At 30.9% G+C, this 72,089-nt stretch overlaps 1 protein-coding gene across 1 annotated transcript; it reads left to right on the top strand.

Moving 5' to 3' along the window:
• The first annotated feature begins 12,795 nt into the window (after positions 1-12,795).
• LOC139488161 (allatostatin-A receptor-like) lies at positions 12,796-68,692 on the top strand. The gene is made up of 3 exons (XM_071273584.1): positions 12,796-12,935; positions 25,865-25,891; positions 67,125-68,692. Exon 3 carries the CDS (start codon positions 67,167-67,169, stop codon positions 68,310-68,312), a length of 1,146 nt encoding a protein of 381 aa, XP_071129685.1. The 5' UTR covers positions 12,796-12,935; positions 25,865-25,891; positions 67,125-67,166; the 3' UTR covers positions 68,313-68,692.
• The last annotated feature ends 3,397 nt before the right edge of the window (positions 68,693-72,089 follow it).

Below are 72,089 nucleotides of genomic sequence, written 5' to 3'. Positions count from 1 at the left end.
TATTTTTGATTAGAGAAATTAACAAGCATTAAAAAGAACTTGATAATATACAGTGACAATAAACAACAGTTGTGTCTTGTGGCAAAGGCCACTACTAATAGTTCAAATGATTTAACCCCGTCACATGTTAATGTTCCCGTCCCATTTTGTGAGCATCGTCAGTGGATGTATGACTGTATAGCTATATTTTTGCTGGAACGTTTTAGTAATAAATAGATGGACCATTGTCAGTCTCTGCTTAAATTTATAACTCTTATGGACTTCGAGCGATTCAGAGTATGGCGTGTAGTATATCAATTTGTATTCTATTTAAGATTAGAACTTGAATTATGGTGACTTCTTTTATGTTTTTTTATACATCATGTACTAACTATTTACTTCATAGCTCTAACAAGAGCTGTACATTTTAATATTCACTTTCCTGTGCATTAGTTAAGAAGTTTTGAAAGATTTTCATCGAATTTTTATATGGTCACGATTTATGGGTAAAGTAGGCGGTATTGTGCATAAAAGTAAGTTTGGTGACGTCTTTTGGGCTAATTATGATTTTTAAAAGCAAAATCCTTCAGAATTTACACGAGTGAACATGCTGAAGGTCATCAAGATAGATTTTTTAAAATATAAAAATCCAAGTCAAAAAGATTTAAGCGCCTATTCCATAAGCTGAAAAGGTATTTCGACACAAAGTATAACATTTTTTAATTGTATTTATATACGATCACCCGGCAAGTTAAAGTTATTTAAAATACATATAATTCGATACGACACAAATGCCGCCACCTGCAATATTAGAATAAAACTCCAAGCTAAAATCAAACAGAGTTAGTCCATAAAAACTGGCAAAATCAAACGATGTTAACCAATAGAACGAGTAGGAAATAATTGACATGCTCCTGATTTGGATGATACAGGCCTTTCTCGAAGAAGATCGTGGGTTAAACCTGGTCTCGTTGGTAGCTAAATTTACCACTTGTATGGCAGTTGTGTATAGTTCCGCTAGATTGACAAAATTGGGTGAGCAACTCAAACAGACTTAATATTATTTTATTGATTTTGTGTCATAGATCAAATTAATTCGTTCAGTGTATGTTCACTTGTGGTAATGTGTCTTTTGATTGAGTTAAGCATTTCCAAAAGATATTTAAAGTGTATCTTTTTCATGTTTTGATGTTACACTATCGCTTCAGATAAGGGCGAATGTTGGTACCTATTAAAACGTTTGAACCCGCTGCATTTATTTGCACCTGTTCTTATTCAGGAATCTGATGTTCAGTAGTTGTCGCTTGTTGATGTGGTTCATAAGGGTTTCTCGTTTGTCGTTTTTTTATATAGATCAGACCGTTTGTTTCTCGTTTGACTGGTTTTACACGTGTCATTTCTGAGGCCCTTTATATCTTGCTGTTCGGTGTGAGACAAGGCTCCGTGTTGAAGACAGTACTTTGATCTATAATGGTTTACTTTTACAAATTGTGACTATGATGAGAGAGTTGTCTCCGTGGCACTCATACCACTTCTTAGTCTTATATCTATATATTAGTTTCATGTGATAATAATTGGGGGTATACACGAATGTTCAAAAAACAATTCTACAACTGTAGGCATTTAAACAAATGTCCAGGTTTCACAACATTATAAAAAACGTCCAATTGTCATATATAATAAAATATGGGTATAAAATCATGTTCATTCAGAAATGTACCAACAATTCATCATAATATCTATAGACAATACAAAAAAGTAAATGTGTCTTAGGCCATCGCTTTAATTCTGTAAACAGTTTGTAAACGGAATTAAACGCAAACTAGAGCTTCAATAGTTTGAACCTAGTGTTTATACAGTAAATTTCCAAAATCCTGTCAATATCTGAAAGTTTACCACAATAAAGTCAATTTCAGAAAGACGGAATGACGGCTATGGTCAACCATTTATGCCATGACCGCTTTAATGTCGGAGACAAACAAAAGGTTGATGATTATCCATCAAATTACAAGAGCATGAACTTATAAAATTTATTCGGTTAGACACCAAACAAGTCTTGTTCTTTGATTAAAAAATTTGCGTTTCAATAAAAAATGCAATGATAAATTCGATAATTGTCTGCTATCAATCAGGTTCAGTGTTAACTACTGAGTTTTTAAGCATAACGATAGCTTTTACAACTGTAATAATCTAAAGAGCATATTTTACCATAAATACACAATATTAGATAACATCAAAGTTACGTGTGTAAATAACCAGCCGACATTGATGTTGAATAAACAATGAAGTTATGCATATAACTGCTAATATTATTCATTTTCAAACGACAAAGCTTTCATAAAAATATTAAGCTGAATATTATGTACAGTCTAAAATATTTAGAAATCGTGACTCGCATGGTTTCTTAGAAAAGTATTTTCAGAAAATAAATAAATTTGGTGTTTTTACTGTCTTCTGGTTGGTTAAAATTATTAGTTTTATTTTCAATGTTGTCAATTTTGATGGTGACACGCCCACTCTGACGTTGTGTATTCATACGCCAACATGTATGTGCGTTGTTATTGTTAATATGAATAATATAAAAAGTTCTTTGAGCCTTATTTTTGATAGAAATTTATTTATAATGAATGGCAATAATTTATTTTGATTTTATTGAACCATAAAACTAATTTTTGACTCTTCACATTTTAAATAATCCGCTTCGCGGATTATTCAATGTGAAGAGTCAAAAATTAGTTTTATGGTTCAATAAATTCAAAATAGATAATAGCCATTCATTAATTATTGAGAAAACAAGAAAAGCAACATCGCGGGGACATCAATAACATGTAATAAGTATATGTTTGAAGTAGCATGTGTCCAGAGTTATTATCGAAAATAAATAAAAATGGCCAACAGTAAAATTTTGCCATTGTTTAACTATAATTATGAATTATTGAATTCCTATATAACATTCTTAATAGATCGAAAGTCATACGAAAACCTGAATTGTATCATGTTGAATGTATACATAATGTTTATCTAACTTATATCTGTCCATTTGATAAATCAATCGCTGGACATTAAAAGGGACAAATAGGCCAACCAATTAAACCCAAAAGGTTGTTAAATGGACTCCGGATATGTATCCAAAGACATGACAGGATGGATGCAACATTACGATAAATACAGTGGTTATTTCATATTATGTACGGAAACAATTATTTCAATATTTTACCACTTCTATCAGGGTTAACTAGCAGTCAGTCGTTATGATATACAAAAGTGTTATTAGCTTGATTTACCCAATTTGTGGTGTAGTAATCTTTTTGCTTTTAAAACTTCAAAGTTCAAGAAAAATGTTAAGGTTTTTATTCTGATTCTTTTTATTTTCTTTCTCGACACGCAAGGTTGCTGTATTTATAACTTATTTGTCCACACCCAACGGTAACAGTCTCCGGGAATACAAGTCAACTAACGGTGTCACATTATTCTGAATCGAAACCAATCAATCTTTTCAACATACTCCCAAATGCCGAGTGGTAAGCGGATAAGCGGAAATATGAATTTTCATGTCTTTGTGTTTGAGCCGATTGCTGATCGATTCTACGAACTACTGCACTCGAGTTGAAAAATTCACCACGATATGATGGATGGAAATAAGCTTTAACAACTATTTCTTACATAACGAAACTTTTAACATAATTACATAACTAGTTAGTCTCCAGAGTAAGGTAATATATCATCAGATGAAACTTACAGCTCTGCTTTCGCGGGAATCCAGCTGTCGTCTGTTCTTTGGTAGTATAGTTGTCTCTTTGACATATTCCTTATTTCTATTCTCAATTTTATTATACATGTTAACATGTAAATCTTGCCGAGTAGCATGTATAAAACCTTCTTATCAGATGCTATAACCTACTATATCGTATTTGTTTTCTCTGGGCATTTTGTTTTCTTTTTTGGCAAAAAAAACTATACTGATGATCATTGATCATCATTAACACTAATCCAAAATAACATCACCATTATTTCATGTACAGCTTCATCTTGTCAAACTTTACCGGGAGGCTCTAAACAACACAAAACCTATTAGCAGACATTTATTACAATGGTTATAGCCTCAACAGCTATTTTCCTTGTCATATATCTGATCGATGTAATAGAAATATAATCATACATTATGCAAGTTCATTATTTTTTGTAATTCGTCTTATTAATGTATCTAGGAAGTCAATTTATCGTTGTACAGATTTCTAGTCGCCATTGCAGGTGATGCGGAAATAATCTTGCGAAACCTTACCACAGAAATTGACAATTTTATGAATTATTTCTTCATATTTCAAACAAGTATAGTGAAAACATCTTGAAGAAGCACTTCGCTAATGCAAATCTGTAATCCCTTTTCTACATGTTCATAATCTGTTTAATTATAATTATATTTAACATCCGTCATACAAGACTTTAATCATAAGAAAATAAATTTCGCGCTTTAAAAAAAACCCATTTAGTTTAATCAAATTAAACATCCCTGAAGAGGTAACGGACCAATTTCCGTTGTATTAATTTTAACAACAGATTCATTTCGAAAGTTATAAAAATCTATATTACAACTACTTTTCTCGAATCACGACTAAATGTTTTGTTCTTTGGGGTTATCAAAACAAATATTTCTGAATACAATCTGAAATGCTGGTAGATGATTCAATCAGGCCCAAACGTTTTTTAAACATTGGCGCATGTAAACTAGTGTACAGGTTCCCTACTTCTCGTTTAGTTCTAAGCAATTTTTAAAGACAATAGAAACGCCAGCAACCTGTGAAAAAGCAGGAATTTGTGGATTGGTAGTTATTTTTCAGCAAGACGCACACAAGAGGTTATAAATAATCAATTTTAAATCCAACATCAGCTACGTTCACATTCCAAATCTTAACGCGCCACCTCGGTGATTTGATAATGGGATGCTATGTGTTCAATCCCCGGTCGGAACTAGAAACTTGAAAATTGGTATTTGCTGCTTTTCACTACGAAGAGGCATTTGAAAGAGAGGGTAAGGACTGTTCGACCCAGATTTAGAAGAATTTGCCCGTTACTGTAATGTATTGCTTTAGGGTATTAAATTGTGAACAAGTAGGTCAAACGTCCAGGTTTGCACCAGTCTATAGTACGATGTCCAATGCAGGGTTCATATTCATTCAACATTAACATGTTCTCTTCCTGATATTCACGTAATACTTGTCACTACTGGTTGTTTAAATGCTTATCTTCTTTCACCATAAAGGACACTTATATTTTGGGAACTACCATTACACTTTGTGAGAAATAAGATTTTGCCTTCTCTGACAAACCTTTGATTCAGTAAGTTTGAAGTAGGAATTTTATGGCGTAAATAAAAGTCTGTACACCAACTGCATGCTGAAGAATATTGAATCAATGGCGACACAAATACTCCACATGTAAGTGGTGAATGCATATTGTTGTTGTTATTGAGAACATTAGTTATTCTTTTCGAAATATCTTGATACAAACTTCAGTACAGTGATACTCATATTAAGGTTTCAATCACTCTTTATAAGCAGTACTTGATATGGCAGTTGATATCGGTGTATGCCCTTTACGCCCCCCCCCCCCCCCCCCAAAAAAAAAAAACTCCCACTGAATCCGTCACTGGTAGATATTTAAATCTATTCGCACTAAGTAATTTATCTTGTTAAATTAACAGTTAATCTGAGGTAATATGTTATGCTAAATGCCTTGATAATACAATTCAATAGGACCTGTGAGGTAATTACTGCTGCAGATAATGATTATCAAAGTATTTGTACAAATTTTACAACAGGAACCTCTTTCAAGCGAAACTTCGATTATTTTTTTATTGGCAAAATTTGTGTTAGGTTCACAGTACTAGAAATTCCATGGAAGTTAATACAACAAACTTTAACTGGACAAACCAGTTAAAATATTAAGTTGAGTGTGCAGTGCAGTTTTTCTCCGACATGTTTTCATAATCTTCAAAATTGCTTTGTAAGTACCACCCTGTTACATTCGCAGTAATTTTAACACAATCACTTATCTTTACTTTCAAACGCATTATCAGTTGTTTTTTAGTAGAAATAATCAGATTGACGATATTATTAATTATGATGTGTCAGTATGACGGATAACGATAATTAATTCATAAAAACAAGTTTTCAGTAAAACTGTCTATAATCAATTCTGATGGACATAGGGCTCATTAATCTTTTGCAGCAACATTTTTGGCACTAGGAAGAAGACGGAATTTGAAATGAACAAAAAATAGAAAATTTTTGTGTTGAATTTTCCTTGTAATTATTTTACTTTCTACTCAGATAATTTATTTCATTCCCGAATCTATACAGAGAAAAATACCGGTAATTGTTTACACGTACTTGTAGATTTCTAATCTTAATTAGTTCTTAATTCGTGAAGTGCGTGGAGTATATTTGCGTGGAGTATAATCGCCCAACAAAGAAGCAACTATAATATTTAAACCTGATCAGGAACTAAATAAAGTAGTTCCTGACCAGGTTTAAACATTATAGTTGCTTCTTTGTTGGGCGATTATACTCAACAAAGAAGCAACTATAACGTTTAAACCTAATCAGGAACTAAATAAAGTAGTTCCTCATCAGGTTTAAACATTATAGTTGCTTCTTTGTTGGGCGATTATACTCCACCACTTCACGAATATTTGTATTTCATAGCTGATGGCGAAGGTTAAAATAAACATCTTAAACATGTACATGTGTATATTTATTTTATTCCTGGAAGAAACAAATCAGTGATTTATAGTAACCGAAAGAAAGATAAAACAAGAAAAGGCATGCAGGAAGGATATATAACAACAAACGTTAAATTATTTCAAACATTTTGTTCCTTTTTCATTAATCAGTCTTTCTGAATATTGTTGTTGACAGCGATATTTATAATGACATCAGATGTTTCGCTTACAGTAAAAGTAACAAATCTAACGTAGAAAATAACAGTTGCTTGAGAAAAAATCCCACACATTTTAAATCATTTGCAATGCACAATTAAGTAAATACACGTAGGAGCAATAGAATGTGATCGATTGGACTAGTTTTGCATGCCATTCTGTTTCAGCGTTATTGAGACAGCAACTCAACATTATAAAGGGAGAATTTAAGTCAAAACTTTCGTCAGATTTTATTGCCATTTATATTTAGGTTCGTTTTTGAGAATTGTTGTTTCAACCGTTTTTGTTGAAATTTTACATTTCATTTCGGCTATATTTTACTTGACTAAAGGTTGTAGGTTCAAAGAACATTGCAATCACTTAAAAATGCCAAAAGATATCAGTGAATCAAACTTATATAAATTAAGTATATAAATCACCTCCTCCCCCAAAGACATACTGTTTTGTTCATGTTTTATTACATTGTTGATCATGGATCATTTTCTATATCATATGTTTGTGCATTTTTACACTTAAAGATATAATATCATATTTATGTAAAAGTTTTGAGTATACTTTTGTATTCATTATTTGTCTTTGTTGCTAGTTTTTACTTTTTATTTGTTTTGCTGAAATACCTTTCACACTGACGACAATGAAATACCTTTTACACTGACGACAATGAAATACCTTTTACACTGACGACAATGAAATACCTTTCACACTGACGACAATGAAATACCTTTCACACTGACGACAATGAAATACCTTTCACACTGACGACAATGAAATACCTTTCACACTGACGACCATGCAATACAAGTCTGTTTCCGAGTAATGAATGAGACATGTAATAAAAATATGAATACGCAGTCATGTCAGTTTAAAAAAACAAAACAAAAGTGTCGACTGAATTCTACCGAACAAGCGCAGTTTAACATAGGTGACTTGGACAACAATCTTTCTAAAATAAATTATATTCAATTTACCCTATTAGTAATTCTTATAAAAACATAAAGTAATACGTGGGCATCTAAGGTCTAAGTTAAACCCGTTCTAGTTGGTAGAATTAGGGGGAAAGGGGGGGTATTGTGTAGAAGTGCCAGATGCATGAACAAGGAATTAAATCTTTTACTTGAGAAAAATAAAAAAAGGCACACATTTTTACTACGCAATAAGCATGTATGGAACCCGGCCAAAAGTAATAAAGAAAAGATAGTAAAAGTGATGGGTCATGCCAATGAATGTCTAGCACTGTCCAACTTGTTCTTGTTTTACAATGCAAAAAAAAAGGAAGACATAATTACTCGACGTTTCTTAATGTCAGCATCTCTAGTAGATATAAAAATATATGTTATGCCTGGGATACTTTTTCTTGTTGATAACCCCAAATGAAACATTCATAATGGATTACTTTTCTGTTTTTTCACCAAAAATTTCTTTCTTAACTATTTTATATTTCTTCTTTGATTTTAAACAAATGTTTATAAGTTCTATATCGATATTGTTTTGTTTTAATGTCGAACCTAATGGGAAACCAGGATTGTAAAAAAAAATACAAAATCAATTCTAGAACACATGTATACATATATGATATGCATGCGTATATTCCTGTCCTTAAATAAACATCTTAGTTTTATATTTTTATCTATTGTGTTTTAAAATATCTATTATATAAATTTTGTTTTTCATTGTATACATTTATCTGACAAGTAGATTAATCTCGACATGTTCTTAGCCATTTAACACTTCTGTGATGCTATTTTCTTTATATAAAGTGTTCAGCATCTTGTTTAGAGTTAATTGTGTTGTTACCCTTCTGACGTCATGTTTAGTGGGTAATGATAGGGATATTACCCTAATGGCCATGTTTATAGGATAATGACAGAGTTTCCCTCAAAAATCAATGCGTGTTAAAACCTTCAAAATGTATCCCTGTCGTGTTATTGGTTTCCATTTTCCAACCAAGGAAATTAGAAATAATAAATGAAAAGAATGATTAATCAATAAACCTATGCCAAATATGATGATCTGAATATTAAACGAGATACAAAAAAATGTTATTCAAGGTTAATACGCATTTATTGCCGATACATATTAAAAATATATTGTTTCAAAGAATGAATACTTTTACAATCAAGTCATCATATCTTCAAAACGCATATCATCAACCCTAAAAAAATTGTATCAAAACTGTTTTTTCCTAAGTATTTTGAAAGCAAAAATTTGAAAATCTGCCTTTTTACAGAAAACGTTGTTATCATGCATATCAAGGAATTTTGTAGAAAATTAAGACAGGAAGAAGGGATATTCATCGGAAGCATTAAAATTACATACTGTATTCATTAAAAACATACAGGTCGATAAAGTCAGTATCAAAAACAACTTTATCTGTATATCGATAATTAGAAAGAATGTAAAAAATACTCAAAATATACGAAACAATCTAATTTGGTCGACAAATGATTGACCAAGATCATAAAATTCCAAGGAAACCTTAATAGTAAACAGCAGAAAATAGTACGCTGCAAATAACAAATGAAAAGTAGTAAATAATAGATGCAATAGAGAATAACAAACCTGCAAATAACATATTATGTCCTTGGGAGTCTGAGTTTATGGGGCTGCGTCAAATGACGGTTTTGATTACGCACTCGATGTCACAAGCTGTATTACGTCATCTGAAATTTTGTCAACACTATTTTTTGACGATGATTAGAAAGTATAGGCTCCTAAGAGTCTAATTGCCATTGTCATTTAGTGTTCTTTTATATCTTACTATGCAGTATGGGTTTTACTCATTTATTAAGGCTGCATCGTGACCTATGGTAATTAATTTCTGTGGTGTCATTTGGATTCATGTGGAGAGGTGTCTCATTGGCAATCATCCTAAATCTTCTTAGTTTTATATTTAGTTTGATATTACTGCAGTTGGTTTGCATGCATGTTTCTTTTATGCCACTGCTGGTGGACGTTTCAATAAATACAAAAACAGTACGTTGATAGATAAGAACGATACAAATCATAAATATCACTTTGACCAGTTTCTTTTTAAAAGTTAAAACCATATAAACCTCTTAGTTCTTGTTTTATGGTTTGAACTAAATTAATTTGATTAATTCTAAGTATTATATAGATATAGGAAGATGTGGTGTGAGTGCCAATGAGACAACTCTCCATACAAATAACAATTTAAAAAGTAAACATGCATATTAAGGATTCAATTTGTTATAACCTGTTAAATAAATATAAATAAAGCTTTCTTTATGATAAACCGAGACGGATTTTTATCATAGCAGTCGCCAGGTAACAGATTGTAGTATTATATGTTACCCTATTGATACAAATTATTCTTACGTCCAGTCGACCAGTCTTTGCTATGATTTTTTAACAATGCGATTTATGTGGCAAGGAGGACCAGCGAAAAGAAATGTGTCGTCTGAAGTACGACCTCCTGCCACCGAAGCATGGTACCATGTTTGACAACTGAGTAGCTTTATATTTATTTTGATTATACATTTATATATATGAAAAATATAGATGCTTTTTAATAATGCTAACTTAAGTAGCAGATTAGCGTCATGAAAGGAAGTTGACTAAGAAACAATGATATGTAAAAAGTAAAATAACAAAAATACCGAACCCCAAGGAAAATTCAAAACGAAATGTTTGTAATCCAATGGCAAAATCAAAAGCTGAAGCACATCAAACGAATGGCAACCAACTGCCATACTCCTGTCTTGGACCAGGCGTTTTCTTATGCAGAAGGCAAAGGAATGCTGTAAACACAATAATTTCCTCTTTTCTTTCTGTGCAGTTGCTGTTTCGGTACACATAACATTTTAATATTCCTGTGATTAAAACTAATCTTACATGAAATGAGATCTTGTCATATGATGATTCATTTTTATAGGTCATTGATTGGATATGTGTGTATGTTTGTTTGTAAGAGTTTGTATATGAAACTAAAGAAGGTCGAAATCAAGAATATGAAGCAGAAAAACAAGAAAACTACAACTTTGTCATTGTGGTTCTATAGCCTTATGTAGAAAAGGTAATATAATTGACCATAATTTAAATGGTAAAATACATGTTATTGGATTTATTTATTAGAATGAACACTATAAGATGAAAGTACAAAAATACCGAACTCCATAGAAAATATAAATCAGAAAGTCCATTCACAAATGGCAAAATTAAAACCTCAAATACATCAAAAGAATGGAAAACAACTGTCATATTTATGACTTGGTGCAGACATTTCCTGATGAAGACATTGATGGATAAAGCCTGGTTTATCGCTACATGTACCTCAATAATATATAAACCTCTCACTTGTATACTAGCAGTATAAACTACTACTGTGTGATGAATATTGGAAAAAAATTTACGACAAGATAATGATACGTAATCAAAATATATTCAGGAATCGCTTTAAAAGAATACTTGAAAATAATTGAAAAACTTATAAATAAATAATAAATCATGACTTCAAAGCGTAAATACTTATCATTTTGATACCATCATTTTGATAGTTTGTATTGTGATTTTTTTCTTCAATGTGTTTTGGTGAGTGGATTTTGACTTTAGTACTTAGGACGTCTTTTTTAAATATTATTCTCGTCAATATAAAAGCCTTGATATGTAGGTCAAAGTGCATATGGTATCTTCCAGATATCTTTTTCCTAAAAAAAAACATGGCTTTAGTGTTCATTGACCTTTAACCTACATTTCTGTAACGTCTTTAAAAAATCAAATTAACATTTATTTATAATTTTAAAAGGGGTTTAAAGATCGATAAAAAAAAATGAACATTTCAGCATGTGTCTTATCATATTTCCTTGCTATATATCTTCCTAGTCATCTGGTGATTAGCGTCGCTCTAATTTCATTTTACACATATAGCTTTATCTCCTTAAAGAGAACAAAGGATTGAGTCAAACAATTTCATGTTAGATTTATCAGAAACAATATGAAAGGTGAATAATTGCACACAAACTCTGTTGACTTTGGAAGAAAATACCTTTGATGTACTACCATAATTATTTAAACATTCGATTTTTCTATAAAATACTACAATTTATGGCCGATTGCTTCGATAGATTTCATCTAGTTTCTTTGTTCATTTTTATGCTTTAAAAGATTTCTCATCAGTCGTTGATATATGCAGGCTCTATAAAAAGAACATTAAACTTATGTTTTGTAGACCAGCTGTTGAATATCTATGTGTGATTATGTCAAGAGTGTTTGCTTCGATATAAATAGGTTAGAAAATGTAGACCAATATATAAGCGTTATAATCCAAATCTTTTAAATCAGCTTTCTAACATGCAAATGCACATGTGCATTTGCATAATACTGTAATTTTACGGACTAACCTCCGGATTTGAATGTCCAGCTTTACTGAAAAATAAAACCACCTATTAATAGGATTTCACAAAATTCATAGTTTCCCACATTTGCAGGAATGTAAATGACATTATGTTGCACATCTAAACGGCATTTATATTTTTAGTCAAATGTAGCGTAATATTTGTATATACTAATGTATATTATTTTCTTAGCAGATTATCGATATTTATTCGGCAATCTGTCTACATAATAATTTTTCTTCAAATACCGATAGCTATTGGTTGTTCTCACTACATATTGATCACTAGTAAACTCCTACGATTCTTTTCTAGCCCAGTGTTGAAATTTGCCATTTAACAGAAGCTAAACTGCATGTATCATGTAAAGACACGGTTTCAAGCTAAAGAAATTGATTATTGTATCATACATTTTAACTGATTAATTCGTTTAGATATAAGTATAGTAGTGATATACAAATAGTTTTTCTAAGTATTTTTTATATATTTATCAGACTGTATATACTTTTGACACGTTTTATCAACAATATCTGAAGTAAAGGAAGCTATTAAATGGTCATCAACAAAACAGGCATTAGAAAACAAAGCAGCAATTAGTTCTATTGATGATAGCATTACAGATTACTGGACAAAACCATTAAACCAAATCCTCAACATCGTCAAATATACAGGTAGGTCACTTTTATTTATCAAAGATTAACTGTTATGGATTTATGTTATTCATTTTGTTTGCGAAAAAGTTGCTGAAAATTAATCTGAAAACTGTAAGTTTTAACATTTTTAGAAATGATAAACTGCACACATTTTAAGATTAAACACCTAGTGAGTAAATTGCCTGTTCGTGTATGTTATCAGAAAATTCAATCAACATCGATAAAGAAAAAAATATGAATTTGAAATTGCTTTAGTACTCTCAAATGCAAGGACAATTATATGTAGTAGATGTGTATACTAGTAATATACTTCGAGTAAGTAGAACTCTCCGGTGTTTGAACATGATTTGTTTTATAAGTGTCGCCATTGTACATGAATATTTTGTCAAGCTAGCTTATATACTTATTTACGAAGTATACATTATGTTTACAACTTATTTTTATAAAGTATACGTTATATTTACAACAACTTATTTTTGAGGTTGTTATATTGAACGATGAATTGCCAGAAATTACAACTTATAACTAATATCAGTTAAACGTTATCACATGCAATAAGAAGAAAGGGTATACGTATAAATTCAAATGATACAACTATTCATTAAGACCACAGGACAATAATGCGTTTAAGTCTGACAAAATATGTTTTATAAAAAAAAATTACAATTAACAATTCATGAAACAGCGTTGACATACCTAAACATGAAAATAATCATATTTACATCTTATCTAATCATTCTTTTCGGTGTTATTTTTTAGTCTTTCCCGTGTGACTTTTCATTCTTCAAGAATAACTCACATTTATTCCTTTTACAACCTCTGCTCCTGTCCGAACTTTTTCAGAGTTAACGAATGCGAAATTTTGATTTGACACAAATTAGTCATAAGAAATGTAAATAATTGTAGCTGTAAGACATCTATCTGCACTACATGTACATCTGATAAATTAGAAAATTAATGTTTTTGTTTTACTCTTTTGATTCAAAACAAAGGTTTTCATATTTTGGAATGTATTCACATATTTCATCGTCAGTTCGTTTGATGAAGGAGAAAAATTGTACGAATCATAAAATTAAATTTCTATTTCCCCGTAATTTCATGATTTATGTTTGATTATCTCAAATTCCAACACTAACTGTATTTAAGAATTTTTGTGGTTCTTTTGAAGTCGTTAAATAATATAGGGAAACGTATGAATAAAATAGTTGATATGAATAATAAATATCTATAATGGATCATGCGTTTCACATTTCATTACATCAGTTATGATAAGATTACAATCTAAATTGCACAAATCACCTAGTTTGCGATAATTTAATGTAGAGTGCTCTGATTTTTTTACTGATACTCGTGTTTGATATAGCTGAAAACTACATACATATTTACATGAAATCATACTTTTCAGTACTAGCGCAATGGAACAAAGGCATTCTAGTTTAGAAGTTTGACAAACGGTCCGTACTAATATTCACGCGAGACGATATAATGCAATCCCCCGTCAGTAAAACAATAAAATATAATGAATTTACTAGATTAGAAATTAATCTTACATTCAAATTGTTTTAGCACAATTTTAAGTATTTTGCAGGCGATACAACTGTTTTCCGAATCTTTTTTTCCGAGTTATTTGAAAATGGAGTTCAGAACTGTGCGGTATCTCTGACTGAAACAATTTCATGTTTTAATACTTACTTGTTTTCTTTTTATTATGCTTTTAAAAGTTGAAAAAGATTCGATGTTTCCACTTAATAATCACATTTTCCTGCAGTTGAAACTGTATTCGAAATAAAAATCGACGTAAATGATATTTTCTACAATAGTTTGTTATATACATATGCTAGTATGTAATAAAAAAGATTTGTTTGGCTATTTTCTGAAGAACTCATACTTACTCATTACATGCATTCACTACACTAAGCAATCATATCTTATGACCATCGACATTATAAAAGTACTAATATTGATTTTTATTGAAAAAGTTAGTGTTCCTGATTGGTACATTGTATGATCCCTTTCAAAGACAGCTACGATTTGGGGTTAAACAAACATAAACATGAACGTAAATGCAAAAATACGTTAACAAAAATACCAGACTCCAAATTAAATTGTTTGACACATTTTGCAGCTACTACCTTTTTGTTTTGTTTCCAGAATATTCAAATTATCTTCTATTGATCGTTAGGAAAGAGAGGGAATAAAGATACCAGAGGGACAGTCAAACTCATAAATCGAAAACAAACTGACAACGCCTGGCTAAAAATGAAAGAAGACAAACAGACAAACAATAGAACACATGACACAACATAGAAAACTAAAGAATATATAAGCAACACGAGCCTTATAACCAACAAACAATCCTTATACGTTTGCTTATATAGATGTTTGACGGGACACGTGTTGCTCACTTTAACCATCAACTCTCATATTCAGTTTCAAACCTAAATGCCTAAACAAACTAAGGAATATGACAGTTATTTTCCATTCGTTATTTTGGTTGATATAATTTTGCATGAGATTTCGGCAGGTTGTGTTAAACAAAAAAAACACTTTATAACTTGCATGTGTCCAAAGCGCTTTTTATGTACCTTTTTTGAACCACTCAAACCCACAATTGAAAGCCAAAGATGTAGAAACTTTGGAAGTTATATGACCAAAAGGTACCTAAAAAGATAAGCCAAATTTCTAAGGTTAACTTTGTCTTGGCAGTTGACCACTATGACGTACTGGAAATTGGACTACCACTGGAAAAAAAGATATCTTTTGGTATCGTGACTCACAGTTTGTCATTTTTCTCTCTTAATAATCATGAGGCAACATAATTAACGTTCCTATCCTGATCAGATGTGACTTTGTATCGGCCTTTATTCTGACTGTTTCACTCAGATCTTCGAAACATAGCATGTCACGGTTCGATTTTGTTTGTATAATTGAATACGTTGACTCTCCCTTATACTAGCTGTAATCTGGACATATCACCAACGTCATAATGTTCAAATATTTCACGGACCCGAAGTAATTAAGTCCTCTTCCGGTTTTCTATAATGAAAAACACACAAATACAATCTGATGAATTAACTAATAGTTTTCTCTCTCATATAGATACTGTATAAACTGGTATCATATTGTGTCTAGCATGTTTTTACACATCTCGAATAGGCAAACGTCACCCTGTTTTGAAACATGATAGTAGTAAATACAAGGAATCGTCATTATATGCTGAAATATTGTTATGTTTGAGATTATAGATAAAGGTAATTCAATAAAACATAAACAACTTTAAATGATGGTTTAACGTCGGGTGGTTTGTACACCAGATCGAAATTACACATACTCTTCAACTTCTTACTATATGTAGTTTTTTAATCTTTTTTTTATTCTAGCGTCACTGATGAGTCTTGTAGAGACGAAACACGCGTCCTTTTTTACATTGTTTTATTTGCAATTTTGTATGTCTGATTATGCCGCTTCATATAGATACAATATATATTTTTATAGTTACATCACTACGTGTATATACATTTATACACTTGTACCTATAACTTGTACATTTATACACTTGTACCTATAACTTGTAACTGTTTTATTTTTTTTAAACAAATTTTTTCTCTAGTGATTTTTTGAATAATCATTTGTTTCACATTAATTCCTTCTCAAAAGCGAAATTTGGCAAAGCATTGAATTTTAAAACCATAACAGCTTAATTGCAAATTCTGTAACACAATATTTCAGCAAACATCATCAAACATTTATTTCAAAGAAACACAATTTTCACAAGCAATCAGCTAAGATTAATAAATCTGAAATAATGATGTCCATTGATTTATATAAATTCTTTAAATGTACTCTGAAATGCATTATGTCTTTATTGACAGAGTATTCAAATAGTTCTATTCTATAATTTACCATTTGTTCATTCAGAATTAATTTCAATATTGAAATCAAAAAGATATTTATGTTGAGCGCAAAATGAAAACATTTAAATTAATTTAAAGTGTCAAGGAAATGCCTTGGTGTATGATTAAAGGCCTATGATCATTTTCCCCACATCTTGCCGTTATAGTTTAAATATAAAAAAACAAAAACAGAAAAAAACAAAGAGTATAATTAGTATTGAAGTGTAAAAAAATATCTGTTGAATTCATTATCGCCAAGAATACTTATTGTGTGGGAAGGAAGAAAAAACATCTATGATTAAGATTTATCTGTTATGGTATAAAACTGTTGTCCATTTGAAATGCATGTCTTATAGAAAAGGAAATGTAGAATTGTTAAAAAAAATTACAGCAATAGAAACATCATCTTTTTTACAATCTAGGTAAAAGTCTATCAAATTGTGTTGATTATTTTCGCTAAAAAAAAAAGCTAGACTTTTTCTCTACCTGTATGGATTACTTATGTTTGACAAATAGCATGAAGATTAATCAAAAATAAAAGTTATTGCTATCTATGTCTGGCTTTCCAATTAATGATTCAAAGTTTTAGAGAACCGTCAAGTAAATGTAGCTAAAAGCATATATGAACACTAGAACTGACGTCCCTTACACCACTATTCCGACAACAGTGTTTTATTTTTTTGTCTATTTTTTCTGGGGGGAGTTGCTTTTTTCACAACAGGTATTATTTCATTTTTTTAATTTTATTTGTGTTACTCGCGCAATAGGTCAACAATTCAATTATAAACATATGTATTTAAAATTAAGACAGACGTTAAACAGACGATAACCTTATTTGTTATTTACAAAAAATTAGTTATGTTTGGTCAGGCAAAGATTACCTTAGCTGTATTTGGCAAAACTTTTAGGAATTTTGGTCCTCACGGCTCTTCAACTTCGTACTTTATTTGGCCTTTTTAATTTTTTTGGATTCGAGCGTCACTGATGAGTCTTTTGTAGACGAAACGCGCGTCTGGCGTATATATAAAATTTAGTCCTGGTATCTATGATGAGTTTATTCCTTAATACATTTTATGTATGAAAAACAATGATATGTTGGTACGGTTACATCAATAATATTTGTTTGAATCGTTAAGCAACCCAGAAAAAACAGTAAATAGGATATAGTGGGAAAATGTGCTAAATATTTGTGCATTTTTCAACTGATGTTTTCTCGATAATATGTACAGTAATCACAACTGATTTATGTCAATTTGTTCTAATCTAGTCTTTAATAGATTTATATCATCAGTACGAAATTAGCCCTTGGGAATTAGAATTTTATATTAATATGGATGAATAAAAATAATATCGGCAAATTAACTAATTTGTTTACTATTTATACATAATATTATATAATCATATATAACTACTTTATATAACTGTTTATGCAATATATCTGCATGTCAAGGTTAAGTATACACCAAGTTTTGGTTGAAATTAAAGACATTTAACGAATACAACCAATTGATAATTTTAAAAGATGAACCAACATGTCAAGTGCAAAATGTTTATTCCTTCTTTAACCAAAAACTTGCATCTTGATATTCAAATTACGTACTTGTATGTCCATTTTGAGGGTTTCCAACATCGTCAAAAGTGAATATTTGTGGTTTCTTTCATGAGCAATGCAACTGGTACGGCTAGTGAAATAATTACGCGTTTTCCTCTAAAACACCGTAACTCATAAAAAGTTATGTTAAGAATTTTTTTATTTGACACTGTGCTGTCTTTTTCGTATCTTCGGCTTATGGTCTTAAGTCATCCTTCGGTATCTTCTGCCATTTTATATTAGCCAGGTCGGTTTCGTCTTTCTTTTCTTGTTTTATACACATTTGCTAGACTTGCACGAATAACACTGGCATTTTTGTTTTTTTTAGAACGCATAGTTTATCAGCGCCTAAAATAAAACATTCCCTTTGCACCAATATACGATACAAGTATATACATATCTACTATAATTAAGCATGTGACCAAAGTACTCTAAATAATAATACACGAATTCCTGTCACTTTTCTAATCGTGAGACTAAATATTTATGCTAAGCAACGTTATCACACAAGCTTAAACAGTTAAACATTTTACATTACCTCAGTCATTTTGGACCTTTTATATTTGAGCGTTACTGATAAGTCTTTTAAAGACGAAACGCGCGTTCGACGTATAAAGTGTAAATCCTGGTATATATGAGCTGTTAATTTACCAATAGTAGTTTCATATTGTCCAACATTCTACGCAGTATTCCAGCACATATATCATCAGTCGTAATGTTTCATGCTCTGACTTTCACTATGTATTGATAATTTATTATTTCTTCACGTTTGTAGACGGAGTAAGTGATATACTTCATTCGCCTAGTTCCTGTCGGAAGATATGGTGTTTCATATATCTCCGCCTTTGGATAAGGAATTGTTTTGATACATGCTCCGAAACGTCATAGTAAGATTGAACCGTATAAGTGATTTTCAGACAGTCACTTAATTTTGATTTTGTTACCTTTATTAATCATGTAAACTTTCGTTGGTCTCCGTCTTAAAGTTAAAGAAAGATGTAATTGCATTGGTCAGGAAATTCAATGATAATTATGAATATGTCGTGTAAGCTCAATACAACCACTTCTTGATTGACGAAATAGTTACATTAAGCAGAATTATCTGCGATATCCATAATTCAAGTTCTATGGATGGATATCTAGCGGAACATGAAGTTAAAGGATAATGCCACCTCTTTTTGTATGCCTCCTGATAAGACATTGTAAAAGTAAATGTGATATGACAATAGTTGGTTGTTTGTAACAGTCAACGAATATTGTTTGTCTGCGTTATAAAAAATAACTTGACGTGCATTCATTAGGTTTTTTTTTTTATTTTTCAATAAAACTATATATTTAGAATGCAATTTTGGAAAAGGTGATCTTAGATGAATTTGGCTTTTGTTTATGTACTTTTGGTCATATAGGTCTTCAAATCTTTCAGTTTTTATACATCCTTGGCTTTAAATATGCGGCTTTGAACCTTCCTGATGAGGGTAAATACAGAAACGCGCTTCGGACGCATTATATTAACAACATGTAATTTTCATTTTTTTTTTAAATAAAGTAAGTTTGAACTCACGTGAGATAACAGACACCGTTTTGAAAAATTATCTGCAATTTAAATATTTTAGATTTCCCATCAAAATATCTGACCAATCATTATTGCTGAAACATATTTTTTGTAATCAAAAGATAAAGTGTCTAGATAGACAAATTATACAAAGACACTTTAATCTTTTAACTATGGAATCTTTTTTTACAATTGTCTCACTAAAGTAAAAAATGAACAATGTATTCTTAATGTTAAGAAATCATATAATACTGTTTACTTTATCCAGGTTTGTAAAAAAGGAAATAACCGTAAACCAAAACGGCTAAATAGTTAAAAGAACTGATGATACCTTATTAGTGCATTAATAAATAATACCAGATTATCGATTATATTTCTAAACTTAAGAATCCTAAGAAACTTGCAACATTTATTTCAACATCAACGGTCGAGTGCTGACTTTAAGTATGGCGGTGTTGCTGCTGTCACTTCATTGTACATTCAATGTGCTTGGATAAGTATTGTATTAACTATGCAGGTTAAAGCATGCAAATATCGATCCCCTGAAGTAATTAAATTATTATCAACCGTGAGGGAACAAATCACGCCGGTCATTTTTTTTCACTCCATCAAACTTTTAACGTCTCTTAAATTATGTAAAACAACAGTGCAATCCAAAATAGGATAAAAAGATCAAGGAAACATACGACTGACGACATATTCTTTAACAATGAGCTAAACTATCGGAAAACAAACATTAATACAGATTTGTTTGCGTCACATTAAAAACGAAAGGTGTGTGTCATATGGCGGATGGAATAAAGCAAGAGGCGTGTGCATAACACTCGTTTGATAATAAATACTTTCGATATTGGACTTTTTACGTAGTCTATAATAGTATTTTTGATTGTGTTTATGCTTATTTGAAAAGGAACATAACTAAAGTTGTACGAATACTCTCGTAACATAGTAATCCGTTCACATATTCGGTTCCTTGAAGACGTCTATTTTAAGCCCTCTCATGATGAGTGTGATTCCAGTTTTTTTTACATAATGTGTTTGGTATTGGGACCTTTACCTTTTCACCGAAATTTTGGAAATATAAATGAATATTTCATTCCTCCAACCTTTTCTTTTCAGCAATTTTTATCCGATCCTGCAAGTCGTTTTTAACTTTCATACTGAACTAAATCTTAATCATAACTCTCTATATTTGACCAAAATTGACTCTGGCAATAATTACTATTATCATCGTACATATTGCTTGTGTCATTTCACAATTATAAAACTTTTCTTCTCATTTGCAACTAAGAACCTTAGACAATGCACAGTGTAATTCAGTTGAATTCTGTCTGACTTTAATTCCCAACTGGTACTGGTTGTTCCCTGTCGATAATCCAAAACCGATCACGCTTATATCAGTTTGATTAGATGCATTAACGACTGACACAAATTCGATCAGTTAAACTTATATATGATTCATTAGTAATGGGAAGTATATTCCTAAATGTCAAGACGGATAATTGGTTGGTGAATTTTGTTGTAAATTTAACTAAAGTATGTTAAAGATTTCAAAATAAAGTACCGCACTTTTATCTGTCTACCCTGTGTTGTGTTTATAATGCAAGTAGTATTGTTTGTAAAATATTTAGTTTCATTGAATAAGCTCTTCTGTTATCTACAGGAAAAAGAGATTTAATTCTTATTTTCTTTTATATAAAAACCATGTTATTTTCCATTAATAATAAAGTTATTAGTATGTAATTATCATGTCATTTTCTATTGATAAAGATGAGGTGTAAAACACTGGGATATCAAATGAAAATCAAGTTAAATTATTCTCTATGGTAATTAAATAAATATTTACACTATTGGAGATATAATTGAGATGATATAATAATGTTGTAAAACATGAATACACAGACTGCAATTAATAGACATGACTCCAATGTGGATATAAAATAATTGACTTGAAATCTGCTGAATACTTCAATGACGATATGTGTTTTATAATAAATAAGTTAGTATTCTTTGATATTGGACGACTGTTCGCATCAACAGAATGGCAGGAGAACGCAATTATTAAAGGCATATTTTGCTACTTAAAAACATACTGATATGGTAAAAATTTACTGGAAATCTGCTGACTGCTTCAATGACGATTTGTGTTTTATAACAAATAAGCTAATGTTCATTAATATTGGACGACTGTCCGCATCCCCACATTGGAAGGACAACACAACTATTTTAGGTATATTTTGGAACTTATCGGTAAGGTAAAACTGTTGTACAAAGAACTGATACGGGTTTACACATTCACATACACTATGAATTTAAGCAACCTGTGCGTTTGAGTATTATGAAGTCAAGAACATCTTTCTTCAGAAATCAAAATTAATTGATAGTTGATTGGTTCAAATATAAAAAAAGTAGGTATAAAAACATGTTCTCGCTTTCTAGCTGTGTTTTGAAAACAATTTCTGCTCTTTATATGTGTTACAAAGATACGTAACATCTTAACATCTCAATTATAACGCATTTCAGATTATTTGAAATTTTATCTCCCTAATTTAAACAATATCATTGATAGCATTTTTGTGTTTATAAAATTTACATTTAAACCTGCCATTTTGTTGGCACGCTTAAAATCCTCCCTTCATCAAGATAGGAAATTATATTCTATTTTTAAAATGTATTTTGGTGTCGATTTTGTAACTCCAAATAAAATCTATCGTATTTACAGCCATGTTCATGTGAAGATAAACTGATCATACTAAGTGAAAATTGTTGTTTCGGTAATAAAAAAAAGTGAACAATATTTTGTTATTACTTTGTTTCAATTTGTACTTGAAATATTGAAAAATACACTGATATACTGATTGAATACGAAGACAAGCTATATTTAAAAAGTTAACATACTAAACAATTGCATAACATTTCGGTCGTATTAGATTTGTTTCTTATGTATGTGTTTATAGACAACAATGGTGCTATATACTTTAAGATATGAATATAACACGGTACTTGTCAATTATTCCGTTAATCATATCTATATTCACTAGGTCTTTCTAGATTATGATGAACAGATGGTCTTCGCCGGTATTATAAACTGGTATCTATAAGCCTTTGGCAAACTTTTATATTATTAACCTAGTTATGTGCCACTTTCGTTAGATTGTTGTTTCTGTCGCTTGCAGCTGCCAGTAAGACTTTGTAAAACGTAACCAGTATCTGACAAGAAAGTTGATGAACTAGAGGTATGTAAATGAACGGTTCATCCGTTTTTTAAAATGGTCATTGGAAGAAACAATGTACCTAGACCTTGTTTATAAATATTCCGTATCAACTTCACAAAAAATACATGATGGTCTTGAAGTATAGATAGTTGTTACTGATTATGCTTGTCATCTTAATTACTTGTTATAGTGTTTATATTTCCCGCCATTGTGTAATTGTGCCATGTTTTCTTGTCTAAAACTTTTGCTAATGAGCTTTGTCTATAGAGTGTCTATATGCCATTTTGTTTTCTTTTTTGAAACAGTTTTTGTTTTAATAGTGATTAAGATTAAAACATAATGTTGACTGTTGTCCCCTTTTTTTTTTACAATTTTATCTTTCATGACTCTTTGATTTGTCCACACATTGCTGTTGATATAATGGAATTATATGCGACTGTCATACAAGTTAGAGGTTACGCTGGCTATTAACTCTGATTCAATAAACTTTTTTCTACATGAGGGAATTTCTGTTCAAAGTCAGGAATATGATAGTTGTTTTCCATTCGTTTGATGTGTTTGGGCTTCTGTTTTGACATTCTATAAAGGGCTTTCTCCTTGGAGTTCGGTATTTTTGCTTGTTTGCTCTCTTTCTGTTTATACACAGACATGTTCAAGTATTACATTTTGATAGTAATTGTTTATTTGCTTCTGTTGGTTCCGATGTTGACAAAGTTTTTGTGTTTGACTTTCAAAAAGTTAAATCAATTTGGTTTTCCCCGGAAAAGAATGCTGTATGCAGAGGAAGGGGTAAAAAGAATCAAATACATGTACTTACTTTTTTAAACAGAAAAGTTTTTAATAGAAGTATGTGTGTCAACAATTGTTTTTCCATGACCAAACTAAAAGCCAATAAAGTACCCGTGGGAGACCTAATATCGAAGAAAGAAATAAAAAAATTCCTACTTAATATTGAAAAGTCTAAATCAGAAAAGAACGACAAACTGATTTAAGACATACAAATCAGATTAAGATCAAAATCTTTAAACATTATTATGAATCCTTCTGAATACGTCTCAGAATGATACATTTTTCCTCTCTTCTGTGACTTGTTTTACCTTGGAGCAATGTGAACAGTCCAAATAACAAATACACAAAATGTCCAATATCGTTTTATACATTTCCACTGCCGGAGTATATGTTACTTTACATCAAAATTACTTATTTAGTCTCAAATATGGTAACAGTCAGTTGATAATAGGAAAATTGATATTGAAGTATAACAATGCTAACCGTTGCTTATTTTTGAAATGTATTACAATGGCCTGAATTGAATATCAGTGTTCATTCCCATGTTGAATCATATTCATTGTATGCTTATAGAAGAGAATATTGATAATGTATGTACTAAATGAAATATACAATAACATCATACATTTGCACTTGGTAGTTGTTGCGTTTTCTCTTAGACGACATTGATTAAAAAATCCTGTAGTGATACAAAACTTGAAACTTCTCATAAAATGTCATCCATGATGGTCTATTTCAAAATGAAATAAATAAAACTGTATTATAATCTAGACGCTTAAATGGTGCATGAGTTATTTATGGATTTATAAACCCCCTTTCAACCTCGACAGCTTCTAAATGACATTTGTGGAACTACGCTTGACGTTAACTATTAATGTGACTACGACAATGACAAATAAAGAGCTTCCCAATTCATCACGCAACGCTTGTTCATCTAGATTTTTGATGATGGAATTATGCTTCTTAATTAAAGGGTATTTATCTTTAAAAATAAGATTTGTTATGGTCATACATCTTGGATGAACACGGAAATGTATAGTAGAAAGGTGATTTATCAGATTACACGGATAAATGTTAACAGAATGTATATACTGAAGAATTTCTACAAAATAACATGATTGTCAAAACTTTAAAATAAACAAATATAATAATTGCAAAGACAAACTCTACGGGAGGTTTCTTGGAGATTAATCATAGTTCTTGGATAACGTGAACCATCATTAAATTTAAGCTTATATTCACCTTCTTCGATTAGAGACGGCAGACATTTCAAAATAACTATATAGATCTACCTCGCTATTTTAACATTGCATATTATGTTTTGACAAAAGCTTTTATAAATGTTATGTAACCAGTATCAATGAAGACTCAGATATCCTTAGATAAAGTAAGGAATGTGTCAGGTTTTTTTAATTTCATTCGTACCATTGGTTAATAAAGTGTACTGTTTGATTTTTTTTTAGTTTATATGAACGTCTTCCTGTTTGAATTTATCTTGGAGTTCGATATTTTTGTTGCACATTTTTTTACTACTTTATAGAATATGAATATTTCTTATGATCACAAATTAATTCCAAACATCACGATTTATAAAAACCTATGTAAGATTAACGCAAAAGATAAAAGCAAAAATGAGGTTCATACTGAAAAAGCGTAAATGGTTAGATGCATTCAAATGTCAAATGCAATGAGTATTATATTAACATTAGCAATATTCGAACAAACTGTATATTTTCATATATCACTATTGATTTGATATATATTTATTTTTATCGTGTTAATATTTTACAGGAGGATAGGGTGTTCCTAAATGACAAATTATTTCAGTATGAGACAAATGTCACCAAAATTAATGAATGATAAATTAGGTCCAGATATTACATGGGTGTTTTCTTTTTATTTTCCAGATACAAAACAGAAGAAATCAGATCACTGTAAGTTTGTTTTATTGTCAAATTTATTGTTACTATTATGTAGAATAATTGTGTTCGATAGCCATATTGATTAAATCATTATTATAAATACTAATAAGAAAAATTAGATATTTCGACAACACATGACGCAGTTTTAATACAAAACATGTAAAATTATCAGGATACATGAAGTAGATTTCCTGAAACAGGAAACATCATCATGAAATACTGTTGTTTTCGTTTTAATACATATTCTGAGATTCCAGTTTGATACAAATAGCTTCCTTAAGACGACTTGTCATTTTGTATACTTTGAAGTGTCAAGAAATGGATTACGACTGAACAGAACATAAATTGTTCATCTATAAATGCAGTAGTCTGAAAATTGTCATTATGAGTTTTATGTACTGATGTGATATTGTTAAGTGTAATATAAGCATGATGAACATTCAAATTATTGTTCACAACATACGTTTCAATTTCATATTGAAGTAATACAAAATGTTTAAAAAGCCTTCTTGAAAGATAGTCAGCAATAGTATTATCAGTTCCCGTTAGCCATTCAATCTTGCAATTGTAACTTGCAATACCTAAAGCCCAAAGTTGTAATTTTTTGTTACATTGTGGCGAAAGCAATAAGTACTTTAAAGGCTAGTGGTCAGTTCGGATAATAAATAAGATTCTTTGAGATTACCATAGCAGATGCAAATCCCCTCAAAAACAAGTAATAACTTCTGGAGATACAGGCTCAACCTTGCTTTTTTTCACCTACATGTAATAGATTCTGCCTCGAAAAAATACCAGAAAACAGTTGTAAAAAAAAGAGTTTGAAATACGCTTAATAACAGCAATATCAGTAAAATCAATCAATTAATTGGAGGCATCAAGTATGAATCAACTACAAATCTTTTCAACCGATGATTTACACAGGAAACTTTAATTCAATTTTTAACAGCAGTTAATCTATCTAAACTAATCGTTTTCCCGTAAGCAAATTCAACATTTTCTTTTGTATTTTTAATATAAAAAAATAAACATTACAGAGCTGTCATTATTTTATAAATAGATTGCAGAGTATAATAAACGTTGTATGTACTTTTGCATAACATGACACAATGCAATTAAAGATGAATATTTGATAGACGTTTTTAATTCATCTGTTGATGATGTTAATCTATGTTGTACTTTTAAATAGTTACAACTTCGTACTTTATATGAACTTTTAAAGTGTTTTATTCGAGCATCACTGATGAGTCTTTTGAAGACGAAACGCATGTATGACCTACACAATTCTAATCCTGAAATCTATGATGAGTTTATTTAAAACAGATATGCAATATAAGCTATCGCGTTTGTTGAGTCAACAGCTGATAACATTGAAAGACACGTAAAGTCGTATTGACTCAAATATCAGATAAACCAAGGATTAACACTAGTTTGACAAAACAGCCGCAAAGACATGTTGTAATAAAAGCTGGAAGCATGGCAGCAGTCTTTTACAGTAATTACATTAAACCAAAACAAAATTACATGCAAACTGTTAATTGAATATGATCGAGATAATTCGAAGCCTTATTCTGAAAGTATTAATTTATAATTGGAATGTATTGAAACTTCAGATTACGTTCATTGGTTTTAGGAAATTGCAAATAAAATATCAATACAATTTTAAGAAATATCAACACTGCTAAAGTCGAAAGGAAATTAGAAGGCAAGTAAAGGGGATATAGTATGATTAACGTTGTGTTTTCCATTAAATGGTCTGTCTTCAAATGTAGAATGAAACACTTAGTGTATGTAATCGTAAATTAACCTTGTCACCACGACTTGTATTATTACTCATATAAAAGATGTGGAATAAATGATAGAAGAATTCACTTAAGCACAATATCAACACATACATCGCTCTGTTACTTCCTTTATTATTATAACACTTACGAATAATATGATAGTACGGATACATGTATGAGCTGTGTGGCATTGGTCCATATTATAGTCACTCTATCCTGTGACATCACACTTTGTACAAACTTCTTTGGCGTATTTATTCGAAGCTTTCCAACTATACTTTGTTGCTCATGCCAAGTACGAAAGGAACATATATCTGCGGCGATGACGGTTTTTTTTTATTGTTAAGATATACAATTTTCAATGAATTAGACGTCAAATTCTAAAATTCATGCCATTGATTACACGTGGTGAAAATTTAAATTAACCACTGTATCCAATGGAAGATGATACATGTAATTTTTGGATGGTCGGTTTTTTACTTTTTTATGAAATGATTTAATAACTGTTTTATAGTTGTCGACCTTTTTTTGAACTTGCTAAAACTGAGTCAGGTACATGCAAGGTGTCACAAATGGTCAAAATGCGAGACATAGAATGAAGTTTGACGTTATCATATAACATATGATATAAGCGAATTGTTTTGCTTTAAGTTTTATAATTGTTGGCATACTATTTTGTAACAAACTTTTCCACAGGAATAGCTGTAATTCTTGAAATTCAATATTATGATAGTTTATTGAAATAATGCACAAATTTATTTTAATGTTGTTGATGGCGCCAAATTATTTATGTATGTACCTGTCCAAAGTCAGGAGCCTGTAATTCAGTGGTTGTCGTTTGTTTATGTGTTACATATTTGTTTTTCGTTCATTTGTTTTTTTATATAATTAAGGTCGTTAGTTTTCTAGTTTGAATTGTTCTACATTGTCATTTCGGGGCCTTTTATAACTGACTATGCGGTATGGGCTTTGCTGATTTTTGAAGGCCGTACGATGACCTATAGTTGTTAATTTCTGTGTCATATGAAAACACAATTACACATACATAATACATCACAAGGATAATAAAAAGTACATATCATGCAGTTGTTGAATTCACTCTCCGCAGTGACCAGGCCTTTATAATAAATTGAGAGCCGCATAACTGACGGACATGAAAGACATAAAATCAACTTATCAAATTTATCCATGTCATCTTTATTTAGATAGATATGTTTACTATTACTTAATAGTTCAAGCCTCACGTATACGTATGTGTACTTATAGATCAATTGCTAAATTTGGCTGTTAGACAATATTGATGTCGGCCATTCAGGTAATGAATATTTTCAAAATTTTCAAAAGGTAATACTAGTTTTTTTCACATTTGAATTAGTAAAATAAAATCTTCTTTTTCAACATTAAAGCAACCTTTTTTGTCAGATCATTCGTCTTTTGTTATAATTAAAAAAAAAAAAATCTCGCAACTACAGTTAAAAAATTCTATCATACTTACATCTACTTTCTATACCTTAAAATCAGAAGAACACTGTATTCCAAAAATAAACACAGGCGTAAAGCAATGGATAATTGAGATTTACTGAAACTAATTTAGTTTTGAAACGTAAGATTTCAAGTGCATTCTCTGTCACTGACATAAAACATCTAAATACTTGAAGTGAAATTTAATTAATCAAAATGAACATTGTTTCTATCTACAAATAGAGAAAATGATAAAAGAACAAGTTGAGGTTGCTATTTTTACATTTAAGACTTTTTTGTCCTTGTTTAAAATCAAATTTTGTATTTAGTAATCCTAGTGCCGAGGTTAATGTAATAAACTTTGATACAGTTAGACCTTCAGCAGAGAAGAATTAAGTAATATATCTTAACATTCCGGGGTAAAATTGATAGACAGAATTTTAACGATATTTTACAAATTGAAACTACAGAATAATGAAGCATTAGTAATACGACTAACTTTAATGCAATAAAAATCCACAATGTAGACAGAGAGATCACCTAAACGACAAGCTTATCATACTAACATACTTATTGGCGAAGATCAGCAAAATGACAATTAATCCTATGCTTTGAACATAGCAAATTGTGTTAAATTCTTTTATAGACTGATTTTTATGTAGGTCTTCTGTTACTTTTGTGATGTACAACTGATAAAACATAAAAGAGAGATTTCGGTTACCAAAGAATTGTAAAGCTTTTTTCTCAGCCGTATTTTGCACACCTTTGGAATTTTGGATCCTCAATGCTCTCATCTGAGCGTCATTGATGAGTCGAAGACGAAACGCGCGTCTGGCGTATTAAATTATAATCATGGTACTTTTTATAACATGTCTAAATTTATCTGTCCCAATGCGGGAATTTTCTTATTCCTTCCGATGAAAATCCCGTTCAATATTTGACTTCGAGTGATTTTGTCTTATAGTTGTATGATTTCTGTCTAATGAAGTTTACTCCCATTTCCTTGTATTGATATTTTCTTAAAATATTTATTCATGCGTTAGTTATGAATGTGGAAAAAATTATGGTTCAATTCATTTTTTTATTTTCCTTTCCTAGAAAGGATTAAACTGAATATGTTCAAAAATATTCTTTAGCTTTTGAATTTGTTCGATACTTATAGTTGCCTATGACCCCAAGTTATAGTGGTCGTGAGTGTGCATAAAGTATTTTCACTTAATATAAAGCAAACGACAATGAGCAAGGCAATCAAGCTTTGGAGCATCGTATGATTTAGGTATTACGATCTTTTTAATTTCAGTCAAATGTCCAATTACATGCAACTACCAAACCGGAGAATTCTCAGATGACTGTGTTTCAAAAATCTGATTGTTTGAGCTATTTGATTAGAGAGATCTTGGGTTGTGGAATTCAGTAACTTTGATTAATTTCACGAATAGCCTAAATATGACCTCACATAAAGGCTCTTTTAAAAGTATGAAATATTGTAGAAGCTTCTATGCTCATAACTATTTTCTAATAAAGACTTATAATACGTGATTGATATAATTATATTATACGTCGTCCTTTGTTTTCTGGTTAATACTTGTCTCATTGGCAGTAATAACCTTTTCCTTATCTTTATTATGTTTTTGTAGAAATATCAACAAAATTGAATATGTGTTACTTAAATTAATGATCGAATCAAGCTTCAATCTTTTGTGTGGTACAGATGATCATTTCATGATGAATGTTCAGAGCAAAAAGCTTTTTAGACCAATATATTTATATTGAACTAAAAACCAAATATCTATATATAGGGGCATACAAAGAATAGTTAAAACTAGTATATAAAAATTGTATTAAAGTCATTCAGAATCAAAAATTATATAAATATGGATCGTCTACAACTATATAAAATCATGGTTAAAATAAGTGAAGAATATTGAAAAATAAATGTCGGACCAGTCAGTGAACTGGATTACTAGTATTAAAACAGAAATGTAATGCCCCGCGAAAAAAAGTGTCCGTGGAGTACATGAAAAGTTGTTCTTGTTGATATACTTTTGGCAGAATTCCACAACCTGACCTGATAAACATGAATATAAGAATGATCAATTTGGGCCTATACACTGTACCCCTATATAATCTTCAACAACAAGTCGGTGACAATTTATTTTCGGCTTGGTGCTCTTATTTTGCGGTACTTTTTATAAAATATCAAAATGTCGCAAACGATATCCCGCAATTTAGTATCATGTATATCTGAGTACACAAACATTATAATGAAAATTCAAAAAAACCTTTTAATTGCTCATCACGTAACACCTGCCTCATATTATAATTATAATTTAATGAATATCACACTTTTAGAACTGTACTTCATTGATCTATTTTTTTCTGTTTAACGTTTGATATAAGTAGCAGATTGAGGGATATTTGTTTTATTTCTTGTGTTGTATATACAGGTATTTCGTATTGAATACGATTCACAAGTCGATATACTCTTTTTCCTTTTTACTAAAATGTGTACAAAATAATTTGATTTTTCACTGCCGTGAACATACAAAAGTTAATCTTTGATAATTTAGGAACTATCTATATTTACCAATGATATTTTATTTAAGATGTTTAAATTAGTTAAAATAAATGCGTCCTTACTGTTCTAACTATGCATGGTCCTAATAGAGTCCATTTTATCCAAAGTCGAGGACAATCTGTTATTTTTTAGTTATGATGCAAGTATTTGCATATCAATCGATGCATTTGGGTGCTAAACTATTGTTCATTGTTTCCAAATTGCAAAATTACGACATAGTAGCGTTCTTTTTCATCGTAAATTTTCACGTTACAAGTTTTTCCAATACAGCAGAGACAGATGAAAGTTGTACGTAGTTAATCTTTCTTTTTCATCAAAAAATAGAATTCCCAGCTCTGAAGGGTCACATTTCCACCTTTTTATTATTAAAACTAAAAACAGATACACGCGTAATATTCAGTGAGAATTAATTACTACTGATTAAGTTTTTGTTTGATGGGTAAAGTTTTCATGAATTAATCAATAACGTTAAAGCTGTCTGAAAAATGTAGTTCATCAATATACATCTATTTGGTCGAAATAAAGGAAACAGTTGTATACCGATGTTCAAAAGTCATAAATCGGTTTAGAGAAAACATATCCGGTTTATAAACTAAAACTGAAGGAAACACATCAACTATGAGAGGAAAACAAATGAACAACAGGACCACTAAAGTGCAACAAAAACAAATGCCAACAAACAAAGAAACGAACTATATGACAACCAGTGCCTTATTCCTGATTTGATAAGGACATTTAAGACAAAACGATAGGTTGAACCTGGTTTTATGGCTAGCCAAACCTCCCATTTTAAATGACAATGTTACAGAGAACACTACCCGACAGAAGCACGAACACAAGATTTTTGTATATCTAGACACAAATTTGAGAAATTATAGACTATATTGTCAGAGTAATCTGTATCTTGTAGTTCCGACCGTTGCCATGTAGACAGTCATTGACAAACTTTGTCATGAAGGTAGTCATTGATTACATTTTCCATTTGAGTATAAGGTCATTGGCAAAGATTCTCATAAAAAAAGTTTACGACAAACTTAGCAAGGAAATTAGACTGTGTTGAAGTTTGTCAAATAAATGACTTATATCAAAATTTTATCAACGACTATATATATCTCGAAGTTTGTCAATGAATTATATCGCAAACCTTTTCATTGACTATCTAGAAATGTATATATAGTTATGAAGAAAAAAAAAGAATATTCACTACCGGTTTCACTGTTCATTTCGTATATACCGTCATGGTAGGTATATATAAAAAAAAATCTTAAACATATGTTGCATTATCTATTTCTTTAAATCATTAGAGTCATTATTGTATTAACAATTTATAAACTTTGATGACATGAATCGTATAACAGCTCGTAAGTTGACGTTTTAAAGCTTTTTAGTTTTATTATGTTTTAAAAAAAATTTTAACAGGTAATTAAGTGTAGAAATATTTTAAGTGTATCGCGCAAACAAATCCGTCATTTATGTATATATTATAAATAAGAAATTCAAACCCCAAACTATAAGATTAAGCATGGGTTCAAAATGATAAGCATTTTGATTGAAACAATTTGCAGACGTACCATTGTTTGAATACATTTGAGACAAGTGTTAAAGAAAACTGTTTTAAGATTTATTCTTTTTTTATGTCATATTTTGTATATTCATATGAATATTTATAAGTAATGACTGATAGTGTAATACAAATTGATCAATTTTCTATCGTTTATTTAACTAAAATTACATTATAATGGTTAATTTGATGTTAACATTTTAACTGCCTTTTGTCAATTAACGTTGTGTTTAAATATTGTTATGACTTATAGTATTTGACCACATTTTGCTACAAAGCGATGTGAAACAAAGGTTTTACGACTTCATCGTCGATCAACTTTCTTAATTACCAATAGGTAAATTTTCCTTGCATACCAATATAAGATATAAATAAATTGGAACATTATGCTGTATTGAGTTTGTTAAAGTCAATAGCACAGAATAGAGTGATAGAAATAAGTTCCTATGAAATATGCGATGTCATTGCCTTATTTTCAACAATCTGGAAAGTGCATACAAAATTATATCTTTTTACCACAACAATTTGTCTACCTGACAGTATATGGTACAAAAGTATTATGGCCCCTGTGTGATTTCTGGCGTTTACATATGATATACGGCTCACAGACTTAGATTTCATAATAATATTTCTTGACTTTTCTCCTTTTTTCGGACTGCGGAGCTCATTAGTGATATTTTACAATATAATGATGATTTTTTAACAAGTGTACCTTTTTTGCCAGAGGAAGATGTCCCCTATCGTACCTTATTTGCCCTGTTGTGGTGGAGGCAGACATACCAAAACGGGTCGACTTCGGGTATACGTCAAAAAGGCAATTTCAAAACAATGCAGACGATTTTAGAGGGTATCAATTATGGGTCTTAAACAATACACCCACAAACTCTGGCTATTGGCAATCATCTTCAAATAATAAAGAATTAAATTAAACCATAGACAAGTGTCTATGCCATTACTCGAAATCTCGTTCCCCGAATTTAAAACTCTCTTTATTAGAAAAAAAAACTATGCTTTCTAGTTGACAAAATAATGTATTTTATTCGATAACACTTCAATATTATGTCATTATTTCATTCAATTCACATGCAATGACACATTCAACCTAATAAATTTTTAAGACGCGTGCTGATAATGTTGCCTTTTAATTTTTATACTTCAGATCGTCATATTTCAAATTAAACTTCCTATGAATTCAAAGCAGTTAATTTTTCATATCAACTGTAATACACCTCTTCATTATTTCAATATTATAGATGTAATAATTTCTCATTACATGTTTAATAGCTGTTTCAGATAAGTTTTGTAATTGTCTTTAAATGAGACCTAGTTCCAGGTAATTGCATTATGCAATCTGAAACCGAAAAAACAATACTGGAAAGAAAACAAACACGGTTGTATGCACTTTTGCAAATAATTTTTATATCAAATCAATTTACAAAAAAACTCTTGAATAGAAATCAATATGCAGACAACTATAAAGTGTACATTTTACCAGTTATACATGTAAAAAATAAGAAACATACAGTAATTGATTTTTAATACATACTTTTACAACGTATATTAACGAATATTATGTGGTTTGTAAAGTGTCTTACGTTGTTGACTTTGCCGAAGAAAAATAGGAGGCTGTTAGTTATTAAAATGCAGACATCGCTTAATATCATCCTTTCAGTAGTAAAAGTTATAAACAATAACAAAATAAAAAATCGTGTTACTAGTGTTTGTTGTTTGTTCTTTTGTATATATATTTTTGTTGTTGTCATACAAGATAATTTATTGAATAGTTGACTCATATACCTGTTATGCATCTCTTATCTTTTCCGGCATATATTCTACAAATTCGACAAGTAAGTCATGAGTGTACAGTATTCGTTATTTGTATATCCCACATATAATTTCATCTTGGTTTGACTGTTCTAACACTTAATGTGAACTATTTCAAACCGTGATGTAGAAAATAGAAATTAGTCCAAATGACTTTTTAAAGGAAATGTTGGCTTAAACTCACAATCAGGAAGAAAACAACTTAAAAAAATCAGAGGGATAGTAATCGAAAATGTAAATTAATTAAAACTAGAAATCAGCATGAATCAAGGCTTCTTGAATAATAAACATTAGCCACAGATAAATGATTCATTTTCTGGTGCTGCTTTCTTTTCACCCAATATAATTACTTACTGTGTTATTGTTCTAATCGAATTTTACATTTAATTGCTTGTGCTAGAGGGCGAAGTAAAACAGAAACTTTTTAAGTGCATCTTCTCGATTTAGTAAGGCATTTTCTGTCAATATAAAATTTAGATTGTTGGTTGTACGACTAGCTTGGTATTGATTTTTGGACAGAATCATTTTATAAGATAGCTTCAAGCTTTTTGCTTTTGAGGTTGATTTTTAAACATATGTTCACCAAAGTACAGCTGTAGCAAAGCGAATAACCTATTCATTAGAGCGCAAGGAAATCATGTTGTTTATTTTTTTAAACCATACGTCTACAAATTATAATTTTTTATTGCACTTGAGAAATAAAACCCTGTACTTATTCTGATTAGAATATTTTACTTTTAAAAAGTAGAATAACATAAATACCAAACTCCGAGGGATATTTTATTTAACAAAATGTCCCTAAGCAAATGGCAAAATCAAAAACTCAAACACAAAAGGATAACAACTGTCATTTTCCTAACTTGAATAGAAAGCTATATATGGTAGAAAAAAATCATTCAAAATGCATTAACTGCTGTAAAAGAACAAATGTTTGAAATTGCAGAACAGGCGCTACAGCAGGGTCATTGACTGAACTTCAGATTGCTTTAACTTAGAATGCATCTGTGCAATTAATTTCTACCTTCTTTAATCAATACTCCATGCATTTGGATTTAAACCAATATTTTACAAACTACTTCTACTACGTCTTTTTTTAAATATCACGTATGTGATGCTAGCGCTTGTTACCATACCAGTGCATTATATAAGTATTGCGTTGAACTCAAGTTCCTACATTTATCTCTGAAAACTGGGGCCTCTACTTATTTCAACCTATTTTTGTTCTTTTTGCATCAAACCAGCTGTATATCAAGATTTTAGTTTCTTGATTTTGCATGTTTATCTGTTTACTTCCTGCAAAAGATTTCGAATTGAAAGGCATTTTTAAGTCTACACCTATAAGATATTATTTTGATGGTCGTCAACGTTTTAAATTCCGTTCATCTCCAAACCAAATGTTCTATCTGATACGTTTATCATGTCAAAATCAAACAATTGTTTAATATATATTAGAAAAAAAATAATGAGGCGTATCCCTCTATAACACAAAATTTACATAGTAAATCACCTCTGTAAAAGAATGGTCACTCATACATCTGTATCTGTCATTCGTTAGTGGAAACGGGAAACACAAAAAAGCAAAAAAGCAAAAACGTTTAGGCATGCGCCCCAACATACTATAATTTAAAAGCATTGTATCTTATTGTTATTCCCCCTTACCATACAAGACCAAAGTCTTCTCTACAGTTTCTTCACATTCTGAAAAGTCATTAAAGCTACAGTTATATTGATTAATTGTCTTAATTATGTGAACTTCAACAACCCGTCTGTTATGAAAAATCGTTTTTACGTCATTTTGCTCACTTATAAATGAATGGAATTTGGATTTGTAGTCAAAATAAATGACAAAATGATTGCTCTTTTACCGAAATAACTGAACGTCCGTACAGTTTCACAAAACATTTAGTTCCTTACAATATTTGCACATATGTGATGGATATGCGTCTGCCCTTTTAGCCTGGACTCGTTTTATTCAATAAAATCATCTTCGTCCGTTGATTACGGAAGACTGCGTTCATTTACATCCCATTACAGATGTCTTTTCTTGTTTATATTAGATTTTCAGCCATTCTTCACTCTATAGATTTTTCTTTTGTAGATTCTAGATCAAACTGACCCAGGTTATATATTTTCAGTTCAAAGTCCTAGCTTTATATTTTGTACTCACGGTTAAATATTACGGAACGCTTTGGTCAGTTAATTTTGGTAAAAGGCACATAAAAAGTTTAGAGGTTTTGCATTTTTTCTTATTTTTTTATTTTGTCATATAGTTTAGTGTTTTAAAGAAAAAAACATTCGACTCATTACCTAAACTCATAAACTAACTTATAAAATATATTGAAGTCGTAAATTATGCGGATTGTTTAGACGTCGAAAAAACCACAATATTGTTGCGAGCTATTTAAAAATGCGTTTTTTTTTTCAATTATTTTTGCATCGTGACATTTGTGTTGATCAATACTGTCCTACTCGACGAGTCATCTGATGTCAAGACATTGGATAAAAAATACCACCTTTGGTTAAGTTGACTTTTGTAAACGAAAAATCGTTGTTTGAAAGAGTAGTATCATCGTACATAATTATGTTGGTTATTTCAAACGATTCACCTTTACATAGGCAGAAATTTCTAGTAAATATATACGTTTAGTATTATCTTTAGACAAGATAACTTAAGGTTGGATTGATAAATAGAAATGATAAACAAATATGATACACAGCAACAAACAAACTAAATTAAAGGCTACTGAACTGGGAGAGGTTATCATTCATCTATGTGCCAGACTGACTGCCAGTTATCATGTTTCAACGGGAGGCACAGCTTTTAGTTCTGTTGCAAAAAAGTGTCATCTGCTAAGTTTATTCTCGATAAATAAGATGACAGCTTTAACTATTTATTTATTCCCTTTCAATCTTTTTCAACCGGAATTATTCGGATATATCTGTAGCAAGGTAGTCTGAGTCTGTTTATCAAATAAACGTATATCGTGTTTACATTAACACTGAAATACATATTGTATTTTCTATATAAAACTTTTAACTGTTTGATGTCAGATTCTGATATGTTATAAAACGTCTCATTTGTAGTAATATTGGTAATAAACATTAAATGCTGTACTTATGGTCCTTGTTTTGATTCATAAAACATAATTACATTTCCAAATGTTCTATATTGTTGATTATGAAAATAGTAATTAATGATATTAATGATCAATTTGTAAGTAGAATTGTAATTCAGTGCACTGGCACTAAAGCAACTGATATGTTTAAAGTTTACATATTGTGCAACTAAACATCCGTATTTTGTAAAACAAAATTGTAACTCCTTATGCACACTGGTTAGTTATCCCTAGAGTTAGCATGTGATATTTTTTTATTGATCAACAACAATATTCAAATTTTAGGATTGATTTATTTTATTGATTGTTGATGTTAAACGACACTTTCAGCAACATTGGTTATATAGTGGTAGTCAGTTTTAAGCAGGAGTGTCCGAAGAGAATCAGATAGATACCTTTTACAGGAAAACTAATAATCAAAGTGGCACTTACTTGCCACGTGTGGGGTTCAAACTAAAAACATCTGTATTGACAGGCTAGTATAACAATAAATGAACTACTTTGGCGTTTCGTCCACCAATACCCCTCAAAATCTAAGAATTGATGCTTCAGACGCATTGGTGTTATCTGACAGGTGTTTGCACTCTTCGTGGTGTGGTTTTTGGTTTTATATCTCCTCAAGCTAATATACAGTTAGATTTTCACTATTTGGTTCCAGGCACTTATTAATTGTATAATGTACTAAACAAAATACAAAATACATTTTCAATTTGCATATTATGAATAAAATAAACCTGTGGGTATCTATTTATTTTAATCATTGTCATAATAAAAAAGATAATGTAGGATTACCAATAAACATATAAGAATCTCATTTTATAGCAATGCGTTATATCTTTTTAATAACGTCGATAATCAAATGATATAAAAGCATTAAACAGAAGCAGTAGTAAACGAACGATGAAATATAACAATGGGGCAACTTTTGCATACAACTGTATAATTGTGGAAAAAGAAAAATTTAATCCAATTTCCATATAGTCTTCAAACTTGCTGAAAACGTTTGCCTAAAAAATGTAATAGATATAATCTTTTGTTTGAAACATACGTTGCATGAAAGTGATGTTTAATGCATTTAACATAAGATTTTCTTTGCATTATATGAAAAAAACATCATTTCTGTAGTCGTTTGTGATAGTTAATTAATCTTTCTCCCTCTTATTGTTAATTATAATGCTAAGTGGCAGAGCAGATAATCTGTTGTAATTTCTTTTCAATACGTGACGAACATTGTATGATTTAGTTTATATGTAGTCGTTTTACTGTCTGTGATGATGCTTGATTACATCTGTTTTAACATGTAAAAACACTGACTGTAACAGAAATATCTTATAAATAGATAGGCAGAAAAAAGAGTAGTATGTAAGAACTATAACTTAGTATATACAAAAGGTAAATATTAAAAGAAGCAAAGAAAACCCACAGATAAATGAAACGTTAATACAAGTAAGCTTGAAACAGTATAACGTTAAACTAGAACGGGTTTTTAATGAATATATAGAAAGCAGTTAGAGAGATCATGGTATTAATTAAGGCGTATCACAAGTTGTCTTAACTAGATGGCTGCTCAATCGTGGTGATTAACAAATATAGAGATGGACATATCTGTTGTTAACAAGCGTAGGTTGACTCTTTGATTGTGTAAACGTAGTTTCAATATCACTTTATGTAACAGACGTTTTGCTATTTTTATGCTACCAGTCACCCAAACTTCGCATTAAATATATAATCTTGAATAACTTTACTTTCGTCTGAAGCTTTACTTTTTAAGTAAATGCTTTAACATCGGATTTTATCAAGTTGAATGAATCCAGATTGAAACATTTTCTGGGGAATTGAATCATATTCTCTTATCTGAAAATAATCGCTCGATTTTGCTATTTAAAAATTGATTATGTCAAATGTGTATAAACTGTGGAAGTAGTATTAATAATATGCTTCTGTAGCGATGAATTACTTTATAGGGGCAATATCTTAACATTTCTATATGGTACTTTTGTATGATGATTGTGATTCACATTATTGTGCAGAAACATATAAGTACAAAACCATCGTTGCACAGTCTCTCAGCTGCCAATCGTAGTCATTAAATAGATGAAACATTAGAAATGTTTATAGTTCATGTCCATTAGTAGGGAGAAAACATGCCTTTTAGCAACTTTAAAACAGACAAATTTTAGATTTTGCAATTAAATAAAGATGCGTGCTTTAGTTGGTCGTATTAATGATTCTTAGGATATATGTTTTGGTATTGATATTTTCACCTTTTAAAGGATATGACATTTGAAAATAACTTTAGGTCCAATTGTTCGACGCTTTTAAGCAACGCTCAACAAAACGATATTTATTTCATCCTCGTTAGTTAGATTTAACAATTTAACATGTTCGATAAAGCTGTCATATTGAAAAATGTAAGTGGACAAACGTCGTCTTTCACTGAAACGTAAGGAAAAACAATTACAAACCATCTTTAGATAATAAAAACTGTTGAGAAATTCAAATCGAACCAAATAATCATAAAATATGATTGAAAAGTCTTTCAATATCAACTGAATTCAACAACAAGATCATGGCAATAATTTGATAGTGTGTTGTTTATTGACAAGTACATTTAATATTTGCTTTTATACGCTTTATTACAAAAAAAAAAGTTAATAAGATCTATAAATCATTTGTTTTTATGATATTTTACCATTATATTTTTTAATGGATGATTAATACTTTTGTAGTGATCCTTGAACGGGTTAAATTTGTTTATATATAAAAACGAACATTGAGAAATTATAACAATCACAAGGGTTATTATTCCTCCTCTTTCAGTATATTGAGTTAATGAAGCTCCACCGAAAAATTGTAGGGCCCTTTGCAATTCTAGAATCTTGTGTATATAGTATGCGCTTCACAGCCATTTTCATTCAATAATTCATAAACCACTACAGAAGGGTGAATGATGGTATATATGTGTACTTAAACATTATCAAGCTATTGTGTCGCAATTTAGGTTCAATATTTTACGTTATGTAATACATTGCAATACTTCAAACGAAGGAAGTTTTTATCATATTTCTTTTGATCTCCTTTAACGACACGCGCGTGGAGCGTATCAACGTTTGGCCTTGTATCTTTGACGAGCTTAAACAATACTTTGGAAATTTAATCATTGATATCATATGGTTCATTGCTTGTACGATGGAAGGTTAACTCATTAACCTAAAAGTCAAACACCAAACAGTTTATACTTTTTCTAGAATTGTGTGTAAACATATGTGATCCGTTAAATGGTTGAACAGACTCTTGTACTGTTATATGAAAGCAAAAGTAAGGGTTATCAGAATGTTTTCCATGGGAGATCAAGGTGACATAATTAGTTCGTTTATTTTTGTTGTCTCCCGCTTGAGCGTGCACCAGTGTGTCCAACCATCCGGTGTTGTAAGCGCTTGCTCGATTTTTACAATACTTATATCTTATGTTTATATCAGCAATGCTGGACAAGCTCGAAACCAATGTCCATCTACTATTTTTAATAGAGTTATAACCCTTGGAAATATTGATTTTATGGAAAACTGCAATGTAATCGTTTCCATATGTACAAATCTTATCAGATTTTTTATCAAACCTCATCAGATGTCCATATCAGTAATGTCTCAGTCAAGTCTAAAACCCTGTACCGATCGACTCTTGTTTATAAAGTAAAAGTGTTAATTATATGGAAAATTGCTTTTACAAAACTTTTGAATTTTGAAATACTAAGGCTTTTTTACCAAAAGGAATAAATTTCCTTGGCTGTATTTGGCAAAACTTCTAGGAATTTGGTCCTAAATGCTCTTCAATTTCGTACTTTATTCGGCCTTTCTAACTTTTTTGGATTCGAGCGTCACTGATTCTTAGTCCGAGTCTTTTGTAGATGAAACGCACGTCTGACGTAAATACAAAATTTAATCCTGGTGTTTATTTGAGCGCTGTCAAATGTACAATTTTGCAGGATTTTTATCAAACTTATAAAAGTTGAAAACAATAATTCATTATCTACGAGAAGTGCGAAAATCAGTACCGATCAACTTTTAAAAAATAGATGTTTGACCCTATTATAATTATCAATAGTTATATGCTCTTTTTGTTTTATTTTTATTTTATGTCTCCGTATAGCATTGAAATATTCAATATCAATAATAAATGTCTGCTTTTGTTGACAAATATAATTCAAAATCTGAATTAAATTAAGCGAATGATTATTTCAACTTATAATAACTGAAAAATTTCAGCTGAGATATGACAAAGTTTCGATATTGCTGAGACCTTTGCAGATTTTTCTTTGTTCATTTAGGAGAAATACTTTATATTGCCTTCTGTTGTCAAGTGAACCTTAATCTAAATAGTTCACTAGACACTGATATTTGTTATGCCTTTTTGGTCTGTGATAGCTAATGTTAGATACAAAGGACTGTAAATAAAATTACCATCACCTTCGTTTATATTCCCTAAGCTTTTCGGCAAAATCAAACGGACAACACAAAAGCTGATTGAATTTACTTTACCTCAAGAGAAAATTCTAAAACGAACAAAATCTGTAGTGAAAGATATTAATTGCGTTTACTCCGTCAATTTGTTTAAATCGGGACAATAAACTGTAGTTTCTATTTGTACCTAATGCTTATTGTCGCTTGCATTTATAAATTTGCACTTTTGATAAATGTACATCTTCTTTGAAACCAATTCGCATTTTAGAAAATAAAATATTGATTTCAGTTTAATTAAACACAAGAATTTTCATATTTCCTAGAGGCAAAGTCGGTATGATATTCATCCATATTTCATTCGTGATTGCTAAAATCTGAATTCTTCGTGAAAGTTTACAAAGTCATATTATTAGCAAATAGAAGCATTCAATCCCTGTTCATTCCCTTGACTGTACTTATTACATTTTATATCGCTATGATAACAATAAAATAAAAAGGTGACTTTGTGTTGATAGCACTTTTCTTATGATGAAACTCAAGATACCAATGCCAAAGAATACTGGCAAGTAATGTGTTTATTTCTAGTTCCAGCGATATTAAAGTATTGACAGAAAATATCTTAAAAATAAAGAAACTATAATCTGTTCTGTTTTAATAGGATTTAAGACTATATTCTTTGTAGAAGGTGGGCGTATTTCTGTATACATTTTGGAAGCTATTTTTTCCTCTTTAAACCATGGTGTGGTTTCATCCACTTGTTATTTTACGCTTATTTCATTTTTTGTTACTATCAATTTATCTTTAAGCAAGAGAGAGCTGCATCGTATACGATGGTAAAAGTGTTTTTGCTTTTTGTGTAAAATATTTAAGACTTCTTCCGGAGCACTTGAGATCACCCCAAGTTTTTGATGGGGTTTGTGTTGCTTAGTCTTTAGGTTTCTATGTTGCGCCTTCTGTACTATTGTTTGTCTGTTTGTCTTTTTATTTTTGGCCATGACGTTGTCAGTTTAGTTTCAATCTATGAGTTTGACTGTCCCTCTTGTGTCTTTCGTCCCTCTTTTGTCAACTTGTAGTAATATATCCAATTCAGACGTTAAGACAAAAACACATATTGAGCAGGATATGCTTACCCTGCATTGTACCTGAAATCACCCAAAGTTTTTGTTTAAGGATCACATCGCTCAGTTTTAAGTTCTCAATGTTGTGTTTTGTGTACTGTTGTTTGTGTTTTGGCTTTTTTTTTGCATGGCGTTGTCAGTTATTTTTTCGACTTATGAGCTTGATTGTCTCTGGTATCTTTTTTGATATTTTTGTTATTTGATTTTGCCATGTGATTATGGACTTTCCGAATTGATTTTCCTCTCAGTTCAGTATTTTTGTGATTTTACTTTTTTTTCATATCTCTTTTAAAGAGCAATATAGCAAACCTTGTAGCAAACTTGATTATACTGTAAAGAAGGAATACGAAAAGAAAGACGTCTTTTACTGATGTTGCAGATGACAGGAAGACAGCAGGAGCCACATTTTTCTGCAAGGCGAGCCTAAACGATTCCGCTTTTGTGAAAATCAAAATTAAAGTGCCGATTCGTTGGGGCTTGCCATGTAGAGAGGTGTCACTATTTATTTGAAACAGACAGAAGCAGACAGACCAGAACAAATTAAAATGACGACGCCTTTTCAAAAGATCAACTGGAAAAGAAGCAGACGAAGTATGCAATGATATGTCAAAACAAAGAATACATTTCCAAAATAAGTTGAGAAGGTTATTTCAGCTTGAAGATCACTATAGTGTATAATTGATATGGAAACATTATAAAGTATTCTTTATCAATGCTTCTGAAAGTTGTTAACGATATCCCAAGTAGTAATACATTATTGATGGAATTTGTTCACAATGCGTAAAAATGTTCGTAAGTAAGATTTAAACTTATCACTCCACTGATTAAAGGACATCTGTATGAACATTCCTTTTCTATTACAATCTTATGATAGTTTTATTTTACAAGAAATTTAAGCTGAGTTTACAATGACATAATACATTCTCAAATACTTTGAGGTTTTCTGCTCAGGTGTCTTATCCTCATCGATCAGGCCTGTTGACGAAGAGTTTATATTTAAATATCTTATCTTATCACCTCTGGCAACAGTTACGAAGTTTACAATTCTATTTTGCGTGATATTGTTTTAGTCTATGGGTATGCTGTGTTTTTGTTTGGTAAGCTTTTTCACATTCTGTTTAAGTTTATTTTTCATATTAAGTTCATCATATTATTATTTTGATCTCTTCAACATTGTATCTTAGTAGGGTATTTTTCTCTTGATTTGAGATACCATTGCCATTGTAGGACATTGGTTGCAAATTATGATTCAAATCTCTTTGAAAATTATTTGTTAATCAAAGCTACATATTATTTATGTTTTTACTTACATGTATTATCGTCGTTGCTCTGCGCTATTGCGAACCACTTTTTGTACCAATATGCTTCCCCACAATTGAATTAATTTGTATTTAAATGGAACTTTAAATCATATTCGGGCTTTTGGGATGTCTTATATCATATAACAAGACAGCGATGTATTTTCAAACTTCAACGATAATCTACTTATGTTATTAATATTTCCTCTATCCATATTGTCAGTCACTTTTAGCTGGTTGAATTTTTAACTTTGATAGTTTAATGAACCTGGGTAATTTTAACGAAGAGATCGATAGTTTACGTCATATTTTACGTTATGATATTGAAATAATCTACTATGAACTATATTAATTTACTCTTTTAACATACAAGATAGTTCTAAGCGCGAATGAAAATGTGTATTCAATTTGTTACACATTCTTATTACTCCGAGATTAGGCGAGATTAAAAGATTCAATTGATGTCTCATCAGAAGAATATTTTTTATTGCTTATTACTACTTATAGTATGTGTTTGTCACTATTTAAGCATGAACTTCCTACCCTTCCAGATCAATTAGTTGTCTCCCAGTTTTCAGTAAAGTATGACATATGGTTTAGAAGGTTCCTTTCTTTCAGTTCATCTTCTTATAAAAAAAAAAAAAACATTTCGATTTTTTTTTCAAATTATTCATGATCCGATAAGGTCGTTTGACATTTTTTTCTATTCAAATGTAATACAGACAATACAAGATTCAAAAAAGTTTATTGCAAGGATTGAATACAAACCTATACACCATAGAAGTAAATACTTCTGTCATGCCATTTATAGTAAAGTTAAAGGTTTTCACATTATGCAATTCTCATTCGTGATTTTACTTCATTAAGAATCTTTATACGATATACTGTTAGAATAAACTACGTTTTGTTTATAGTTCACATTTACAAGTCAGAGTTTAGCCTTATAACACCAGGTTCAATCTACCGTTTTCTATATTCGAAAATGCCTGTATACCAATCAGAAATATGACAGTTGTTGTCTATTCGTTTGGTGTGTTTTTATTATTTGATTTTGCCATTTGATTAGGGCCTTTCCGTTTTGAATTTTCCTCGGAGTTCAGTATTTTTGTGATTTTACTTTAATCTTCAAAAACTAAACTATTTGAGCGTTGTCCATTCCAATGCTTTATTTTCCTAACGCCATAAATATAGCGTGACTGACATGCTGTTATTGACAAATTATTAGGGCATAATAAACATTTGTATTGACATTTGTTCCGCAGAACGACGCTTAATGCAACCCTGTCCATCTTCATTTTCTTTCCTTTCTGGTAAAATTATTTGGTATTTTCTTAAACTTTACCTCGATTACTTTAGTACCGCACGAATAAATATTTTATCTTGTTCTGTTTTTCTAATTGACGAAGTTATGTAAGAGTTAAATAAGACAAGTTGCTATTTGTATGACAAAGAATAATTGACTAGAATACAATATTGGTAAGTTTTCCTCATATCACGAAAACAGAGAGTAATAAAACGTCACTTTATGACAACAAATGCAATGCTTGGAAGTTCTTAAAGTAAAGTCAATTTTCTTCTCAAAGAGAAGTACTTTTCAGACATTTGACTACCAAGTCCACGAACTATTTTTTTTTTAAGTAGACAATTCAATGCCTGGAAATTCTTATAGTAAAGTCTTTTTTCTTCTCAAAGAAAGTACATTTTCAAACATTTGACTAGCAAGTCCACAATTATTTTTTTGTAAAAAGTAGACAATGTACTTACAGTTTGTATCGAAATAATTTATACTACTGCTGACGAATGGTTAACAGAGATTTAAGTGATTACATACAAATAGTAGGTTTTCAAGAGACAGCAGAAAAATGCGCTTTTCGGTTTGAGTCAATGCTACTTGTTGTCTAATTGACACTCCTACTACATTTTCTAAAATCTATTTCAATAAAGTTTTATAGAAACACGACTTTTCCTCAGACTCATATAATATAGCTCATGTATTTAAATTAAAATAGAAATTAAGGGTAGATATATCAAATATCACAAAGAATTTAATGATGTACATATACGAAGATACTTATAGTCATAGCTTAAACGACTTAACAGACTTTAACATTTGCCAAAACAAATATACCAAAACACAACATCCATAAATGAAACGACAGAACTAATTATTAGCTTTGAATAGTTATTAACAACTCCGAAGATTTGTGTTATCTCATCTTTTCAGTTAATTTTTAATTTCGATACAGAAAAATATAAATCATGAATAACATAAAAAAGCAGGATCGAAGTGGCTTTTGCTGACCATTATGAATTTGTTCATAGTTTATGCTCCATTATACATTTTAAAGTTTAAGAGTTCAATCTTGAGAGAAGGTAAATTATTTGTAATTAACGAATAAATTGTAAAATGGTTGGTATTATCATTTGAATATCGTTTGAATCGGTAAAGACCACATGTGGACTAAACAACACTTAAGTTAAATGCAAACTAGACTTAATGCGCGTTCGTTAAGTACTTTATCTACATTTGTTTGAAGGGACGCTTCATAACATATCAATGTTGAAGCACTTGGCAGATTTGTAATCACCAAGTTTAAATTAATGCTTATTATTAGTCTTTTTTGATAACTTCTACTGCACCATACCGGTTTCTTTATTTGAAAGTCAGTATCTAATAACTGTACGATAGTTATCGAATTATTTTGACAGAAATTACTGTTAGCTGATGAAATAAAACGTTACCTTTAATTATGATATCCAAATTGAAATAGGCATTACTGGAGATACATTCTACATCTTCTAGTACAAATGATTTATACTGATAAATAAGTTCGTTTCGTTAAATTACGTCTTGTCATATTTATGATGTATTAACCATCAGAAGGTCATATTTCTGTTGACCCCAAAACAAATATGTCTGCCAAAATGTATTGATTGTGCTGACATCGAGATATATATGGCCTGGCAGTTTGATCAACCAATATGCAGCAAAAACTATCAACTCTTTTCACATTACGTATTCACAAATGGAACTAAGTGTCTGAAATATTCTACATCGGTTTATGATTTTACAATTATAAAAGAAGTGACTATCGTCATGTTCAAGTGTAATTTAGTGATTATTAACGTTGTGAATAATCAGATTTACTTTAATAGGCGATGATTTTTTCTTTATCAGAATTGTTTTGACTAAGCTTTGCTTAACTAACTAAATTTTCTTACATTGTGTTTTTCATGATAATACAGTTCACTGCGTAAGTACTTATTTCCGACAGTAATATGGTTGAACAGCTTACCTACTGGAAGATTTATAGTCGTAACTAATGCAAAGATTACCTTATTATGAGAACAACATTCACGCCTTGCATGACAAAATTCATCAAGTCACACGCAGCTGGATTATGTACATTAACAAGCATAAAGAATTTATTACTCGTTTTAAAGGCCACATCATTAACCAGATTAGTCTTTAATGGAATGCCTTGTCTCACGAAAATCATTGTTTACCGGATACTCATTGGCTCGGAAAACATTAAAGTTCACATGTAGTATAAAATTAAGATGCCTAAGGAAATCATATACATTGTACCTTAAAACAAAACATAGTACCAAACGCGATAAATATCCCTTCGCAAAAAGGACACTTTTTCCTTTTTTTCTTGAAAACTTTTCAATTTGTATTCTATTTAGTTGTAATACCATCAAATCATGGTACGTCACATTCGGTTGTATACGAAAATAGGTCGAAAACAATATTCCTTTGAATTTGACAGTTGTAGGTAATCAATACTACATTTTATTGCAGTAAAACATTTCTGTTTCATAGACATATGTCTTGTGTATTTCAAAGCACCATTCTTTTTTTATTTGGGGTTTCTATAGAATATTTTGTAAACTTGAGGTTACATCGTTACTAAAGCTTGTATACAGGTTAAATAAGGGGAGAACTTTGATTGGATAACTTCCAGTGATGGGTTTTTTCTTATATGCAATGGAATGTTATGTGAAATTTTTCTACCTTTCTGGACAGGATAAAACTTTACTCTTGCCAAGTATTCCTTTTTTTGAAACAAGTATAAATTCTGGACAATTTTTTTAAAAGTGCAAATTTAACAAAGACTAATAGGGGGAAATCAATAGTGGTATTACACCTTTAGACCATTAAGACCCAGAGAATACAAATTAATGAAAAAATGTTATTACTAAGGCTCCTCTAGAGAGACGAACGATACCATAGGGACTTTAAAACTGATAAGTCCAAACTGACAAAGCCATGCCAAAAGACAAAAGACAAAACAACAGTATACAACACCTACCAAAGAAAACTTAAGACTGAGCAACACAAACCCTATAAATAACCGGGTGTGATCTCAGGTACCCAAGAATAGTAAAATGCTCCATTAATGAAACAAACAAGAGTCCGTCATAATATGGTGAAATTTTTCTGAAAGTGGTGTTTAACACGAATAGTCAATCATTCATGTAGTACGCATATTTCCATCGTCAATTTAGAGTTTTTCTCTAACTTACTAATCTTTGTTCCAGGCAGTAACATGAATAATCCGTTGTTTTCATTGTATAATGTTTTAGATTAAACATGCAAAATTTCAATAAAGCTAAGATAAAAGGGAAGCATTATATTGTTAAAGAGTATATCCATTAATTGAAATCACTTATCCTTCAAGTTATTAATACCAAGTTATAAATTGATCGTTTGAAAATTACGCTCCAACTTATATGCAGGCCAATAATTCAGGGATAAAGTGGTATCAGACAGACATTTCCAAAGTAAAACAGGCATTTTATAGCTGACTATGCGGTATGGACTTTGTTCATTGCTGAAGTCCGTATGGTGACCTATAGTTGTTATTCTCTGTGTCATGTTGGTCTCTTGTGAAGAGTTGTCTCATTGACAATCATACCACATCTTCTTTTTTTATAATTAAAAGTAATTCACAAGCAAGTGAGGTTCGAAACACAATTGGTATATTGGGCGGGGTTGATTGAAATGTTTAACAACAAAGGCTATCAAATAATATTGGGTTTGTGCTGTTTTGGTCTAACACTTGAAGAATGGATACAGGGCTTCCTTAGTAGTAGGTCAAAGAAAAAAACATACTATAATGTTTCGTATTTTGAATTTAGTAAATAATACATAAAGCGGGACAAAAGATACCAGAGGGACAGTCAAACTCATAAATCAACAAAAAACTGACAACGCCATGGCTAAAAATGAAAAAGACAAACAGACAACAATAGTACACATGACGACTAAGCAACACGAACCCCATCATAAACTAGGGGTGTACTCAGGTGCTCCGGAACGGTAAGCAGATCCTGCTCAACATGTGGCACCCGTCGTGTTACTTTTGAGATAACAAATCCGGTAAATAGTCTAATTCGGTAGGTCACATTTATTCACGATAAATAGCATTGTTTATTTTTGTTTTCAATGTGTTTTGAGAACATCATGGTCTGCTTTTCTGGTAAGTTACTGCATTTTTCTTGACTAATGGTCTAGTTTGGTACAGAATTGTTTTAAACTATGTTATGATAAACATACTGCACACTTTTCCCAAGATTGATTTCTTATTTTGCAAAAATAAAAGAATGATATTTTGCATTACCTTATAAATTAGAACATATATTTAAAATTTTGTACATTCCTGAAGTACTCCGGTTCGGGATTTCTCGCTGTTATGAAGATTCATTAGTTGCCTTTGGCTGTATTCTGTTCTTTGGTCGGGTGGTTGTTTCTTTGATACATTCCCAGTTACCATTCTCAATTTTATGAGTACACATTCCTTAGACACTTAATGGTAAAGGTTGATGTACATTTATGCCTGAAGCATTTCCTGGTAAAGGTCAATGTACAATTCTGAAATAGTCTGTGCTATAAGTATATGGAAATATTGAGGTACATTACAGATCAAAACACTCTATTCTTGTTTTCTTAATTATTTACACAAGACAATACAAAACAAACTATTCAAAATTATGTTGTTATACCTTTTATTTGTATATGGACTCGTAAAAAGAAGAATGAACACTTTGCATTTTGAATTCTAGTTCACACCGCATATAAACTATTTTGTTTTCGCTCTTTCGTCGAGTTGATGTCTTTTTGACACATTCTTCGTTTCAATCCTCTATTCTAAGTTTATTCCAAAATACTTCTACGGATAAGTTTAATATTGATTCATCTTTAGAAGGGTATAACATTAGTCTCCCATTTTTTTTTTTTTTTTTTTTTTGCTAACTGATAAAATTATGGAGTGGAAATCAGAAAGTCGAATTTGCATTTATTTTCGTTGAATGAACGATGAATTTTTGTTTGTATTATAGAATCATATTCAAAACAGTGTAGCTGTGGCCATTGATTGACGACCTTAAATTATACCATTGACTAGGACAGATTAGGTGAACGTGTGTTTGTAACGACAACTGTTCACTACTTACTTATTATAGAATTTAAACTGTAGGGTCACCAAAGGTTCTTAACGCCTTTAATATTAAAATACTTCGAAAAATTAATTAGGAATAGCTTTATGTTTTGATTTATATTATTGATATAAATCAAAACATCGTGTTATTCCTGATTAGTTTTTCTAATTGCTTTATTTAGGTGTTGAGAACCTTTTATGACCCCACAGTTTAAGTGTCTTTAACAAGTACATAGTGAGCAGCGGTCGTTACAGACAAACGTTCACATAATCTGCCCCAGTCAATGGGAACATTTAAGGTCGTCAATCTATGGCCACAGCTACACTGTTTTGAATATGATTCTAATTGTAGCGTCGCTTTCATCATTCACTCTTGAATTGTCTGTAGTTAAAAAAAGTTTCTGTTTTTTTCTGTAAACGAGTTAAACTATGAATTAAAATGTTTAAGCACTTTAAAAATCGCATTTACTGTATATTCTAATTTAACAACACATATTTTTTGAAAGCATTTATTTACAGATGATAAAATGCAGATTTTTACAGTAACATACGAATCTTGTTTATCTTGGAAAAGGTTAGATTTATAATTAATGCATACTTAATAAGTCCATTTATAAATCTTTTCTATAAATTATTAATTGAGTCTGGGATGAAGTTCAAGATTGAGTATCTCATGTAATAAAATTGTCATCATTTGTTTTATTTTGGATGCATGTCAAATTGTTAAATGTAATACGAAATTGTAAATAAGTTTTAAGTAATGTAAGAAGTCAGTTACTTAAGGACTTTTGGTACTTGATTTACTTTTATCTTGTGAAGATAATCTAAGATACGATAGTACTGCAAATAAAACAAGAGAATGGTATATACACTTTATATAAGAATAATAAATCAATAGCCGAAACAGTCATACTTTAGTTACCCTTTATTATCATACCTGTATCATCATTACTCGTTTTAAAAACCGATTTAGTTCTAACTGCTAACTTCATGTATCTCCTATACTTGTACATTTATCTTAAAACATGTACTATAAGTCCCCCCCCCCCTGTACTACGCCTTTAAATTATACATTTTGATTGTTACTTAACAACTTGTCTGGGGAAAAGATTAGTCTATTGTATAAACAACATTTCTTGTCATCACTGTTGCCTGAGTAGAACACTAAAACATTTTTTTTAGCAGAATACATTGTCGGGAGATCTTTTTATAAGCAACCTTATGTCATAATTTGTCATAATTACTTAACTCAACGAAGTTGATCTTATCACATTTATCAGAACTTATATTCCCGGGTTATGAAAAAACATGATTAACTTAGCTTCATAGCCGAATATACGATACGGAATTTCCTAATTGTTGAACGTCGTATGACTCCCTCTAACTGTTCACTTGCACTTCATTTAAACTCTATAGTTTATGGTTGTCTCATTGTCGCTCATATCGTAACTCCTCATGTTTACCCCTAGAGTGATGAAAATGAAATGTTCTATTTGTTTTCCAAGAATTGTTTTGGTATAATGCAGTGCTTTTGCATTTTCATCACATTTACTGTAATCATTTACGTATTTTGTCTTCATTACATGTGCAAAGAAAATACACAAAAGGTTAAACTACATTAATTAACCGTTAAAAGACTGACTGATTTAATTAAATTTAGAAGCCGCATTTCCTGTTATAAGCAGTGATGATTATGGCCGTATAGCTATCAATAAACTCATTTCCATTCTGATGACAGAAATCCAATGCCGTTTTCAGCTGACATTCCATCACCCTAAACTCCTGTTTACATAATAGCAGAGAGTTCATTGATTCAGAAAGTATTAAATAAGTGATGGAAGAGTGAACAGTCTAATATGGTGGTCGTATATAAATATTCACAGCCATGGTAATCATAACAGATTCTCGGATATAACCAATGAAGCGTAACGTCTGTTAGCCTTCGGAACGTCTTTTATTAATTTTGTGATTTAATTGTTGATTAAAGTTTTTAATAGAGCAGTTAAACTGATACCAGACAAATTAACACTTTAATAGATGAAAGTAAAAATAGCATATGGCTTTTTTTCATGGCTGTAAGCTTGTAACCCAGGACTATATCCAATATCTGGCGAACTGGTGAGATCAGGTGGGTTGAAGACTGGTTTAAACACCAGGTAAACATTCCACCGAGATGAAGCTAGTACCTAACAATTATATATGTTAGAGGAGGGACCGCTTTCGAGATATAAATAAAATGGAAAATGGAAACGGTGAATGTATCATAGAGACAACAAAACGACCGAAGAGTAGAAAAAAAAGCCAAAGGCAACCAATGGGTCTTCAACACCGGAAGATCATTCAGCACCCGTTAACGGGTTTCAGTTGGTCTTTATGCCACGACAGTGATACCTTAATTAATAAAGGACTACTAGCAGTTACTAGCATGCCAGCTCCATATATCCATTAAACTGATTGAAATATGATGGCTTCATCATATGAAAACCAAGCACGATCCCTCCAGTTATGAGTTTAATATCATTTCATCATAAAATAAACGAAAGTAAAGTTACCCAAAACTAGTTTTAGAATTAGTGTGTTTAATTCCGATCCGATGCAAAGACCCTATGAGGAATCAATATTAATTAAAAAAAAAGATGCCATCTTCAATGACCTCACCACACAGTATCGTAACTAGATCCCTCCTGAATAAGTCTGGTAAAATTGTTTACAATTGTTGTTCTTTGACTGATGATAAAATTAATTAAATGTTTTGACAAGTTTGTGATATTGAAAACCCTAGTGTAACAATTTGTCAGTAATGCAGAGATTTTTTTCGTTTACATCAAATATGTTGTTACAAACACGTGCGAATTGAATAAGTTGAGATAAAAAAAAAAACACAATAAGATGGTGACAAGGGAACGTCACCATCTTAAGATGAATAATTAATATTAGGAAATGAAGAATCTTCTCTTTTATCGTAAATGTTTGTTATCTATCTTCCTGTTAATACATATATATATAATTATATCTATCAAGATCCATGAAAGGACAGCGTTCATTGTTGCATGTAGTATTAGCTTGATTCAAAGTCAGTTAAGCAGGAAAACTCACTTTTATTTACATACTCAAGTCGTCATTATTGGGAGCTATTATATCATCCAGAGTATTAATAATGGTACAATTAAAAAAATACAAATATTTTTAGGCCGAAAATAATCTTGAACAGTGTCATATAAAGGCAACAGTAGTATACCGCTGTTCAAAAGTCATAACATCGATTGAGAGAAAAGATTGAAAAAAAGCAACCGATCGCTCCGAGAAGCCCAATGGTGTATAAACAACATGACCCCAAGAACACAATATAATTTTTCAAAAGATAACAAAGAACAAGTTGCCATTGGAAAAAAGTTTTAATTGCGCAAATCATTAACTTACTCTTATAAAAATCAAATGGTTGATGTGTCTTATAAATCTCTGACTAATGTGATTTGTTTCCAAATGTCTAGTTCCTAAATCTGCAATAATTAATAGGTCATGATTTATTACATTTGATCATATATCAAATCCTTTAAAACCGAATGATATATAGTTACACCACGAAAACAGCTGCTACCTTAAATGAATTCATTGTTTAGACAAGATTTTTTTACAACTTTAGGAACTGCTCTTAGCATCAAAGTTGGATCATGATCTATAATTGTACGTGAATCGAGGACAGAATTTTAGAAAACAGTAACAAACAGATAACTTTGTCACGAACACATTTTGCAAATTGACAGCTGGTGACTATATAGAACCGTCATCATAACAGACATCACTGTTGTAATATAAAACAAATACAATGTTAAGAACTGGAATATGGTATAAAGTATTTGAAAATAGTCATGTTTGTAGCACTAATTTATTTGGTCACCAGCTGTTTTAAAATACAGTGGTTTTGTCGTAGAGAGTTTTCCATCATCTGTAAAGATGGAAACAAAAAGAAAACCGTTGTTTTTGTGATATATTACATTATATCAACAATAAATCAAGTAATTGCTGTCGCGAGCGTTAGCGATGAGTCTTTTGTAGACGAAACGTACGTCTGATGTAAAACAAATTATAAGCCCTGTATCTATGATGAGAGTATGTAAAATCACTCCTTATTCTAATATTGCGAAATAGTACACTGATATTGAAATTTTCAAAACAAATGAATATTGATAGTTTTACTATGTTATTAAGGGTTTTATAATTCAGTCTATCAAAAGTATTACTGTTTAAAGGTAGATTTGATTATATATTTTGTCAATCAACTAGTGTGTAAACAAAGGGATTCATTTTAACTTTCTTCTACATTTTTGTAGTTTGCTAAAATTCGCGTCTTTTTATTATTAATTGGAAGATTATAAACATGCGAATGTATAATCAAAAAAGAGAGAAGAAAAATATATCATATGTCATAATTTTAAAAATTGAAAACTGTTCAAAAGAAAAGGTTCCAGGGAGGAATTTAAAACGGGCGCAGTTATAATAGAAAAGATATGAAATGGGTTGTCCATTCCTTACACATGCCCTTTGCACCGAAGGATAAGCATTATAAGCATTTCGAATTTTACCACCACAGTTTTAGCCCGAAATTGGATCAAGATTGAAATCTCTAAAATGTATCACTTGCTTTTTTTCCTGCTACTTTTTACAATTGAATGCAAAATAAGACGGAAAAAACAAGACTTGTTTACAGCATTTTTCATAACAATAAATAAGTTTGAAAATTTCTTAATACAATATGCTGAAAACTCCGTTAATACAATAGAATGTTTATCACATCGTGGCTATCTGGTTTTGTCATATGTTAGTCATCAAAACCCTGTCCGTTAAGATGTCAATAGAAATTATCTTAACTCTTTTATTTTGTTTGAAGCCAAATGAATTTTCGCTAATATAAAAACACGAGATTAGCTTCCTGTTTAATGCACAGACATGGGCATCAGATAATATTCATTGTGAATGACTTGACTATCATATACCTCACGGGTGTTCATCGTTGTGAAAAATATCTCTGTAATTGACTCCAAATATGGATCTGTCAATTAGAAACAGTTAGTTTTCCAAGATAATTACCAAATACTTTCAGACAGCTCTCGTGGCAAAACGAAACATGTAATATAATCTGAAGCAACAAATTGATAATTCATCAAAATAAATCTTACATTTAACTCCAAATGTAGATGTCGCTAAACGTATTTCCTTTATAAAAGTGAGCAACAGTGATGGATGTTCAAGAGCACTCAAACAAACCCTGACTTCTTAAAGCCATGCCTTTAATTGTTAGCTGTTTCTGACTATTTATTGTAATATACATTCAATTCATCAGTCAGTTCTATTTCTGAATGATTGATTATAGATTAGAATAATCTAAATGGCAAAACGAAAGTCTGTATTGTATTGCTTAAACGTAATTTGTATACACAATTCTTTCTAGTTATGTCTTTTGTTGAATTTTAAGGCTTTCAGACCAACAACCCACATTTTGGGATATAAAGAGCACCTTGGGATTTTGTTCGTATGTTCTTGTTGGTATACAATGTCCATAACATGTCCAACGATTTCGTTGTGGTACTTGTGATACATTTAGGAATGCAGTTTAAATTGTATCACCAATTCTTAACATTATATTCAATAACATAATAAGCTTAAAGAAAAGTTTTTATGAACGTATGATGTGATGAAGGAAACATATATTGTGGGACATTTGTACAGTAAATCTATTTAAACTTATCATTTTATTTTATTTTGAAGTTGTCTAATCATCTTATATTTCATATATTAATATCTTTAAGTAGCATAAAACTAGTTGATGTTCAAAACATATATTCGTTAAGTCATGTACAAGCCATACCCTTGCATAACTATCAATAGTAGATACCTCCATGGATCATTCGATTTGCCTCAAGCTAATGTTGTCAAATGATTTGTCGTAAAAAATACTTCTGGTATTGGTTTCTTAGACTGTTTTGAACATTATTATAAATGAAAGCGTCCAAGGAAAGCAAATAACTGTCAGATTGCGTTGCCGCGACTTTTTTCATTTCTCGATATTAGTTTCTTTTGGTGCTATCTGCACTTTATGGTTTAGGGGATTGACAAATTATTGTTTCGCGGCTGTTATATATTCTGATTTAGCAAGACGAGACATGACATTCATTGGTTACACAGGTTAATTCATCAAGCTATTGTCTATAGTATTTTGTCAGATGTTCATTTTAACAAGACTACTAAGCACTAATAAACCATCAACATATTTGTAGTTGCAAAACCTATGGTATCAACAAAAGAGTTGGCTCATATCATTAAACAATATAAATAATTGTAGATGCAGATAAAAAATGCACATAAAATAATAGAAATGGAAATAGATCTTTGTAGCAAATAAACTATTTTTAAACGAGACATCAACGAGAAATAAAACATTTCATTATATTTAGATGTTTTCCATTAGTCAAATCATTATGGAAGGAAAATTTTAACACCACATAGTATAATTCTCTTCATCGGTTGACCATGTTTGCCTTGTGACGTATTTTATTTGAGCATATGGTGTTCAAGTTATAAGCCTGGTATCTTTGATAGGGTTTTTTGTTGTTGGATTTTGTTTGAATAGAATATGGTTTACAAATGTAATTCATTCTGTGGTTAAAAGAATATTTCATATTCAATGCAATTTATATTTCTTTGTTTTTACCTCTTTGTCACGAAATAAGCATAATTAAAATATGTCTCCTTTCTAATTAGCCTTTCGTTGGAGATTTTCAGACTTTTCTCTCTGTTCATGTAAAAACTAAATTATGACTGTAATTTGGTGGCTTCGTGTTTGTCATTCAGACATAACACTTCTAGTTATTCATATTCCGACACTAAACATAGGTTTCAGACGATCGCCGTGATGGGTAATACATACATACTTTTTTAAGAAAAAAAATTATAACAAATATTGTAATTATCATTACAAAATACTCCACTTTGGAGAGAAACGTTTATTTAATTAAACATACCGTATTGCTTTCCAAACTCATTTTTTATTTGTAATTTTCTAATTTCGAAACAATTAGTTAACATGGCTTCGCAACAAAGTAGAGGAAGTGAATAATCATGACAAGACAAGACAAGACAAGACAAGACAAGACAATATTTTATTGGGCAGAATCAATTTGCGCCAATTGCAGTTTTGAAAAGGTGAAATATGAATAAAACTGCCATTATTTGTGTTTTATTTACATTTTAAATAATAATTTTGTAATAAATGAAGAACAAACCTTTTAAAATACTTTCAAAGGCTTCAAAAAAATCCAAAGTTTCTACATCAGGTATGTATTTATGCATACACGTGATGTACCAACTTTGGTGACCGTTACCATGGAAACGAGTCTGCATGGTGACATACTATTTTTATCCCAAATTTTTATAGAGGCCATTGCATAGTATGTGTATGCAAATTTTAAGAAAAATTCAATGGTGAAAAAAAATTGTTATATCTGTATGGATCCACCTTAATTGCGCCACTCTCTTTTATTTTGATGGTATTAATTGCGCTAATAAACGAAATGAAATTGCGCCACATTAACCTGTAAATATTTTTTACCTATATCATAAACTGTACATGTTTTATCTATATCATAAACTGTACATGTTTTACCTATATCATACTTGTACTATAATTAACCTTTCCACTTAATATTTAACTGAACACTCATCAAATTTTTAGTAAACTCACCAAAAAAATTAATTGTTTAGTAATAGAATATTTTTTCACGAGTCAATATGTCAAGATGTACAGTTAAGTCGTGTTGTGCTAGTATATTCACAGATGAATCGTGTACAATTATTTTGAATGTAGAATTAGATCATATTCATACAACTTTATGCTATACATGGCTTTAAGAATGGACATTATATTCTCTTAGTATATTGTCTGTTGCCGTCAAAATCACAAGCGTGTTACAAGAAAATGATTCCCTTACTTGGTGAAAGTTGCAAGAAGATTAATCTGACCTCGAATAATACCACCATTCATCTAGATTTTGAAGATAAAATGCACAAAACAGTAAGAGACCTCTTTCCAGACGTGGTTTTAAGTCATGTTGATTTCATCTTGCTCATGAAAAGTATCAACAACTAATGAGTGGATAAATAAGCAGAAGGGAATATGTGTCCATTTTCAGCTACAAATACCAGCCTTTAATTCAATGATGAGCAGAGACATTTTAATGGTTTTTTAAAACTATATATGTACGAGTGAAAGTTTTAATTTAGCATATGTTTTGTTATTAAAATGACTTTAACCCGCCAGTCGGTAAACTACCGGTCCCAGGCCCGTATAAAGGAGGCGGGTAGTCAATAATTGAGTTGTTATATATAAATAAAAATAAATAAAATTGGCGATATTAGATGATTATTTAAGGTCAAAGCTCGAAGTCAATAAGGATCAAAGATGAAGCTTAAGTTAAGTATACATGTAACAATTTGTCAACATGACACAAACTTGGTTCTTATTCATTAAACGAAAGGACGACTGTGTTCGATTTTTAATTTACACAGGAGACCCAAATGTACGAGAATGTAAACGACTATAGGTCACCTTACAATCTTTAACAATAAACAGGCCCACCACGTATACCTTATAATAAAAAAAAAAACATCTTTGTAAAACTTGACATATTCGTTATCATAGGCAATAGAAGAGATACGCTCCTTCATTTTTAAGGATTAAAGGTCACGCAAAGATCTAGGGTACAGGTCAAAACCATGTCAATGTGATAGACACAACACATCTAATATAGAAGATATTATACGTCAAAGCTAATACAACAAAGAATAAAACATCGATAGACAATCCCTGACAGACAGAGATGTGATATACAATAATGAAATACAAAGCTTAATCAACACGATTTACCACACACAACGTGGTAGTATGTGCCCGCGGAGGCTGAACGGATTCATACAGCATCAGACATAGCAAATATCAAGTACAGAAAAACAAGAACCGCATTAAAAAAAAATAGTTCTCGATTCATTCTTCAAACAAAATATATCAAGCGTAAACGGATAGTGTCTGTTGCTAAATGCACGTAATATTTATTAACGGTTTGATGCAATATGAGTGAACGTTACCAGTGTTTACTTGTATAGGTTGACTGTTTTTTTATTGTAATAACATGCTGTTGGGTTCAAGAAAGTTGAATTATTATCTTTATTGTATTTCTAAGTTTTTGTTTTCACCTGCTGGTAAGTGTAATGACTTACTAAAACAATGTCTATAACAATATTTATCTATCACATATAAGTTTTATAAATTCTTTGAAGCTGTTTGAGGTTATTATATGTGAATTTATATTAGTAGACATCTTGCAGGTATTGAAATTGTTCAAAATAATTTTTCAATTATTCATAATTTACATAGATTTATAATGGGGAACAAGAACGTATTGAGCACACGACAGATGCTTTTACGTTAATTACACCATGTTGAGTAGGAGACAATCCAATTTATAGTTTTACATTTCAAGGACGTGAACAATTGTCATGTCGGTCTGATTGTTATTACTGACTATACTGTGTGGATTTTGCTCAATGTTGAAGGCCATATCGTGACTTATAATTGGTGTGCTATAGCTATAGCTGACTATACAGTGGGAGTTTTGCTCAATGTTGAATGTCATACCGTGACCTATACTTGTGTACATGAAAGTCATTTTAGATAGTTGCCTTATAGTCCAACTAATTAATTACATATTCACGGACTTGGACGGTTCGACAACGTGATAAATTTAATTGACAAATGTTTTTAACTCAAAATCAAACAATTGCGCGAAATTGTACTAGATCTACAATGCATTTCATATTAGTACCATTTCCAAAAAGTGTTCTTATATTTAATGGAAAATTATTTAATTTACTTAACAGGTTTTTTTATAACATGAAGGATATGATACTTTTCAATGATGATTGAATGCAAATACTTAAAACAGGGTAAAAAACATGATGATTTAAAAATAAAACGCCTTGGTTAAATCAATCTTTAAGAGGCACTTTGTTTTTGATTGTTTTGATAGGAACGTCTTCATAAAAAAGCAATTTGTTCACATAACTCCCTACAATTAGTAGTTTTCTAATCACATTCTCAAAATACCGACAATTGTTGTACGATGTAAATACCGATAAACAATTTACCATATCGTTCTCCTCTGGTATATTTGTTTGTTTTTCTTGATCTTTGATTATTTTTTTTATTTTTTTATTTTTTTTTTTGGTGGGGGGGGGCTTGGCTATTGCTGCTAGGTACTGTGTAAATATAAAAAAACTTTTCAATCAGACGATGACATTGCAAGTTTTAAGAACAGTCCATGTACGAAACTGACTCTTTGTATATTCAAGCAGTTTTATACTTCCGTAATGGTAAATGATGGACTCTATATAAATGTGTCTTTTCGTGTTAATATAAAACCTGGAATTCGTTCTCGTTGAAAAAATATTGTACAGGTCAGTAAGGATTTTCTGAATTGCTGCTATGTCCGCAGGTTATTTAGTTGACACCTCCTTTATTTATATTTTTAGATGGTTGACAAAAACACGATATCATTTACCCGCATTAATAATATAAACCTCAAGTTACAAACAACGACTATAATGAATATCGTGTTTGAACATTTCAACACATTCAAAAGTCCATTAGATATTAGTTATCATCCCTGCTGTGTCCTTCTCGGGTAGACTTTCATCTGATAGTAAACATGAGCTGTCTGATTTGAATCTGCCTAATACAGCACTATTCAAACCGTAGTACTGAATAAGAATATCTAATTTCTAAATTATTTTTCTCAACAGGAATGTCGTCTGTCGAGATTATATTTATTTTATAAGACAAATATCATTTCCTGTTTGTAAGATAAATTGTCATTATTTTTCAAAACATTTTCAACCGTCGCAGTTTATTTTTTTTTTATTCGTTTTTTTTTTAAAGCAAGCTGCGATGATGGCGAGGTTATTGTGTACACATCATTCTTTTCCCGGAATTTTTTTAATCGATAATCAAGCTGCACTTTGTGCAATGTACATTGTGTAAACATCGTCATTATCATGTAATCATATTTTTTTTTCATTTCAAACTATTTTTCAATTAAATAAGGTATCCCAAGAATGGTACAACATAATAACGCATTTAAGAATGCTTGCAATTTATGAAAGCAAACTACCTCAATCAATTAAAATTCTGATATAATAATTATGCTAACGCACATTGCAGTGAATAATTCATAATCTTTTGACGGTTGAATCATATAGGATTGATAGCTATGCATGTTCATGGTTGCTCTAACAAAAGTCACTAAAATTGCACTGTAAAAACAGTGTTTAGATCCTAAACACTTATCTAAACACTTTTTATGTGTACGTTTTGAAACGCGTTTAGCATCTAAACATGTTTAGATTTTAACAAGTGTTTAGATGTTGTATGTTTAGAAATATATGGTGTTTAGACCTTCCAACAGTTAGCCTACTAGTACTATGATTTCACAGGAACTACTTGTGGTACAGCACTACAGGTTGAATAGTCCACACTGTATTGTAGAATATACAATAAACTTGTACATTTCTGCTTTATGTTCTTGCAATGATTTTTACCATAATAAAATTATTATTATGTTTAGATAAATATCCGTTTAGATCCTAAACGCTTTCCTAAAAACGTTTAGACCTAAACATGTTGTAGATCCGTTTCAAATCTAAACGCTGTTTTTACAGTGTGGAGACACACTATTGGCCTTTTTCTACGCTGGCCTTTATTGCATACTGTAATGGGTTTTTTTTTGTGTCGTAGGATGTTAAGGGTGTACATTGCATTTTTTTAATTACCGACGACACGCGTAGAAAACGCAACTTAAAAAACTGTACATTCATCTAGTTTTAAATTGAATAATTCGTTTTATTTCGTCTTTGTACAGTTGTTTAGCAGTAAATTTACCAAAGTGTTCAAGTCAAGCACTGTACAGTCATTTGGTAGTATTTCGAAATACGAAGCCAATATCCTATCTGAATATTTAATCAAAATTTCCGTTATTAGAGATTTTTCCTGTATTATTGTGCCTATATTTTCTATGATTTTTGTAGTCTATAGTGCTTGCATTTCCTATCGTGATTTTCTTGATAGGGGGTTGCTGCTCACAAGGAAGCTATTAAACCAAGAGTTCCAAATGGTGAAGTTGAAATCATCCCTTCGTAAATTTTACTGACGCCATCACGAGTTGGTTGACCGTTAAGTAATAACCGTTTCACAAATGATATCGGATATGTTCCTTACGTCGTAACTACAATCCTCTTCCCGTTCATGAATGTGATCTACCGAATTAGACTATTTACCGGATTTGTTATCACATAAGCAACACGACGGGTGCCACATGTGGAGCAGGATCTGCTTACCCTTCCGGAGCACCTGCGATCACCCCTACTTTTTGGTGGGGTTCGTGTTGCTCAAGATTTTCTTTAGTTTTCTATGTTGAGTCATATTTACTATTGTTTATCTTTTTTTTTTTTTTTTTCATTTTTAGCCATGGCGTTGTCAGTTTATTTTCGATTTATGAGTTTGACTGTCCCTCTTGTATCTTTCGTCCCTTTTTTTAAGATTATCTTACATGTACATGTTTGGTATTTTATCAACAGTGAAAATGTTAATGGCAACATTGCTAGCTTCTTCCTTTACTTCCGCGTGAACTTCAAACAGCTATCCATCAATAATCTCTGGTAGTTTATATGAGAGTCACAATGACCTACGCTATAAAAATCCGTCCATTTTCCTGTAGAACCAAAATAGCCATTTAGTGATTAATGGTACGAGTTACAAAAGATAATTTGATTATTCATTATTTATACTGTATAGATCATTTCAAGACATGAAATAAATCGAATCCAGTATAAACCATGAGTGACTGCAAACCCATTTATAAAAATCAGGACACTCGTGCAGACATAGAGAATTCTTGCTGTCTTGGCGATTCTAGATGGAAAAGCATTGATGAAATATTTTTATTTTATTACTTAATACATATAAAAATTACATTGTCGTAGAAGTAGAATTGACAGTTTTAAATGATGTAAATGGTGGTTGAAGATGAAGTGATTGCTTTAGAAGCAAGCAATAATTGCTGTTTGTAGGAACGATTTTAGAGATAAATGGGGAAAAGTAGTGAATGATAAGAACTTCCCTTTTATTATCTTAATTAAAACACTGGAACATTAATTTACGAATGCTATAATAGGTGCAATGTAATTACATTTTTCAAAGGATTTTGCAAACTATTTAACTAATATGGACGTCAGAGCAATAGTCAATATCAAAATGAACCGAATGAATTTTTATAAAAAAATAAGGAAAGTGACAAACACTGACAAAGCGTAACATCTTTTCCTTAATTAGACAACATTATGTAATAGTGGAATATCATTAATTAAGGTGACATATTGACCACACCTTATACAATATTTTCTGTTAATTCCGTTTTTTTTTTTGTTTTTTTTTTTAATTCAGATTTACACCAATTACCAAATGTTTACAGTAATTTCATCTGCCGGGCTTCCTTTTTTCTTTATTATTTATTCAATTAGTTCATTGTTTTCATATAATTAAAATTATTTTAAAAACAATATGTTGAATTATTTCAAAAAGGATGTTTTTCTGTTGATATTTTATAGTGTGTCTTTATATGTTGTGATTTTACACTATTTTTCAGATAAGGGGAAGGTTGGTACCAATAACGCGTAAACCCGCTGCAATTGTTTGCACCTGTCTTAAGCCAGGAATCTGATGTTAAGTTGTTGTCGTTTGTTGATATGGCTCATAAGTGTTTCTCGTTTCTCGTTTTTTATATAGATTAGGCCGTTGGTTTTCCTGTTTGAATGGTTTTACATTAGTAATTTTTTTGGGCACTTTATAGCTTGCTGTTCGTTGTGAGCCAAGGCTACGTGTTGAAGACTGCACTTTGACCAATAATGTAATACTTTTATAAATTGTGACTTGGATTGAGAGTTGTCTCATTGGCACTAATACCACATTGTCTTATATCTATGTACTGTACTCAAAGCAGATTTTATAAACTATGATCATGTAACATACAAATTATTAGGAGGAAAATTAAAAAAAAAAAAAATTGTATCACAATTCTTTTTTATGCATATTTTGAGATACAAATACATTCAATTTGATTTAGACTAACACAAATGTTATGTACGTATGAACAAATTATAGTGTTTACAAAATGATTTATCCTTATTAGTATAATCTGAATGGTATTTTGATCTTAATATAAAAATAAGGAGATGTGATATGATTGTTAAGAGACATCTATCCACAAGAGACCAAAACGGCGAGAATGTAAACAACTTAAGGTCACTGAACGACCTTCAACAATGAGAAAATCAAAATAGGTATAGAAAAGATATGAAAGACGACAACGTGACAAATGATAAAACAATTTAAAAGAGAAATCCAACGGCCTGATTCATACTAATATCAATAAGTAAAGAACATATATGACATACAGCAACTAACTTCAACTACTAGATAACAGAAATACTTTGGCAAGCACATAAAGGATATAACTGGATTGTCTCATTGGCACTCATACCACATCTTCTTATATCTACTTAACCCTCTCCTAACCCGGAACATTAGCGTAACATTATTAGAACACATTGTTAAAATAAGCCTGAAAGGGCATGATGAAGTCTATTGGCACGAAGTACAAAACAACTGATACAAAACTGATATAAAATGCACAAGAAGTACCAATTAAGAAGTTACTGAAAGCCAGCCAATTTCAACTTAATATATGAAGATAATACTAGTATTTCAAAATGTTGAAATATCTGTTTAATAAATACTCGACTTAAATGTATAACAGTAAACAATTACAAACGAGTATTTCAAACTTTTTTTTTTAAAACAACAACAAAAATGGGATCTGATCAATGATAATAGTCTATGAAGGACAAGGAATGAGCAATAGGTAGTAGCAAGCTATGATACTCAACATCAGTAAATTGAATTACAGAAAAAAAGTAAAATCACAAAAATAAACTCCGAGGTAAATTCAAAACGGAAATTCCATAATTACATGGCAAAATCAAATGATAAAACACATCAAACCATGGACAACGACTGTCATGTTCCTGACTTGGTACAGACATTTTCAAATACAGAGCCCATTTTAATTCGACGAATTGACAGGTGCACTTAAAGGGTTGACATAATCTGATTGAAATGCAAAATCAAAGAGCATCCTTGCTTTATTCTATATACTAATAAGACAGAGACAAAAAGACTTTTCCTTCGACAGTAAGAACCAACAAGTTTTCAGATATCAGAGTAATACAAAAAAAATGTCAGATAGATTTTTATTGAAGACTCAGCAGAATTGTCGTTTTCATAGGAGTCCTGATCTTTTGTAAATGGGGTTTTCTGAAGTGTGTTAGTCAAATGCGATAGTCAATATGACTTCGTTGAATACCGAACGACACATTTGATATACTATACAGAAATTATCTATTGAAGTTTTCTTTTACAAATTGGATTTTTTTTATTCTATTTTCAGGTTAATTAACTTCTAGATGATTTCGAAAGCCTTTTGATCATCATGACATCGGGATTTATCAACACTACTTCCGGAATGATGAATTCAACAATGTCAAATAATTTGTCCGAAAGTATTCAAGGAGAGATGGAAAGTGCGCTTGCGTTTGAACGCGCAATACATTTGGCTGTATCAATTATATTTGGTATCGTTGTTTTAGTTGGGTTTCTAGGAAACCTTTTGGTAATCATTGTTGTTTGGTCAAACACTCAGATGCAAAATACAACAAATATATTAATTGTTAGCCTGGCCTTTGCGGATCTTTCATTTATCATATTCTGTGTTCCCTTTACTGCCACAAAATATGTCATGTCAACATGGCCCTTCGGTACCCTTTGGTGTAAGATATCAAGTTATCTGATGTATGTCTGCGCATTCGCAAGTGTATATACCCTCGTTCTCATGTCACTTGATCGATATCTTGCAGTAGTTCATCCAATCACATCAATGAAAATCCGAAACAGAAAAAATGCGAACTTTCTGGTTATTTTAACATGGATTGTAATTCTCGGCTCTAATCTCCCGGCAGCTTTCGAGTTCCATGTTATTGAATATCAATTTTATGACCGTAATCGATCAACGTGTATATTAGAGCAAAATTTATCCGTAGCTCGTAGATTCCACGGTTGCTTCTTTGCTTTTGGATATGTATTACCTTTGACACTGATTTGCGTTTTGTATGGATTTATGTTGAAAAGGCTCTTGTATGGAGTTGTTCCCGGTGGAAGTCAACGTGCCGAAAGTATCAGATCCAAGAAAAGAGTTACGAAGATGATTATCATCGTTGTAGGAATATTTGCCTTGTGTTGGTTACCCATTCAGATTATGTTTTTAGTTCAATATTTTGGACATTTTGAAGCAACCCCAATTACATTTGGTATTCAAATGACTGCAAATTGCTTAGCTTATATGAACAGTTGCGTCAATCCTATACTGTACGCTTTTCTGTCCGAAAATTTCCGACGAAGTTTTAGAAAGCTTCTTTGTTGCAAAGGACAAGTATCAACGAAATTCGAATACGAAAGAACCCATGCGCCACGCGGGGCTGATAAGGAAACTAAGGAGATGCTGTTAAACAACTTGAACCATACAAACAATGAAGTCAGTACTAAAGATAAAAATTGCAACACCGAAAACACGGTTACCTAAAGTAATACAATCATGAAAACAGTGTTTCAAAATGTTCAAGTTTGATTATTAATGAAATAATAGTATGAACATTAGCAGGACTTATATATCTGAAGGCTTGTAGGCTCGAACGCACATTTCAGAACGCTGCGACAAAGTAAGCAATAGTATTAAAACACACGATAATCACAAAGTATGTATACACTGTTCATTGATAGAAAAGCAAGTATGTAGATAACATTTCTGAAAGTGAATTTTGTATTATTAAAAACATATCTGTAACATAAAAACAGTTTTGATGAAGTGACAAAAACTCAATATTACTAAATGTTTTGTTGTATATTATATAAATTGTAGCTACATTGTATGTATTGTTCGAAAAAATAAAAAAATAGACGTAAGTTTCGCATTTGGCAAACATATATACTAGATACTAATGCATTATGGGTCGTATTTTATGAGTCTTGCCAACACCTCTATTATCTACATAGTCTAAAGTTGTCTTACAGTCAGAACTACAACAATATATTGTATATAAAAAGGATATGTGGTATGGTTGTAATAAGAAAACAATATTTTAGGACAGCAGGCATGCAATCGAAAACCATGGACCTCACAATAAACAAAAGGTAACAGTACTTAGCCGAAATTTAAATTTCATAAACTCATTATACCGGTGCTCCGGTAAGGTAAGCAGATCCTGCTCCACATGTGGCACCCGTTGTGTTGCTTATGTTATAACAAATCCAGTAAATAGTCTAATTCGGTAGGTCACATTCATGAAAGGGAAGGGGATTGTAGTTACCAGGTAAGGAACATATCCGATATCATTCGTGAAACGGTTATTCCATAACGGTCAACTAACTCGTGATGGCGTCAGTAAAATTTACGAAGGGATGATTTCAACTTCACCAATTGGAACTCTTGGTTTAATAGCTTCCTTGTGAGCAGCAACCCTCTATCAAGAAAATTATGATAGGAAATGCAGGCACGGGAATATCGTATCAATTGGGAGATATATACCGCGTATGCAGGTTCTGTTTGAATGCTGTATAGATTACATTAGCTGTATTTGGCAAAACTTTTAGGAATTTTGTTCCTCAATGCTCTTCAACTTCGTACTTTATTTGGCCTTTTTCAACTTTTTTAGATTCGAGCGTCTCTGATAAGTCTTTTGTAGACGAAACGCGCGTCTGGCGTATACTAAATCTAGTTCTGGTATCTATGATGAGTTTATTTGCTTCTTAGAAAAGGAATACTCATCAGTTAAAAAAAAACCAACTTACAATACTATGGCAAACAAACAAAAACGACCAAAAGGCAAACAATAGTATACAGCATAGAAAACCAAAGAATGAAAAAACGACCCCATCAAAACCAGTGGTGATTTTCGGTGCTCCAGTAGGATAAAAAAAAGGCGAAAGATACCAAAGGGATACTAAGACTTAGAAGTCAAAAAATGAATAACGACGAACAAACCAAGAACAGTACACAAATAAAACAGAACAGAACGTAGAAAACTAAAGACTCAGTACAGCGAGTCCCATCAGAAGGTGACCTGTAATAGTAAGCAGATCCTGCTCCTCATGAAGCACCCTTCGTGTTGCTTATGTATTTACAAACCCGGTAATATTTTTGTCTGATTAGGTAGGTCGTATACGATTAAAAGATGTCGTGATTATGGTTACGACAATTGGAACATATCTGTCGTCATCTGTGGAACATATCTGTCGTCATCTATGGAACAGATATTTCTTAACTTTCAACCAATACAACTCGTGATGGCGTCCGTGAATTTATTTAAGGAATGGTTTCGTCTTCACCACTTGGATCACTTATTCCAATACTTTATTTGTATAGTAAACTTTCATCACGGAAATCATAATAGGAATTGTAAGCTCTCAGTCTAGAATATTATATCCATATTAATACTCAATAAGCAGGCGCTTCTGAAATGTTGATACATTCAAATGGAAAGTTCTTTGGGAAGATGAAATCATCTATTTTGTCTACATGCTACATACATTAGAACATACTTTACTATATCTATTGTATCCTTTATTTAAAGTTAGATGGGAGAGATGTGCTTAACATAGTAACTAAACTCTGAATCATTTAGTGAGATGACATCCTTTTTATAGCAGAACGCGAAGTTAGGGGATAATGCTATTGTATTTGTATTCATTATAAGCCCCTGTATAAAGTCATCCTCATATAAATAAAGGAACAAGAAAAGGAGTAGATTTGGTTTCAAATGGAAATACCGATTTTTGTAGCTAAACACGTCCTGCAAACGTTACAAAAATGCAATAAGAAAAATCACGCATCTAAATGATGATTTAAAAAGAACGATGAACCCTTCCTAGACAAGATGATTGAATAGATCTACGTTGGATAAAAACGAAGACATATACGTACCGCTGAACTAGTGCATAGCCATAACATTACTTTTAAAAGATTTAATTCATGCAATGATAATGAGAATTTACCTATTGTGTATTTAAAGGAATATTCTAAACACTTGTTCTCGAGATATTGATTTGAGATAAAGCAGCAATAAAATAGGATGACACCTAGTGGGTTTGAGCTCTTTTTGATATAAAGATAAATGAAAACAAAACCATAAACTACTGTCATACAATTGGGAAGGTTTAGCTATTCAACCAAGTTTAACCCACTATTTTCTTTGGAAAATACATGTACCAATCAGGAATACAGCAGTTTTTTCTCACTTGTTTCGTTAATTGAAAGTGTTTGATTTTGTAAGTTTTAATGTACTTCTTTTTTTTAATTCATCCTTGGTGTTGTGTATTTTTGTTTTGTTTCTTTGAATGATTTTGATGCGTCCCAAGTGCTTTTCTGAATAAACCTTTTTTTTTTTTTATCTATCTGCCATTTTGTGTTTCTTTGTTACATATTTGACTGTTTTATAGTGATTTAGATTATAACAAACTTTTGTCTCCAGTATCCCATTTTTTTATCATGTTTACCTATTATGTATGTTTGTTTTTTTTAACACCGTTGTCAATATAATGGAATGTTATGCGACTGTCATATAACTGAGCGTTTTATGTAGCTATAAAACCAGGTTTAATCCACTATTTTCTACATAAGATAATGTCTGTACCAAGACAGGAATATGACAGTTTTTATCCATTAGTTGTATGTGTTTGAGTTTTAGTTTTGCCATTTATTTAGGGACTTACCGTTTTAAATTTTCTTCTGAGTTTGTTTTATTTTTGTGATTTAATTTTTTCGTTAGCAACGCACAAAACCGAATATTCAAATGCAAGGATGTATAAGAAGTTAAGAACCAAAAACTATTGAAGGGATATATGATCAAAACTATACTTATTCCCAAAAGAAAGTAACTGCTTCTAAATTTTCTATAAAAATATTGGTCATTAGTTATTTCAACATGTTTTTCCATCATATTCTTATACAATGTAAATGTATGTAAAATAAAGGCAACAATAGTATACCGCTGTTCAAAAGTCAAAAATCGATTGAGAGAAAACACATCCGGGTTACAAATTAAAACCGTGGGAAACACATCAACTATAAGAGGAAAACAACGAAACAACAGAACACTGAAGTGCAACAAAAAACAAACGACAATGCAACATACATAGAAACGACCTATTAGATAACAACTGCCATATTACTGACTTGGTAAAGGACATTTAAAGAACTGTGCGTTGAACCTGGTGTTGTGAATAGCCAAACATCATGCTTTATAGCAAAGTTAAATATACCGCTAAAATGACAACATTACATGACGGGAATAACGTAAAAGAC

The sequence above is a fragment of the Mytilus edulis genome, chromosome 9 (genome assembly GCF_963676685.1).
Source record: "Mytilus edulis chromosome 9, xbMytEdul2.2, whole genome shotgun sequence".
NCBI lineage: Eukaryota > Metazoa > Mollusca > Bivalvia > Mytilida > Mytilidae > Mytilus > Mytilus edulis.
This window is presented reverse-complemented; position numbering and strand designations above follow the sequence as displayed.

Bases quoted from the DNA above. Each gene is read 5' to 3' on its own strand.
- LOC139488161 (XM_071273584.1), top strand. From the start codon at position 67,167: ATGACATCGGGATTTATCAACACTACTTCCGGAATGATGAATTCAACA.